Below are 72,089 nucleotides of genomic sequence, written 5' to 3' on the forward strand. Positions count from 1 at the left end.
GGTGATTCACACCACTTCCCTGAGGCTGCAACAATATCTTTCTATATTTTGAAAGACTTCACAGGCATAACAGACTTTGACAGGCTACGGACCTAAGGTGGTTGTACAACTGGTGCTGTTTCCAGTAATCTACATTTCTTTAATAATGAAAGTTCTTTGAGCCTTAGTCAAAGTTCATTGAAATCATTGGAAGGCTCACTTCAGGCTTTGGAGCAAATCCTTGGTGGTAATCTAATTTATTCGTGAGGGCTAGTTTGATTTTAATTTAAAGAAAAACATGGGCCCTCTACTTTCTGTCAGTAATCTAGAGCAAGGGGCCTCAACCTTTTCTTTTCTGAGGCCAACCCAACATGCTATAAAATCTCCACATCCCACCTGTGCCACAATAACTGGTTTTCTGTATATAAAAGCCAGGGCTGGTATTGGGGGATAGCAAGCAGTTGGCACAGGGGGGCCCTGCAAAGCTACATTGCTCAGGCTTTGATGTCAGCTCCGGGTGGTGGGGCTCAGGGCCCTGGGCTTCAACCCCATGCAGAGGGGCTTCAGCTTTCTGCCCTGGGCCCCATGGAGTCTAATGCTGGCCCTGTTTGGCAGACTCCTGAAAGCTGTGCACAGCCCCCTAGTGGGCCCCAGACCCCTGGTTGAGAACCACTGATCTAGAGGCTTATGATTCCAGTCAATGTGAAATTGCATTATGAACGGCAAATCTTTCATATTATCTTTGCTGATATCTTGGGCATATTTTTCCTCTTGTTTCTGAGGATTGTCTAATGTACAAGGCCTCATGGTTGGCAGGTAAAATAGGCTAAGTCAGGCCCTGGCCCAGGCCCCGCCCAAGCTCCACCCTCTCTCCCAAGTTCAGGTCTGGGTGCAGGCCAGCAGGAGGCTGGTGCCAGCAGGTGCCCGGGCACTGGGGATGGCGCTGAGGCTGGCAGGCGGCCCGGTGCTGGGGGCGGCTGGCAGCCCGGCGCTGGGGCTGTTGGGCAACCTGGTACTGGAAGCTGCAGGCGGCCCGGCGCTGGGGCTGCCACTGGGGCCAGTGGGCAACCCGTCACTGGAGCCAGCAGGAAACCAAGTGCTGGGGTCAGCCAGCAGCCCGGGGGGGGTTGGCCAGGGTTCCTCTGGCTGCAGGGGGAGGGGGGACATCTTGGGGCTCCAGCCCGTGGGGGCGGGTGGAAGGAGCAGGGTATTGGGTGGAAGGGGGGGCTCACACACTTCCCATGCAAGGCCCCAGTTCAACCAAATATTTAAGCACATGCGTAAGTCCCATTGATTTAAGTGCTGAGCAGAACAGGGATGGACAAAAGTACATGCCTAAAGTCAAATATAACTTCTTTCAAGATTCAAGGCCAAAGTAGTCAATCCTTTGTAGAATCCTTCCCCAAATGAATAAATTTCTCCCCCATCCCTCCATAAAGGTGTTATTGTGTTACACTGTTATAAAATGGAACATCTAACTGTTTTTCATATCTATGATTGATGGTCCTTAAAATATTATTAAAGCATTTTTACAGATCATTCATTTGGCTACATATTGTTCCATTATCAGTCATGCAAGTCTTTTGCTGTGTTTCCTGAACTTGCTTTGACATTGTTTTCACCCTGATTTCTTTGCCACAATTCCCTTTTTTAATGGTACCTATTATATTTATATATCTTGGCAGAATCTGCTAGGACAGCCTACAGTGTAGTGCAAAGAGGGATTTACTTGATTACAAATACATATTTTATTATTTGGAATTTTGTTTCAGAATTTTCAGTGTTTCAGGCAAAAGCTGTGTGTTATTTATAGGGACCTAAAAGGATATCTACACAGCACAGATCAGCAAGCCTGCCAGCCTGTGTTGATTGACTTAGGCTAGTGGGGCTCAGGCTCATGCTATAAAAAATACGTTTGTAGATAGTGCTTTTAAGTTGCAGCTTGGGCCCTGTAGCACACCCTCCCCTTCATAGGCTCAGCCACAACTCCAAAGTACTATCTATACAGCTATTTCTAGAGTGCTAGGTCAAGCCAGAGTTCATCGACCTGGGCTTGGAGGCTTCTGCGAGTTGTTTAGACGTACCCAAAGATTTAAGAGAGATTTCTAATAGCATTAGAAATTAGAGATTAAATTTAAAGGACTTTTATTTTTGCACAATTTTACCTCCCTTGGCTACTCACTAATCTCTCCATGAACTTTTCTCTGTTCTATTATGTTTCAGGTCATGGCAGCTGAAAGCAAGCGAAGACTTGCAATTGAAAAATACTCAAAATGCATAATTGCTTCACCTTAGAACAAACAGTGTATGTTATAAACACAAATTCACATCACACCCACATACGTACAGCTTTCAATATTTAAATGCTTATGACCTTTCAACAAATAGCATCCTTAGCAAAGTTATGAACAACTGAAAATAGGGTTGTCATGATTCAGAATGATCTGAACTTTTGACTCCCTCAGTCAGTCAGTACCCCTCCCAAGTGCTACGCCACAGGTTCTAGACCTGGGTTCAGAATATCAGGGTTGGAAGGGACCTCAGGAGATCATCTAGTCCAAACCCCTGCTCAAAGCAGGACCAATCCCCATTTTTTGCCCCAGATCAACTTAACAGCCCCCTCAAGGATTGAACTCACAACCCTGGGTTTAGCAGGCCAATGCTCAAACCACTGTGCTATCCCACCCCCACTGAGTAGGTTCAGATCCCTACTCCCCCTTCAGGTGCATTTTTCTTCAGGGCACTATGTCAGGACGATCCTTGGTGAAAGTTTTTCACTAGCTGGTGGATATGGGCTCCCAGGGTCATTTCTCAGGACTGTAACCTTCTCAATCTGAGGTACTGCAGGCAGCCTCATTGCAGACAGCAGCAGAGGATCTTATGCACTATATATTCTTCATGTCCCTGAATCCTGACTGGTGGAGATGGTTATTGATACCAATTCAAAAAGCTGAGGGAGGCCTCTTCTTCCACCCAAAATAATCCCTTTCTGGCTTGGTGTTCGCATCTTTCAAATAACTGTAGACAGTTTTAATTTCTCCTTTTAGGCCACACTCCAGCAAAACCCTTAAGCATGTGTGTAACTTTAAACACATGGATGACTTCACGAGGACTACTTTTGTGCTTAAATTATGCATATGTCTAAATGCTTTGCTTTGCTTTCGTATTTAGCTCTTTCATTTTTTCTTCATCCAGCCGCTAGGGAATAGGGATTTATTCTTGTTACTGTTCTTTGAATTCCCTACAGTTTTCAAAATCCTTCTGACTCTGAGGTGCTAAGAACTGAATGAAATATTTTAGTTTCAATCTCACTGGCTCTTTATAGAAAGGGATTGTCACCTGCCTCCCTGTGGAAGGAAAAGGCCCGGGTAGAGACTGTTGAATCGTGGAAGTCAATGAATGGCTATGCAGGTGGTGTCGGAGAGAAGGCTTTGGATTCTTTGACCATGGGATGGTGTTCCAAGAAGAAGAATTGGTAGGAAGAGCCATACTCCACCTAATGAAGAGAGGGAAGAGCATCTTCGCAAGCAGGCTGGCTAACCTAGGTAGGAGGGCTTTTAACTAGGTTCACCGGGGGAAGGAGACTAAAGCTCTGAGGTAAGTGGGGAAGTGGATACCAGGAGGAAGCATGAGCAGGAGAGCGCAAGAGGGGAGGACTCCTGCCTCATACTGAGAAAGCAGGACGATCAGCGAGTTATCTTAAGTGCCTATACACAAATGCAAGAAGCCTGGGAAACAAGCAGAGAAAACTGAAAGTCCTGATACAGTCAAGGAATTATGATGTGATTGGAATAACAGAGACTTGGTGGGATAATTCACATGACTGGAGTACTGTCATGGATGGATATAATCAGTTCAGGAAGGACAGGCAAGGCAGAAAAGGTGTGGCGGAGTTGTATTGTATGTAAGAGAGCAGTATGACTGCTCAGAGCTCCAGTATGAAAATGCAGAAAAACCTGAGAGTCTCTGGATTAAGTTTAGAAGTGTGAGCAACAAGGGTGATTTGTGGTGGGAGTCTGCTATAGACCATCAGGTAAGGTGGATGAGGTTTTCTTCAGGCAATTAACAGAAGTTACTAGATCACAGGGTCTGGTTCTCATGGGGACTTCAGTCACTCCGATATCTTCTGGTAGAGCAATACAGCGGTGCACAGACAATCCAGGAAGTGTTTGGAAATTGTAGGGGACAATTTCCTGGTGCAAGTTCTGAAGGAACCAACTAGGGGAAGAGCTCTTCTTGACCTGCTGCTCACAAACAGGGAAGAATTAGTAGGGAAGCAAAAGTGGATGGGAACCTGGGAGGCAGTGACCATGAGATGGTCGAGTTCAGGATCCTGACACAAGAAAGGAGAGCAGCAGAATACAGACCCTGGACTTCAGAAAAGCAGACTTTGACTCCCTCAGGGAACTGATGGGCAGGATCCCCTGGGAGAATAACATGATGGGGAAAGGAGTCCAGGAGAGCTGGCTGTATTTTAAAGAATCCTTATTGAGGTTGCAGGAACAAACCATCCCAATGTGTAGAAAGAATATTAAATATGGCAGACGACCAGCTTGGCTTAACAGTGAAATCCTTGCTGATCTTAACCACAAAAAAGAAGCTTACAAGAAGTGGAAGATTGGACAAATGACCGGGGAGGAGTATAAAAATATTGGTTGGGGATGCAGGAGTGAAATTAGGAAGGACAAATTAGGAAGGCAAAGAGTTGCACTTAGCAAGGGATGTTAAGAGTAACAAGAAGGGTTTCTACAGGTATGTTAGCAACAAGAAGAAAGTCAAGGAAAGTGTGGGCCCCTTACTAAATGTGGGAGGCAACCTAGGGACAGAGGAAGTGGAAAAAGCTAATGTACTCAATGCTTTTTTTGCCTCTGTCTTCACGAACAAGGTCAGCTCCCAGACTGCTGCACTGGGCAGCACAGCATGGGGAGGAGGTGACCAACCCTCTGTGGAGAAAGAAGTGGTTTGGGACTATTTAGAAAAGCTGGAGAAGCACAAGTCCATGGGACCGGATGCGCTGCATCCAAGAGTGCTAAAGGAGTTGGCGGATGTGATTGCAGAACCATTGGCCATTATCTTTGAAAACTCATGGTGATCAGGGGAGGTCCCGGATGACTGGAAAAAGGCTAATGTAGTACCCATCTTTTAAAAAAAGGGAAGGAGGAGGATCCTGGGAACTACAGGCCAGTCAGCCTCACCTCAGTCCCTGGAAAAATCATGGAGCAGGTCCTCAAGAAATCAATTCTGAAGCACTTAGAGGAGAGGAAAGTGATCAGGAATAGTCAGCATGGATTCATCAAGGGCAAGTCATGCCTGACCAACCTAATTGCCTTCTATGATGAGATAATTGGCTTTGTGGATGAGGGGAAAGCGGTGGACGTGTTATTCCTGGACTTCCACAAAACTTTTGACACTGTCTCCCACAGTATTCTTGCCAGCAAGTTAAGAAGTCTGGGCTGGATGAATGGACTATGAGGTGGATAGAAAGCTGGCTAGATCATTGGGCTCACCGAGTAGTGATCGCTCCATGTCTAGTTGGCAGCCGGTATCAAGCAGAGTGCCCCAAGTGTCGGTCCTGGATCCGGTTTTGTTCAATATCTTCATTAATGTTCTGGAGGATGGCGTGGTTTGCACCCTCAGAAAGTTTTCTGGTGAAACTAAACTGGGAGGAGTGGTAGATACGCTGGAGGGTAGGGATAAGATACAGAGGGTCCTAGACAAACTGGAGGATTGGGTCAAAAGAAATCTGATGAGGTTCAACAAGGACAAGTGCAGAGTCCTGCACTTCGGACAGAAGAATCCCATGCACTGTTACAGACTAGGGACTGAGTGGCTAGGTAGCAGTTCTGCAGAAAAGTACCTAGGGGTTACAGTGGATGAGAAGCTGGATATGAGTCAACAGTGTGCCCTTGTTGCCAAGAACGCTAACGGCATTTTGGGCTGTATAAGTAGGATCATTGCAGGCAGATCGAGGGACTTGATCATTCCCCTCTATTTGGCATTGGTGAGGCCTCATCTGGAGTACAGTGTCCAGTTTTGGGCCCCACGCTACAAGAAGGATGTGGAAAAATTAGAAAGAGTCCAGTGGAGGGCAACAAAAGGGATTAGGGGGCTGGAGCACATGAGTTATGAGGAGAGGCTGAGGGAACTGGGATTATTTAGTCTGCAGAAAAGAAGAATGAGGGGGGATTTGATAGCTGCTTTCAACTACCTGAAAGGGGATTCCAAAGAGGATGGATCTAGACTGTTCTCAGTAGTAGCAGAGGACAGAACAAGGAATAATGGTCTCAAGGTGCAGTGGGTGGGTGAGGGGTCTACGTTGGATATTAGGAAAAACTTTTTCACTAGGAGGGTGGTGAAGCACTGGAATGGTTTACCTAGGGTGTGGTGGAATCTCCTTCCTTAGAGGTTTTTAAGGTGAGGCTTGACAAAGCCCTGGCTGGGATGATTTATTTGGGGATTGGTCCTGCTTTGAGCAGCGGGTTGGACTAGATGACTTCCTGAGGTCCCTTCCAACCCCGATATTCTGTGATTCTATGACAATGGTAAAGAATCATAGAAGGCCATTTTCTTTAAACATTGAACAAGGAACCTTTTGTATCTGCGTATGCAGCCACAAATTACATTGGCTTCTTTTTTCATTATATTGGATTGCATTATTATTTCCATTTTGCTGTCCACTATCACCCTAATGTCTTTTTATGCTCTACTGGTTTTCAGGTACAGTATTTCGTCCCCACTGAAAATTTGCAATGCAGTTTATTTTTTCTCAGAGACATTAGCTGGCATTTTTAAAGGCTGAGTGAATGTCAGCTGGTTCCTTCCAGCTCTTATTTAAATTATGTCTGTAAGACCTTTTGCAGGGAGGAAGACTGGGCAAGTGGTTGGGGCACCAGCTTAAACCAGGGGCTACCCACGTTTAATTCCCTGCTCTGCCACAGACTTCTTATGTAATGGTGGGCAAGTCACCTAACCTCTTTGTTTCTTATTTTCCCATCTACAAAACAGGGGTCCCCGAGATGAGATGCACACTGCTGGCATAAACACCACTCATTGATACATCATTAAAATGAGGCCCCTAGGACTGGGTCAGTCATGGGATGGCTACACACAGGCCCCTTTTTATAGTTTCTCTGTCCTCATTGATATTGGCAATACTTCTGAACTTTGTATCATCTGAGCATTTATCCCATTCCTGTTTAATTTGTATCCAAATAATTAATTACAACATTAAATAAAAGCATACCTGCCATTGGGCTGCTGGAGGACCATGTAAAAGGGGCCAACTGAAAAAATTCCTCCACTGAATAGTACTTACAGGGAAAACCTCTGGGACTTAACAGCAAAGAGGACATGCAAAGAGTGGCTCAGGATAGGAATGGCTAAGCCTTGTTCATGTCCTAAGCGACATTTGATGATGCAGGAAGGATTCAGATTCAGACACCTAACAGAAGGCCTTACCCAAAGCACACAGAACTCAATGAGAATCTTAATCCTTCACAGGCTCCTATGATATCCTACTGAACATCTTTCAGCTTAGTATGTTGCTAGTCATTTATTTATTTATCATCATACTTCATATAGTCATTCAGAGAATCATCATAGGTGTGGGCCTCGGAATCATTAGACAGATATCTCAGTTTTAACTCTAACACCAACTTGCTTTATATCATTAAACATGTCTTTTAACCTGTGTCTCAGGTGTTTCATCTGAAAAATGGAAAGGAATAAAAGCACTATAAAGATGTAAAATTTTATTATTAGCCCCCTCTAGACCCTGTCCACCCTACGTGCCTCAGGTGTGATTTTATAACCAGTGAGAGGTACTGTTAACTGCTTGCAGGTGCATGTCCTCACAGCAACTCTTCTGCAGTTCCAGTCATATTTGTGGCTCTGCACCTACCACACTGTCTAACCACACTTGCCTCAATACATACTGGGAAAAGCTAAACAGTTATCCTACAGTGCCTCAACTGGTATAGTGTGCTTGGAAGACATGGACACAGGACAATGACAGTAGCAACATGCAGGTCAATGCACTCTGGGATGGCCTATCCCACAGAGGGCTGGGAGGAAGGAGATTCTAAATCAGTTGCATAGAGAGAGGTGATTCATTTAGCTAGCAGTTAAGTGGTATATAACCAGGAGCTAACATACGTATTGGGCATGCCTGAAATATTTGTTTTGCAAAACAGCAGTAGTTTTGCATCAAGAGGGATTTGCTCACTGAAACTGTGACATTCTTGCAAAAGCCTGCATGAGTACCCAGCAAACCTACCTGAAATTAAGTTTTCCCGTTCATCTTCCCTCTGTCTCTTCTATATAGATCAGACCTCACACTGTAACATTTCAGATAAGCCTTCCCATCAAGCTTCATTTGTGATCACTAGTTCAGGCCACCTGTCATTTAGTATCATCTGCTGCTAGTGATGAAATCCGTATCCGAGCACTTCTATACTTTATGCATTGGAGGTCAGGATCTGAATTTTACAGCTTGAAGCAATCACTACTGGTAGCTCATCTAGCTTATTTATTGCCCAAACTCCTTGCATTTGTGTATAGACAGTTAACTACATGAATACTGCCTTAAAAAAATCTTATTATCCACCTTAGTCCCTCAGTGCTGTCTCCTTACTATATATCATCCATGTATCCTTGTAGACATCTGTGTCTGTGAAAGCCAAGGACACATCCAAATTAACTTAACATGGATATGTAATATTATGGAATTTTAACAGCGTTTCAACCTTAACTCTGAAGTGTCTTTTTTCCCAGACCTATAAGAAAATTGGAAGATAGCTTTATGATTTAATATTATTATTATTATTATTACTATTATATCAGAAATCCTTGTGTTTATGTGACATGACTTTTCTTAAATGGATCTATCTGAAAAGTACTTTTCAACAATAGATTGATCCCAATGGCATTTTCAACTTTGGGTTTAGCTGCTTCAGGTTAAAAATTAAAACATTTTATTGTGTATCTACCAAATGGAGTTCAGTGCTTCAGGCATTTTAGCTTGTCTGAAAGTGGGATCTGTTTTGTAAATGCCGTTTATAATGGAGTGCCAGGCAGTATGCAAGAATGTTAACACAAGGGAAAATAGAACATCTGCAGAATAATAAAAACATGTAGTTCAGAATAAGACTTCCGTGTTTCTGCAAAAGTCCCTGCCCCAAAACTGGGAGCTGCTGTGTCAAACATGACCTTGTTCTGTATATTTTTTTGTTTCTTTTTAGCACCATCACTATTTTCTGTGCTGTTTTTGAGATGGTTAATCTGCTCATAAAATCATAATGTAATATTATCATTTTTTCGTTTTTCCATCTTTAATTTCTTTACTTGGCTGGACCAATTCTCCTCCTGTCCTCTGCAGCCAACTATAATTTCCACTGACTGCAGTAATGAAGACAGCGCTGAATAAATGTAGGCTTCCCTCCTGCTAAACACAGCCAACAAGCTGCCTGTCAAGACTGAACTATTTTTCTTCTTTGAGTAAATAAGAATGTTCTGATCCGAGCTTCATCTTCCCATCAGGAACAAAGATACAAGAGGAATAGTTATCTTCAGAATTGCTAATTGGACAGTAGGGTCAGGACATGGAGTTGTGTCATCAATAGCAGGAATATCAGTAGCAGTCTATCAGAGAAGCATGTTTGTGCGGTTAGTCTCTGCCCTAGCTTTATCCGGTTTGAAGGCCAGCTGCTCTGTGTAAGAAGGTACGGTGGTGAATAGCCTTTAGCTGTTAAGAACTCAATCCTCCAAAACAAGGAGAGGTAGTAAGAGAATCTAAAAGCAGCAGAACTGATGGGATTCTGCAGGACAGTGATTCTACGAGACAGGAGCTCACACAAAGCATGTACAACCCTATGCACCACATGTTATAGAGCTGCGCTCCTGGCCCTACTGCACAGCAGAGATGCCAGGGTAAGGGGCAGGCTGGAAGCATAGCTGATGGCAATGTAATTGTACAGATGTACCAGTTGGCTTAATGCCCTGCTGGAAAAGGACACCGCAGATACATAAGAGTCCATGGAGTGGCGCTGCTGCCACTCTGCGATGTGATGGAGGAGAATTCTCTCTCTCTGCCCCTTGCAGACATCCCCTGAGCATAGACCATTAACTTAGGCTCTGCACTGGGAAGAGAATTTAGAACACCCAAGGTGAGGTCTGCCATGGACAACTCCACTCCTCCGACACAATGGAAGGAAGAGTGTGGGAATCAGAGCTTTCTCGGAGGCCAGTCCAAGACATACGGATATAGTTCCCACAGTATCTGAGATCCACCATGAACCTCCATACTTTCTGTTAAAAGTGCACAGCATACTTCTTTGAGCTGATAATAAAACACACAGCACAGTGTCAATAAACAACGATATATTTAGAAGCACACATGCAATTTCCCTCTTATAGAGATGATTGGAGAAAAGAACCACACATGCCAGATGCAAGTCATGTTTCTTAATGCACCAGTGGACCGCACTCAAACATCACAGTCATGGTGCAGTGCTCGAACCTGACTAGAACAGAATTAGGAATATCCTAAAATTATTAATAATAAAGTTCAAAAATGGAATGTTTAATCCTGTGGTGTATACTACCTGGAGGTCCACATCAGTAACGATAAAGTCATAACAGATATTGGGTCAAATACATCAAAAGGATTTCTTCATTTTTAAAAACATCAGTAAGTAAATGACATTCTTATACAGTATTTCCCAGCCTTTGTATTTTACTGAGAAGTTCAACAGAGTAGCTATTACTGGCTATGAATATATGTAATTGTCACAAGGTGGCTGGGGCCTGTAAATGAAGCAGGTCCAGCTCCCCTGTGCTAGAGTAGGTGCTGCCATTTGGACAGTTCAGAGAGCAGGGCAGCATTGGGGGCTATAAAGGATTAGGGAAAGACCTATGGACAGGAAGAGACCTGGTGAGGGGTAGTTCCAGTGAGACAGGGGCGGGTAAGAGCTGCCAGAGACTGTTTGGAACATGGGAGAAAACTGAAGCCAGATGAAGAGCGAAAAGGGTTTTCTGGCTGTTGACCCCAAGCCAGTGGCTAGAGCTGGAGAGGCTGAATGCAGGAGAATAGCGGAGGAGCTTACCCACTGATGCTTCCAGGACTGGAGAGCTGGACCCAGGCAGAACAAGGGATGTTCTTCTGGTAAAGATGATCTCCCAACAGAGAGGCTGTGCGGAGCGGTCCCCACTGGGAAGAGTATGGTTACACTGCAGCTGGAAGGGCTGGGGTGGTTGTCCTGGTACAAGGACAGGTGAGGACTTGCCAGAGAGTCCAGCCATCATTGAAGGTGCCCTTGTGTGATATGTGGGGCGTTGTAGGACAAGACATAGGCTAATCTTGATGACTGTTTGCACTGGGGTGAATAATGAACTGTGTATGTTGGGCATAATGTTCTGGACCATTTGCACAATGCTCTATAATAAACCAGCCCCAAAGAGGATATTATTGTGTCAAGAGAACCTGATGTGATTGGAGACTCTGAAAGGAGAAACTAAGGCATACCACAGCCTGCCACAAGACACTGTGCCAGAAGGGTGTGCCTTATGACAGTAGTATATATTATCCAATATTTGAACTGAGAAAACATAGCGAAGAATCATTTGTCAATATTCTTGCAAATACAACCAGCTAATTTTCTTCCCTGTTACTCATGACCCCATTTTTATGTCTACATTTGTGTGAGATTAATGTATTGCACTTACATGCCCGCAACCCATATATTTATTAGGAAAACCTAAAAAAATCCCCTTAGATTGTTAGAATCTCCAAGACACAGTGAACTTTCCTCTCTGCTGAGTCTTCACTATCAAGTCTTTATGGATATTCTCTGTCAAACCACAATTCCTGTGCATGGTGGTCCAATTCTATGATGAGGGGTGCCCAACAAATATCTAAAGAAACTATATTTAGAGAGATCAAACCTCTACCTTGATAATTTTGTTGGGGCCATTCCTTCCAGGGGTGGCAGGAGCAGCCCTTTGGAGGAGACGGTAGAGACCATCTCGCAGCAGGATCAGTCTTTGAGAGGACAGCACACCCCTTTTCTTGCCAGGAGTTGTTTTTAGAAAGAGGCAATGAGAAAGTATTTTCTAGGCCCTTGATATGCACCAGCAGGGAGCACTGACAGGGTCCTTAACCTCTTTGACAGGTCCTCACTGCTAATTTATTTAACTAGTATTAAATATGACTGTAAGGAATGAAAGTAAAGCAATGTAGTGGTATGAGATTTCCTTTTTCTTAATTTAAATTAGTAGGGATTGCAAATTATGATGGACAAAATGACTCTGCTAAAATAACAACCAGTTGAAACAGACACTCAGAATTTAAAATGGACCTGAAGTAACATATTATACTGTTAGAAAAAGTTGGATTTAGTTATTTCATTAAATAGTTTTGCCACTTTTTGGACATCATCATTTCGTTCTTATTTCTATACCAAACACTTCTGAATGAGTCCAGATAAGTTTGGATCAGTGTTTGTACCATGGATATATATCTCCAGCAAACCTCTGAATGTGATGGTGTAGGTCAACTAATTGTAACCATGCACAGCTCACTTATAAATTTGCTATGCTTTCCCACATCATTCAAGTCATTTCCATTGAAAGAAAAAAATGGCCCCTCCTACTTTCCCACATTCCCTGCACATAAATGTAGTGTAATCCTAGAGATACTGGGCCAAATTCTCTGCTAGCGTAACACTATTGATTTCACCAATCATGAGAGAGGAGGAGTGGAGCTCTCCCTATCCTTTTAGCAGCACCAGCCAAAGTGTACTCCCTTGCTTTAACCCCTAGCCAGGCAGAGAGATCTCTGCACAACATCCTTGACTGAGAAACCAGGCAAGGGTGAAACTGCAATATTGTTCAGCAAACTTATGACAAGGCTTGATCCTCCAGTGGACCCAGCTTTGTCCCTGAACATTGACCCCCTCTGGCTCAGTGGTTCCATGCCTCAAATTTAAGTTTATCATAAGATTAACTTGCTCACAATATGTATAGACTTGCTCATTTTTCATGAACATTTTGACCATTACAAGTTTACAGTGCTTTACTTTTGGGGATGGAGAAACTTATTCTGCTTAATTTCTTTCACATGGTAGCTCTGAAAATTACAACCAAACTGTAACTTTTGTCTATCACTTAGCCTATGAAGCAGGGACAAAAAAAAATCCACTGGGGAAGGAAGGGGAAAATAGAACAGATAGCAGGGAGAGTAAAGAAATAATATGAAACAGAACTGGTGGAGAGAGGAACATGAATTGGTGGGGGAGGGGGAAGACCAAGCAGATACAGTTTTTTAGGGTACCATATTATGCCAACTTAGCTTTTGGGAGATGAGGTAGAATTCTTCTTTCCCTAGTCACTTTACTTTAGCTGAAAACCTGTTTTTAAAGATCAATCTCCCTCGAAATAAAACAAGGGTCTAAATTGCAGACAGAAGAAAAAGTGCATGTACTTGAATTTGTTTTCAAACCAGAATTAGTTTGCAAGGTTTCCAAAAAGTCACACCTCGCCCAATGCTCCCAAGCCTGTGAGAACAATTGGAAATGATATGGGGCATGTAAGTGGATCCTCAGTCACTGATGAAGTAAAACACTGGAGTCTGACCCAGCATACAGGAATCCAAATAAGACAGAAAGTCACTAGTCTTGCTCTTTACTCTTTCCTTTGTGTTACTGGTAGGGGAAAGTCTCTAACCCATCAGTGAATCCAGCAATGCAGTGTCAGTGCTAAGGTACTCTCTTAGGATTTTCAAGAGTTTGATCCTCTTTTTAGACCATTCCTATATGAAATATACATGTTTCTTCTTGATCTGCTATATAAAAAATATCAGTAAGTATATATTGTATTCTTTGCCAAGACATTTCTGTTGATGATTCAAATGTTGCTGCAGGGAAGGATTATTATAAAGCTATATGTATGCTCATGAAGCGTGACTAGTATGGGATCAAACTACAAGATGTGTGTGGGAGTTCTACTGGGAACATGTATTGCTTCGGGTTATTACAGTATTGTGTGCACAGTCACATCACCTCTAGTCCTATCTAGATAAAACTGTCAGATGTATACAGCTCTGTGTCCTCATAGTTGATATTTAAACTTTTTTTAAAACTTCCTTGCTGGGCTCTGGCTATCACCTGTGTATGGAGGTCTTCTTTTATTTAGCACAAGAGTACTTAGTGCTATAATTCATCAGAAAATTCTATCCATGTTATATTTATAACAAGGATTCAATAGCCTCATCACAATTTAAAATTCCTGTTCCCAGAAAAGGGAAGGACACTCATAAACACAAACGTAATGGGTGATTTACAATAAACACAGAAGAGAGGTGGGAATAGAAGTGACCCCAGACTGGACTTATATGAAGCCACACACAAAAATGCTTGGCACCCTGTTTAAAAACAGGGGCTCCATATGGCCTGTTTAGAAATGCACAATGGCTTAGCTGTGTCCCTCTTACATCAAATGGAAACTGTTGCCATTTCTGGGATGCCAGATGTCTTGTCAGTCAGCCAAGCTCATGTTTAATTGTGTGGCCTGCCTAAAGTTGACAAAAAGCTCGAAGTGTGGCACAGCTCACTGAGCAGAAGTTCATCAGAAGCCTGCCTCTTACTCAAAGAGATAGTAAGCCTTCAACAAACCTATGTCAAATGGTTGGGAGTCTCAGTACAGTTCCTAGTGGATAGCTATTCCCGTGAGAAAAGTGACCATTTTTAACACGAAAAATGTTGAAAACTAAAGGTTAACCCCTAAAAGATGCAGAAGGGAGGAACACAGGATAGAAGTATTCTAATGTTTTGGTCCAGTTTAATTTTACATTCCCCCTGGGCTATAGCGATCACAACTTTCCTAAGATTTAAAGTGGCATTTAAAGTAATGGGGTACTGTATAATTGATCTCACTCTCAAGAAGTTTCCCTGACATTCAGCTCAAATTTTTCTCATCTTAACTTAATCTGATTACTCTTATTTTTACACTATTAATTATTCTTTCCCCCCCACCCCCACGTTCACACCTTTCAAATACATGTAGAATATACTAATATTAGTACTGCAAAGAGACACCATTGTAAGGAGGAATTCCAAACTATTCTCTTTTTTTTCTCTTAAAGTAGCAATTAATATTCCAGAGTTGCAACAGGAAAACATTGGGCCTATCAAACCTTTCATCACTGCAGGGATGTCAACTCTGTGTATCTAGAAGGAAGGAACGTGGAGTGTCACTTTCCTGGTAAACTTCTCCACTTCTCCAGCCCTACCAAAGAAGCAGCTCCATGGAATCATAGAATCATAGAATATCAGGGTTGGAAGGGACCTCAGGAGGTCATCTAGTCCAACCCCCTGCTCAAAGCAGGACCAATCCCCAATTAAATCATCCCAGCCAGGGCTTTGTCAAGCCTGACCTTAAAAACTTCTAAGGAAGGAGATTCTACCACCTCCCTAGGTAACGCATTCCAGTGTTTCACCACCCTCCTAGTGAAAAAGTTTTTCCTAATATCCAACCTAAACCTCCCCCACTGCAACTTGATCCTGATCCCCCTGATCCTGAAAGCACATGGAACTTTAGGGAATAAATTAATTCTGACCCTATCCCCCTTAACGATTTAAATCCTTTCACCCTATTGGTCTTCCAGTGAAGTCAGTTCTTAGTAACATGACTTCTGCAGGAACCATACTTTCAGGAGCAGGATGAAGATGGGAGCAGCAGGAGTCAGTGTGGAGGTGCAGGGCATCCTTGGTATTTTATATTTTCAGAGATAATAGCTCAGAAAATGAGTAGCAAATCTTTTCAGTTGAAGCTGAGTTGTGTATCCCTGGAAACCTCATCTTTGGCCTGGGGGCAAGACTGGGATTTGTGCATGTTACTGAAGATAATAGACGTGGACGTGGTGGCCTCAAAGTATTTTTTGAAATTATCGTGAACCAAACATATTTTTAATTTCTTAAGTGTTCATTTAAGGTCTCCATCCCACTTTTCTGTCTTCTTAGAGGAAGATGTGGAAAAGTAAAAGACATTTTTTCCCCTTCTTCCCCTTACTACTTTTGGTGATAGGCCTTTTAGGGGGGTGATATCTGGAGGCCTGCTATCCTTTTCGTTCACTGCAGATGGTGGCCAAAAATGTACTTCTTTCTCTATGCTTTTTCAAAGGGCAAAGGGCAGGCCGCTCTTTTTTAGGGGTTAGATGGTAGTCTCCCTTCTTTTTCATTCAGTTTTCCCAGCTGCAACATCAGGACACAGAAATTCTCCTACTGCCTGGGTTCCATTTAATTGGAGATCCAGAATTCAAGTTATATTGGTTACTTTAGAGTAGAGACAGAGGTCACTTTGTGATGTTTCTGTTCCCTGATTTGAGAATTGTAACACTTATTCCTCATAAGGTTTCTGATGTGAAAACTTGCATTAAAAGTTCATATTTTTCTTTCCACTAATATTAGCTTAAATTTTGCTATTTTCATGAACTTTCCTGCTAATGATAGTGTTTGCTAAACTGTTTCTAGAAAGCAAACAAAACAGAGATACAAATATGGGTAAAACACATAACATTTTTTATATGGGAGAATATTCACAGGTGGTTATTTCTGCAATGTTCACCCAGCTCTAATACATAATCTGGTTCCTAGCTCTTTGCCAAACTCCTTACATGATAATGACTGTTAAATGTCAAATTAAGTGATGGTATACGAAGCCGTAATCTTTTTATAGCTCTATAACTGCATGAACATTATGGAAATATCACTGTTCTGAAAAATTATACTTGGATTATATATTGGAAGGTAGTTTGTGACCAGTGGATAAACACCCTAAAAATCTTGATATAATTGAAAAGAAACATGTAGGGAAATACACGCAGCTCTGTGGTTTGCTGACAAATCATTTTGTCAAGGAAACTATTTTGAAAATTGAAAGATTCCAATCAATGAATCATACATTTGCTAAAGCATCAAGGGGATCAGGATTTCTTTGTAAAGACGAGATTCAAGTACTTTTAAAAGTGCTTATTTTTTTCATTCAAGTAACTGGTTTTAATATAAATTAAATGCATTTGTGGTTCAGGGCCTCAAGAAGTTTTAAAAATAAAATAGAATTGTCATTTATACACAGTATAATATTTGAAAGAAAAAGCCAGGAATAAAGAAATGGATACAGAATTCATATTATGCCTCCAAGTAAACTGTGTCATATAAGAATAATAAATTTCTATCCAAACACCTCATCCAACCTCACTCATTCTCCCATTCCCAAAACAAATATAACAAACCTCATAACAAAAAGGAAACTTAGTACTGACCTTAGATTATTAAAACTATCCTCCCCAAGGCCTAGAGGTTATCTCTCAACTTGTCAATGCCCAAATGTGCAATACAATGTGTGACAAAGAGCCAAAGGGCCAGCTTGTGGCCTGTCTAATATTCTCATGAAAGATAGATAGCATTGCTGGGGAAGGGAAAGCTTCTCAGAGCCATTACTCCTCATTGTGTGCAGGTGGATAGGAGTGGGGAGTGGGAGGAGCCTTGGGTGTTGATCCATCAACTGCACCAGGCAGCAGGGGACCCTGCTAGGTATAAGTTCCTCCTCCCAGAGGAGAGGGAAAATGGGAGTCAGATTGTGGCTGTATGAGGCTATGTCTACACTACAGCTTATGCTGGCATAATTTCTGTCACTCAGGGGTGTGAATAAACCACCTCCTTGAGCGATATACATTACACCGAAATAAGCACTCATGTGCACAGCGCTATATTGGTGGGAGAGCTTCTCCCATCGACATAGCTTCTGCCGTTTGTGGAGGTGGTTTTATTATGCTGACAGGAGAGATCTCTCCTGCCCTAGAGCATCTTTACCAGATGCGTTGCAGTGGCACAGCTGTGCCCCAAAACACTCTATGTGTACACCTGGCCTGAATCTTTATCTTGGAAGCAAATCCTTCTCAGTGATGAAAGTGAGGGGACACTATCCTTGGGTGGAATGTAGTGAGCTTTGGGACTAAAATGAGTGATATCCTTCAAAATGAGGTACACTTGAAGGGTTTGCCTGGGGGAAGTGTAGGCAGTAGCTCCACTCAATTGTGGGAGAAGGATAATTTTTAAATAATGGGCTTTGGGTTATTCATGACAGGTGATATAATTCATTATCACATTTAGGGATACTAAAATTCTTGAGGAAAAAATGTTTGTAGGGTTCAGAAATCAAATACTATTTATCCAAAGATAATCAAATTTAATGCACAATGACATTTATTAGAGTTTGTCAGACACCAGAATTTCTGTTCCATGGTAAATTCTGACGTTTTGGGGAAAAAATAATTTTGAATCAGACCAATCCCTCCCCTCCCTGCAAATTTCTGTGAAATGAAAATAATTGATTTGGGACTATCAAAATGTTTCATTTTGATTATGTTGAATCATTTTATTCCAGTAATGTCAATATGTTTTGTTTTGATGGAGTAAATTGTTTTGGTTTTGACTATATTATTCCATGTTAAAATATTATATATAATATTAAATACATGAATCCAAAATAATATTAACGTTATTTACATATGAATATAATGTACATATATATATACACATCTATAACATTTTTACATTATTGAAACAAAATGTTTTGATATTATCAAAACAAGAAAGTCAAAGTGTTTTGTTTAGACGTTTTCCCATCAAAAATTTCATCAAAATGGACATGTTCTGGCAAAATGCCTTGATTTTTACAAAACTGCATTTCTCAGTGGAAAATTGTTCCATTGGTTGTTTTTCAACCAGCTCTAATATTTATGAACAGCTTTCTTTTGATTTTGAAAACATCCAGGCAAACAGCTTGAAATTTGAAAATTATATTAAATCCCTAACCTTCTCCTTCTCCCAAACTTTTGACAAATTGCATTTTGTCAAGAAGATTTTAAAAAAAGGATCTAGTGAAAACATCAAGTCCATTAGCTTTCATGAACACAACCCATTCTGTTACAGGAGTTCTGCTGAATATAATGATACAAAGCATAATGGCTGAGGAGTTTAAAATTACATATTTTGCATTCAGAGTGGAAGTCACCTTGATTTTTTAGCTCTCCTATGCAATTATATTACCACTAACAAAGTGGGGGAGTTGTGAGTTGTCAATTTTGCAGCAAAACAAGCACACCGTGGTTCACTGAAGCACAGAGCAGGGGAATGTATGCTGTCTGATTAGGATACAGTAGCCTGTATATGCTTTTTTCATCAACAGCAATTTGTGAAGGCAAGTCAAAATGTCAATATATCTAATTAATATATTGTGTATGCATAGTTTTGTTCCTCTATTAGATATTTTAAAATATAGATATCAAAAATGCAATGCCATAGAACTATTGTCTAGCAGAAACTTCAATGGTGAAGAATATAGTAGAATCTTAAGACATAATAGGGCACAATATATAGTGGGATAATACAGAGTGAAAGTCACTTTTGTGCAAGGAGAGGTCCACCACAAGAAGCGTTCACCACTTAAATTTCCTCTGGGGCCTGATCTGAAACCATTAAAAGTAACAGATTTACTTCACTGGGTGTGGCATCAAGTCCTAAATCCCATTTTGAGAGTTTAAGTGGTGTATGGGCTGTGTGCTGGCTCTCTGCATAGAGGTGAATTTCACCTACTGCAATGCTGATTACTAAAGAAAAATAAACCTCTTTAGGTAGCTAAAATCTGCTCTGATGGAAAGAAAAATGGCAGCTGAGTTAGTGCATCATTAAAACAAACAAAAAAGCTAAAGATGGACTTGTTTAACTTAATGCTAAATTGAACTGGGCAGCAGATTTCCAGAGTTCTTTATAGAAAAAAATAACATGAAAAAATGTGAACATAAACATTTGCTTTATGTGTTGGAATTAACTGGGGAATTGTAATTTCTCAGATCTTTATATCTCACTCCCGTTTGGAAAATGTCATTAAGAGCGTTACTGTCCACATGCAGAATAAATGTATCACATAAGATCTCTACTTCCTCCTTTCCCCACTGTTTTCTTTCACAATTGCTGCAATCTGACAGCTGCTACAACAAATTATGTAAAAAAGATGAAAGAAATCATGGCAAATTCCAAATTCTATCATCTTTAAGGAGGAAATGAATTAATTTTTATGGTTCCCATATAATATGCATAAAAAGTTATACAACCAGAAAACAGTACATGACTTTGCATAAAGTTAGCAATACATTTAGCTTTCTTTTTTACTTTTAAAGTGATATTTCCAATGCTTTCCTCCTGGAACATTGCTTAACCAATCAAGCAAATAGCTGTTATTTCACTTCAGAACACCTATTTTTAGATGCCCTTTCTGTGAGATATTACCAAGAATTAGGAAAATAAAATATGTAGTTTTAAAGAATTGTATCAGAAAAATAATGAAATGTCATGTCTTTTCAAAGCTGAAAAAGTGCAGGTTGGGTTTATAATGACTAATAAGACAAAATAGGTCAACTATCCATATAACATTCCTGCAAACATCCTATGGGTTCCATTTATGAACTTGCAGAATCAGACCCTTAATAACTAACTCCTGGTGACTAGTTGGAAAATCATATAATATTACCCATTTTATTTGCTCACCAAATTATCCACCTTTAGAAGCTAGAGAACCATTTGGTCATAAAATACACTTGCAGAAAGCCAGAAAAGTATCCTACATGGCAATGATTTCATCATGATATTGCAAGAGTATCAGATGATATTGTTTCCAAGTAGCAGCCGTGTTAGTCTGTATATGCAAAAAGAAAAGGAGTACTTGTGGCACCTTAGAGACTAACAAATTTATCTGAGCATAAGCTTTCGTGAGCTACAGCTCACTTCATCGGATGCATGCATTGGAAAATACAGTGGGGAGATTTTATGTCCACAGAGAACATGAAACAATGCGTGTTACCATACACACTGTAATGAGAGTGATCAGGTAAGGTGAGCTATTACCAGCAGGAGAGAAAAAAAACCTTTTGTAGTGATAATCAAGGTGGGCCATTTCCAGCAGTTGACAAGAACGTGTGAAGAACTGTGGGAGGCAAAGGGGGAATAAACATGGGGAAATAGTTTTACTTTGTGTAATGACACATCCACTCCCAGTCTTTATTCAAGCCTAAGTTAATGGTGTCCAGTTTGCAAATTAATTCCAATTCAGCAGTCTCTCATTGGGTCTGTTTTTGAAGTTTTTTTGTTGAAGAATTGCTACTTTTAGGTCACAGCTGAGGGGATCAGGTGGCTTAAGTAATCCTCTGACTGAATAATGCGGAAGGAACAAGGTGGGCTGGGTTTATAAAGACAGTAAATTAGCAGTAACAAGAAGGCTGCTGGGAAGTAGGTTGCAGTCACTCCCTGGGCCTGTTGGATTCTGGGAGGTTGACAGGCGCAAGCCTGCCCATGGCTCAAAGCTCCTCCCCCAGCCTATGGGGAGGAGTCACTGAGCCTAGGACTCAAATAAATATGGGGGACAATAGAAGAAAAAGCAAAGACAGGTGTGAGGGTCAAAGGGTCAAAAGTAGGGAGCCTGATGGGGACACCAAGTAGAGAACTCCAGACAGCATCTACTGCTCCTCAAAGCTATCAAGGGAGCCAGTGGACACAGTCCAGAGGAACTCTGCCCAGATACGTGAACAGAAGTAGGCCCCATAGTTGCAGCAGACCCCAGACTCCCTCGGCCAGCATCATCTCCTTGGTACTCCCTGGGAGAAGGGAGGTGTGTTTGTGAGCTATGGAGCCAAAGTAGCCTACAGTTATTTCCTAGGGAAAGGGAGATTTGTGGCTGGCAACCCCAGAGGGGAAGCAGAAGACAGTTAGGAAAAGCTAAGGGAAAAGGCAGAATGGACCAGACTTTGGCTGTTGATTAGAGAGTCCCTGAGCTGAAATGTGGAGTCGAGGGTTCCCTAGCTCCAGCAACTCCAAAGCAGGAGGCATGCTTACCCTTGGGGGGTTGCAGTCTTGATGGGGAAGGTATGTGATGGCATGTTCATGCTACCTTTGCCCTGAAGGGGTTAATGTAGGCTAACCAGACAGGCTACAGCTGAGGAGAATCAGTTGGCCTAAGTAATCCTCTGACTGAATAATGAGGGAGCCCAGCTGAGGAGGAATGAGCTGGGCTGGGTTTATAAAGACAGGAAATTGGCAGTAGAGAGGGAGTGACATCAGACTACTCTCTGCAGCCTCCTTTCTGCTGCCAGCTTCCTGCTTCTATGAGCACATAAGGACATATTTGGTATTACTTGTCCATGACAGCACTGGTGCTGTTAAGGGACTTTTAAAGTTAGGAAGAACAAAGCTCTCAAGGAATGACTGTTATGGGTGATAGAGGCTGGTGATCATAAGCCTATATAACAATTTTAGGTTCCCAGCTTGAAACACCTTTAAGGTCTGTGATTTTCAGAGACCAATTTCTCAGGAAATTGATCCCCAGCATACAGAGCACCAAAAGTGTAAGTGCTAGGGCTGTGATGAATGCCTGACTCAGACTTTGACTTGTGCACAAATCCAGCCTTTTTGAAAGTATTTGGAATTGCTCAGGTAGTGATCCCCAAAATATACAGATATCAGACTATCATAAATATAGTAATAGTTCATACACTTAAATGATAGTTAAATATAGCTAAAGTCGTACTGTACATAAAATCCTTATGTGCTAGAGTATTTATTCATGGAAGTCCCCCTACTCAGACTTCAGAGCAAGCAGGGCCAGATCCTCGGGTGATGTGAATCAGCAGAACTCCACCGACTTCACTGCAGTTCTGCCAATTTATGCCAGCTGCAGATCTCTCCCATCGACTTCATTATGGGAAGCTTTTATATATATTCACTGTATCTGCATCCAGGGCACAATTTTGTAAAAGCTGCCATGCATGGAGCTGCCAATGAATTCAATTGGAATTCAGTGTGAGCTCTGCAGGGTTGGATGCCTAATTACTACTTACATTGATGTAACTGTATTTCATTACTATTCAGTGAAATTTTTAGGGGGAGGTAAATTTTGCAGTATACATATTGTCTCAATCCTTGACTTGATTTTAGTATCTGACAAAATCCTTATTTTACTACAGAAAGAATGGAATCAGCATATGCCTACTAGGTACTAGTGGTCACAGGGTGACATAATTTAGTGATGCTGTTATTGGCTGATAATGCAGAAATATTTGTGCATCTTACTGAAGCCACTGTACTTGTGATAATCTCATTATGCTCTGCTAAAGGGTCTACAGTTTAGGATGAGTGCCACCGAGGTGTCACAAAAATATTAAAAGACAGAGTCATCACATCCTGCTGGCTATAGATACAGAAGGGTTACAATTGAGGCTCAGAAATAGCAGTGGAGAAGAGCTTGCTGAAGGGCTTAGATGTGCCAGAGTCAGCCAAGCAAGAGATCACCCCTAAAGCAGAGAGAGTGAGTAGAGATAATGGGTTAATTGGAAGGAGGCGTTTGCATATGTACTGAAAGGTTTCCCTGAGGAAATCGCAAGAGTAGAAGCTGAGTAGGGAAGCTGATTTTTCCTTTGGTTAGTTTCCAGTAATGGGTTTTATTGTAAATATTAGCAGGAACATAGAAATATTCTGAAAATAGCAGAAGCATCCATTAAAAGAGAAGCTTTGCTAAGCAGTGCATGTGGCCAGTCCCAGATGCATAAGGGAAGGCCCAAGAAATCCTCTAGTGGACATATGGATTCACCAAGGGAAGGTCATGCCTGACTAATCTAATCGCCTTTTATGATGAGATTACTGGTTCTGTGGATGAAGGGAAAGCAGTGGATGTATTGTTTCTTGACTTTAGCAAAGCTTTTGACACGGTCTCCCACAGTATTCTTGTCAGCAAGTTAAGGAAGTATGGGCTGGATGAATGCACTATAAGGTGGGTAGAAAGCTGGCTAGATTGTCGGGCTCAATGGGTAGTGATCAATGGCTCCATGTCTAGTTGGCAGCCGGTGTCAAGTGGAGTGCCCCAAGGGTCGGTCCTGGGGCCGGTTTTGTTCAATATTCATAGATTCATAGATTCATAGATATTTAGGTCAGAAGGGACCATTATGATCATCTAGTCTGACCTCCTGCACAATGCAGGCCACAGAATTTCACCCACCACTCCTAAAAAAGACCTCACACCTATATCTGTGCTATTGAAGTCCTCAAATTGTAGTTTGAAGACCTCAAGGAGCAGAGAATCCTCCAGCAAGTGACCCGTGCCCCATGCTACAGAGGAAGGCGAAAAACCTCCAGGGCCTTCCAATCTGCCCTGGAGGAAAATTCCTTCCCGACCCCAAATATGGCGATCAGCTAAACCCTGAGCATATGGGCAAGATTCATCAGCCAGATACTACAGAAAATTCTTTCCCGGGTAACTTGGATCTTACCCCATCTAAAAACCCATCACAGGCCATTGGGCCTATTTACCATGAATATTTAATTACCAAAACCATGTTATCCCATCATACCATCTCCTCCATAAACTTATCGAGTTTAATCTTAAAGCAAGATAGATCTTTTGCCCCCACTACTTCCCTCGGAAGGCTATTCCAAAACTTCACTCCTCTGATGGTTAGAAACCTTCGTCTAATTTCTAATCTAAATTTCCTAGTGGCCAGTTTATATCCATTTGTTCTTGTGTCCACATTGGTATTAAGTTTAAATAATTCCTCTCCCTCTCTGGTATTTATCCCTCTGATATATTTATAGAGAGCAATCATATCTCCCCTCAACCTTCTTTTAGTTAGGCTAAACAAGCCAAGCTCCCTGAGTCTCCTTTCATAAGACAAGTTTTCCATTCCTCGGATCATCCTAGTAGCCCTTCTCTGTACCTGTTCCAGTTTGAATTCATCCTTCTTAAACATGGGAGACCAGAACTGCACACAGTATTCCAGGTGAGGTCTCACCAGTGCCTTATATAACGGTACTAAAACCTCCTTATCCCTACTGGAAATACCTCTCCTGATGCATCCCAAGACGACATTAGCTTTTTTCACAGCCATATCACATTGGCAGCTCATAGTCAACCTATGATCAACCAATACTCCAAGGTCCTTTTCCTCCTCCGTTACTTCTAGTTGATGCGTCCCTAGCTTATAACTAAAATTCTTGTTATTAATCCCTAAATGCATGACCTTACACTTCTCACTATTAAATTTCATCCTATTCCTATTACTCCAGTTTACAAGGTCATCCAGATCCTCCTGTAGGGTATCCCTGTCCTTCTCTAAATTAGCAATACCTCCCAGCTTTGTATCATCTGCAAACTTTATTAGCACACTCCCACTTTTTGTGCCCAGGTCAGTAATAAAAAGATTAAATAAGATTGGTCCCAAAACTGATCCTTGAGGAACTCCACTGGTAACCTCCCTCCAACTTGACAGTTCACCTTTCAGTAGGACCCGTTGTAGTCTCCCCTTTAACCAATTCCCTATCGACCTTTCAATTTTCCTATTGATGCCCATCTTATCCAATTTAACTAATAATTCCCCATGTGGCACAGTATCAAACGCCTTACTAAAATCTAAATAAATTAGATCCACTGCGTTTCCTTTATCTAAAAAATCTGTTACTCTCTCAAAGAAGGAAATCAGGTTGGTTTGGCACGATCTACCTTTTGTAAAACCATGTTGTATTTTGTCCCATTTACCATTGACTTCAATGTCCTTAACTACCTTCTCCTTCAAAATTTTTTCCAAGACCTTGCATACTACAGATGTCAAACTAACAGGCCTATAATTACTTGGATCACTTTTTTTCCCTTTCTTAAAAATAGGAACTATGTTAGCAATTCTCCAATCATATGGTACAACCCCTGAATTTACAGATTCATTAAAAATTCTTGCTAATGGGCTTGCAATTTCTTGTGCCAATTCTTTTAATATTCTTGGATGAAGATTATCTGGGCCCCCCGATTTAGCCCCATTAAGCTGTTTGAGTTTCGCTTCTACCTCAGATATGGTGATGTCTACCTCCATATCCTCATTCCCATTTATCATGCTACCATTATCCCTAAGATCCTCTTTAGTCTTATTAAAGACTGAGGCAAAGTATTTGTTTAGATATTGGGCCATGCCTAGATTATCCTTGACCTCCACTCCATCCTCAGTTTTTAGCGGTCCCACTTCTTCTTTCTTTGTTTTCTTCCTATTTATATGACTATAGAACCTTTTACTATTGGTTTTAATTCCCTTTGCAAGGTCCAACTCTACTTGACTTTTAGCCTGTCTCACTTTATCCCTACATATTCTGACCTCAATATCTTCATAAATGATCTGGAGGATGGTGTGGATTGCACTCTCAGCAAATTTGCGGATGATACTAAACTGGGAGGAGTGGTAGATACGCTGGAGGGGAGGGATAGGATACAGAGGGACCTAGACAAATTGGAGGATTGGGCCAAAAGAAATCTGATGAGGTTCAATAAGGATAAGTGCAGGGTCCTGCACTTAGGATGGAAGAATCCAATGCACCGCTACAGACTAGGGACCGAATGGCTAGGCAGCAGTTCTGTGGAAAAGGACCTAGGGGTGACAGTGGACGAGAAGCTGGATATGAGTCAGCAGTGTGCCCTTGTTGCCAAGAATGCCAATGGCATTTTGGGATGTATAAGTAGGGGCATAGCGAGCAGATCGAGGGACGTGATCGTTCCCCTCTATTCGACATTGGTGAGGCCTCATCTGGAGTACTGTGTCCAGTTTTGGGCCCCACACTACAAGAAGGATGTGGATAAATTGGAGAGAGTCCAGCGAAGGGCAACAAAAATGATTAGGGGTCTGGAACACATGACTTATGAGGAGAGGCTGAGGGAACTGGGATTGTTTAATCTGCAGAAGAGAAGAATGAGGGGGGATTTGATAGCTGCTTTCAACTACCTGAAAGGGCGTTCCAAAGAGGATGGCTCTAGACTGTTCTCAATGGTAGCAGATGACAGAACGAGGAGTAATGGTCTCGAGTTGCAGTGGGGGAGGTTTAGATTGGATATTAGGAAAAACTTTTTCACTAAGAGGGTGGTGAAACACTGGAATGCGTTACCTAGGGAGGTGGTAGAATCTCCTTCCTTAGAGGTTTTTAAGGTCAGGCTTGACAAAGCCCTGGCTGGGATGATTTAACTGGGAATTGGTCCTGCTTCGAGCAGGGGGTTGGACTAGATGACCTTCAGGGGTCCCTTCCAACCCTGATATTCTATGATTCTATGATATGTGGGATACATTTCTTCTTAATCTCTCTCTATCGTGGTATGCCCAAACTTGGACCTGGTGTGATTCCCGTTTGAGGGGACATACTCATTCTAGCTATCATGAAGCTAGCATGCTAAAAATAGAGCATAGTCCTGTGGTGCGAGTGGCAGGATAGGCTAGCTACCTCGAGTATGTACCTAGGGTCTTCGATGGGTACACACTCAGGGCAGCTAGTTCCTCCCACAGCTCATGCTCCCCTGGCTACATTCTATTTTAAGCATGATGACAGATAGTATGAATATTTCTCCTCCTGGAAATCATACCAGCTCCAACTTTAGACATACCTTTTGTGGCTGTCATGCCCAGAAACATAAGGGAATATTATTCCTTACACTATATAAGATCAATCATAAAGGGTGTTCAGATACAGGTGAAAAAGTTAGAGGAATGGAAAGAGTTCAGTATGAAGAAAGACTGGAAAGATCAGGTCTGTTAAGTCACAGGGGACATGATAGACAGTGGTGCAAGTAAGCCGGAACAGTCAGGTACACCATACCATTAAGACATTTATTGCTGGTATGCTGTATGCTGTATGCTGTATGTTGTATGCTGCCGGGCAGCCCCATGCCAGCAGCTCCTCCAGCATGGCTGTACTGCCTCCAGCGGGGCTGTATCGTTCCCAGCCCCACCCACAGCCCTTCCACCCTGTTGCGTCTCCTGTCTGGGGTCTGTAAAGCCCCGCTGGAGGACAGGCTGGGAGTGGGGCTGGGGATGGTACAGTCATGCTGGCGGAGCTGCTGGTGTGGGGCCACCTGGAGGCCCCATGTTCTGCTCCTTTCACCACTGAGGTTCCCGGGACAGCCCTGCAATGTTCAGTGGATACCGATTTCTATTTGTGGATATCTGCATCTGCAGGTATAAATTTGTATACACACAGAGCTCTTGTCATGGAATATTTTTTGTGAGGGGGTGCTAAAGGCAACTGGTGGGAGGGGCACAAACGGTCAAGTGACCCTCCACAGGTTCAAGTGCCCCTGCTGGCTTGGGTGGGGAGAGGAAGGGGCAGAGTCAGAGCCAGCAGGCCAGTCTCTCTCCTCTTCCAGCCACACTGCCTGGGATGCTGCCCAGTGCAGCACAGCGGTTGCCTGGGAGAGCCAGGCACTCTCCCAGGCAGCTGCTGAGCTGCACCAGGCAGCATCTGGGAGTGGCTCCGTGGCCTGGCTGCCAGGAAAAGCAGGCAAATGCAAGAGGAAGCTGGTGCAGAGGGAGGACAGAGCCCCTGTCCCCCCCTCCCGGTAACATGGGATGGGGAGGTGATGGGGAGAATGCCTGGGCCCCGGTCTGGGGGTGGGGCGGGGTCATGTGCGGAGGGTCATGTGGGGAGGTCATGTGCCCATCCTTTAGCTGGTGCCCCCCTTTGTTGTGATGTTACACTCCATATGCTTTATGAAAATATGCTTGGAATGTGAATATAATGTAACTGGCATATGCTTTATGCAAAAGGTCTCTTGTAAGGTATCATTATAAAGCTTATAATCTACTGAGTGTGTTCATCCTATTTGTATGTATGTATCATGTACCTAAAACTAGAAATATAAAGTTAACTCTGAGGTCCTATTGTAATTATGCAATGTGTGCACCATAATGGTGGTTTAGAATCTTGATGGCTCCCATTGACTAGCACAATTGGCTGTAGATGGTTTATTTACGTGCAAGCCTTCTTGTGGACTTGGGCACCAGCCTGTGGGTAATGAAGAATGAGGTCTTACAGTGACATGTGACCATGTCACCTGATACTGAAATCCATCTTAAACCTGGTGCTTTTCCATTTACAAGGAGGGACGGGAACCCAGAGAGACAAAGGATTCCCGCCTTGGGCCAAAACTATAAAAGGGGGTGAAACAGAACAAAGGGAGCTTCAGTCATGAGAAATCCCTTAATTACCACCTGAGCTGGAACTAACAAGAACTGTACCAGGGGAAAGGATTCGGCCCAGACTAAGAAGGAGTCTAGTCTGTAAAAGAAGCTTATTGGAACATCTCTGAAGGTGAGATTTACCTGTATTCAGTTTCTTAATGTATTAGGCTTAGACTTTCATGTTTTTGCTTTATTTTACTTGGTGATTTACTTTGTTCTGTCTGTTATTGCTTGGAATCACTTAAATCCTACTTTTTATACTTAATAAAATCATTTTTGTTAATTAAATCAGAGTAAGTGATTAATAGCTGGGGAAGCAAACAGCTGCGCATATTTCTCAATCAGTGTTGTAGAGGGCGGACAATTTATGAGTTTATACTGTATACATTTTATATAGTGTAAAATTGATTTATTTGGGGTTTGGATCCCATTGGGAGCTGGGTATCTGGGTGCTGGAGACAGGAGCACTTCTTAAGCTGTTTTCAGTTAAGTCTGCAGCTTTGGGGACATGGTTCAGACCCTGGGTCTGTGTTACAACAGGCTTGCATGTCTGGCTCAACAACGCAGGATTCTGGAGGCCCAAACTGGCAGAGAAAATGGGCTCAGAGGTAGTCTCAGCACATCATGTGACAATCCCAAGGGGCTCTCTGTGACCAAACCCATCACAGCCACATGCCCACCCTTTAGCTTGTGCCCCCCTTTGTGTCCCTCCCATAGTTGCCTTACTGGTAAGAGTTAAAATCTACTTGCACCACTGAGATAGAGGAGTATACAATTAATGGTATAGATAAGGTAGATCAGCCATTCCAAGAATTACCCTCTCATGATATAAGAGCAAGAACACATACAATAAAATTGAAAGACAACATATTTAAAAAACTTGTGCGTGTTTTTATGTGTGTTCCTATTGAATGTAACTGGTGATTGTCACGGTTCCTCCCCCACACTGAACTCTAGGGTACAGATGTGGGGACCTGCATGAAAAACCTCATAAGCTTCTCTTTACCAGCTTAGGTCAAAACTTCCCCAAGGTACAAAATATTACCCCCGTTATCCTTGGACTGGCCGCTACCACCACCAAACTAATACTGGTTACTGGGGAAGAGCTGTTTGGACGCGTCCTTCCCCCCAAAATACTTCCCAAAACCTTGCACCCCATTTCCTGGACAAGGTTTGGTAAAAAGCCTCACCAATTTGCCTAGGTGACTACAGACCCAGACCCTTGGATCTTAAGAACAATGAACAATCCTCCCAACACTTGCACCCCCCCTTTCCTGGGAAATGTTGGATAAAAAGCCTCACCAATTTGCATAGGTGACCACAGACCCAAACCCTTGGATCTGAGAACATGAAAAAGCATTCAGTGTTTTACAAGAAGACTTTTAATAAAAAATAGAAGTAAATAGAAATAAAGAAATCCCCCCTGTAAAATCAGGATGGTAGATATCTTACAGGGTAATTAGATTCAAAAACATAGAGAACCCCTCTAGGCAAAACCTTAAGTTACAAAAAAGATACACAGACAGAAATAGTTATTCTATTCAGCACAATTCTTTTCTCAGCCATTTAAAGAAATCATAATCTAACACATACCTAGCTAGATTACTTACTAAAAGTTCTAAGACTCCATTCCTGTTCTGTCCCTGGCCAAGACGACTACAGACAGACACAGACCCTTTGTTTCTCTCCCTCCTCCCAGCTTTTGAAAGTATCTTGTCTCCTCATTGGTCATTTTGGTCAGGTGCCAGCGAGGTTACCTTTAGCTTCTTAACCCTTTACAGGTGAGAGGAGCTTTCCCCTGGCCAGGAGGGATTTCAAAGGGGTTTACCCTTCCCTTTATATTTATGACACGCCCCCCAAATCTCAGCTAGGGTGAAACACTGGCTGGGATTTCTTCCTGGAGCTCTAGGAAAACAGAGTTAATAAGACACATGCATCTCTAAATATACTACCAAGTACATAAAGACTAACAATATTTTCCACATCTCAAGGACGATTTTAACCAGTTGATTCTGGGAAACTTTCACGGGAGAGTGCATCAGCCACTTTGTTAGAAGCTCCTGAGATGTGTTGGATGTCGAAATCAAAATCTTGGAGAGCTAAACTCCACTGAAGAAGTTTTTTGTTAGTTTCTTTGACGGTGTGAAGCCACTTTAGTGCAGCATGGTCGGTTTGCAGGTGGAAACGCCGTCCCCACACATATGGGCGCAGCTTTTCCAGAGCGTAGACAATGGCATAACATTCTTTTTCAATGACTGACCAGTTGCTTTCCATCTCAGACAGTTTTTTGCTGAGAAACACTACAGGGTGGAATTCTTGATCAGGTCCTTTCTGCATTAAAACTGCTCCCACACCACGCTCGGATGCATCTGTGGTTACTAGGAACGGTTTGTCAAAGTCTGGGGCCCTTAGTACAGGGTCAGACATGAGTGTCGCTTTAAGCTTGTTAAAGGCCTTCTGACACTTTCCGGTCCACTGAACAGCATTTGGCTGTTTCTTTTTGGTTAGGTCTGTCAGTGGGGCAGCGATTTGGCTGTAGTGTGGTACAAATCGTCTGTAATAACCGGCCAAGCCTAAGAAGGATTGAACCTGTTTCTTTGACTTTGGGACAGGCCACTTTTGGATAGCATCCACTTTGGCCTGTAGGGGGCTGATAGTTCCTTGACCCACCTGGTGTCCAAGGTAAGTCACTCTGTTTAGGCCTATTTGACACTTCTTAGCCTTAACAGTTAGTCCTGCCTCCCTTATGCGCTCAAGGACTTTTTGTAGATGTTCCAGGTGGTCTGCCCAGGAATCCGAAAATATGGCCACATCGTCAAGGTAGGCGACTGCATATTCTCCTAATCCCGCTAGGAGACCATCTACAAGTCTTTGGAAAGTGGCGGGTGCATTTCGCAGCCCGAAAGGGAGTACATTAAATTCATACAGCCCGAGATGTGTGATGAAGGCTGACCTTTCCTTGGCAGATTCATCTAGCGGTACCTGCCAGTACCCCTTGGTTAAGTCCAAGGTAGAGATGAACTGGGCCCGTCCCAGTTTCTCTAATAGTTCATCTGTGCGTGGCATGGGATAGTTGTCTGGGCGAGTTACAGCATTTAGCTTACGGTAGTCCACGCAAAAACGTATTTCCCCATCTGGTTTGGGAACTAGAACCACTGGAGATGCCCATGCACTTTCAGAGGGGCGGATTACACCCATCTGTAACATATCCTGGATCTCCCGTTCTATAGCAGTTTTAGCTTGAGGAGACACCCGGTAAGGTTGGACCCTAATTGGGTGAGCATTACCTGTGTCAATGGAGTGGTATGCCCGTTCAGTCAGTCCTGGGGTGGCTGAGAACGTTGGCGCGTAGCTAGTGCACAGCTCCTGGATCTGCTGTCGCTGCATACGCCCAAGGGTCATGGAGAGGTTCACCTCTTCCACACCACCAGCACATTTCCCTTCGTAGTAAACACCTTCAGGCCACTCAGCGTCGTCTCCTCCCTGGGCTGTAAACTGACAAACCTTTAATTCTCTGGAATAAAAGGGCTTTAGAGAATTAATATGGTACACCTTAGGCTTTCGGTTGGAGGTGGGGAATGCTATGAGATAATTAACAGCTCCCAGGCGCTCCTGGACCACGAATGGCCCTTCCCACGATGCTTCCATTTTATGGGCCTGGAGCGCCTTTAAGACCATGACCTGGTCTCCTACTTTGAAGGAACGCTCTCTGGCATGTTTATCATACCAGGCTTTTTGCTCTTTTTGAGCATTCTGTAAGTTTTCTCTAGCAAGGGCTAAAGAGGTTCGGAGGGTGTTTTGTAGGTTGGTTACAAAGTCCAGAATGTTAGTTCCTGGAGAAGGTGTAAATCCCTCCCATTGCTGCTTCACCAACTGCAATGGCCCCTTAACCTCACGGCCATATACAAGTTCAAATGGGGAAAACCCTAAACTGGGATGTGGTACAGCTCTGTAGGCAAAGAGCAACTGCTGCAATACTAGGTCCCAATCATTGGAGTGCTCATTTACGAATTTACGTATCATGGCCCCCAAAGTTCCATTAAACTTCTCCACCATGCCATTTGTTTGATGATGGTAAGGAGTGGCAACCAAGTGATTTACCCCATGAGCTTCCCAAAGGTTTTTCATAGTTCTTGCCAGGAAATTAGTCCCTGCATCTGTGAGGATGTCGGAGGGCCAACCTACCCTGGCAAAAATGTCTGCTAGTGCCTGGCACACACTTTTAGCCCTGGTGTTGCTTAGAGCTACTGCTTCCAGCCATCGGGTGGCAAAATCCATGAAAGTCAGTATGTACTGCTTTCCTCTGGGTGTCTCTTTCGGAAAAGGACCCAGAATATCCACAGCTACTCGCTGAAATGGAACTTCAATGATGGGGAGTGGCTGGAGAGGGGCTTTGACCTGGTCTTGGGGTTTTCCCACTCTTTGACACACCTCACAAGACTGGACATAGGTAGAAACATCCTTGCCCATTCCCTCCCAGTGGAATGATCCCCCCAAACGGTCTTTGGTCCTGTTCACCCCAGCATGGCCACTAGGGTGATCATGGGCTAAGCTCAAGAGCTTGGCCCGGTATTTAGTTGGAACTACCAACTGTCTCTGAGGATGCCAGTCTTCCTGGTGTCCCCCAGAAAGAGTTTCCTTGTATAAAAGTCCTCTTTCTACCACAAACCTGGATCGATTAGAAGAGCTGAGAGGCGGTGGGTTGCTCCGTGCCGCCGTCCACGCTCTCTGGAGGCTTTCATCTGCTTCCTGTTCGGTCTGGAACTGTTCCCTTGATGCTGGAGACATCAGTTCCTCATTGGATTGGGGACATAGGCTTGGTCCCTCTGGAAGCGATATAGGGGATGGAGCTGTTTCTGTTGACTGTGAACCGCTCTCCGCTGGTGCACTATGTTGGGATTCAGGCTCCGGCTGAGCCTCTTGTGTAGGGTTATCGGCTGCTGCCAGTTCAGGTTCGGTGGGGCCCTCTGGTGTTGAGGTTGCAAGTACTGGATTCAGTGCTGACACGGGGTCTGGTGTTGGTTGTTTGGCTAGTTCCGGTTCTGGGACTGGTTCCGTCTGGGTCTCTGGGACTGGATCCACTACTGCTGTTGCAGACATTGGCCTGGGGTCCGGGTCCATCACCTCTGACCGGGCCCTGATAGAAGTTTCCGGAACAGAGCTAGGCCCCACGGCTTGTTTAGCCTGGCTGCGGGTGACCGTTCCCACCCTCTTGGCCTGCTTCACGTGATTGGCCAAGTCTTCCCCCAACAGCATGGGGATGGGATAATCATCATAGACTGCAAAAGTCCACATTCCTGACCAGCCCTTGTACTGGACAGGCAACTTGGCTGTAGGCAAATTGAAAGAGTTGGACTTGAAGGGTTGAATCGTCACTTGGATCTCTGGGTTGATTAAATTGGGGTCCACTAAGGAAGCATGGATAGCTGACACTTGTGCTCCGGTGTCCCTCCACGCGGTGACCTTCTTCCCGCCCACACTCACAGTTTCCCTCCGCTCCAAGGGTATCTGGGAGGTATCTGGGCCTGTGGACCTCTGGTGTGATTCCGGTGCAATGAACTGTAATCTGTTGGGGTTCTTGGGGCAGTTGGCCTTTACATGCCCCAGCTCGTTACATTTAAAACATCGTCCAGCTGACGGGTCACTGGGGCGAGGTGGGTTGCTGGAGAACAGGGTGGTGGGACGATAAGGGGTCTGGAGGGTTCTTTGGGAGGTAGGTGGGGCTTTGGGCGGCCCCCGGTAATAGGGTGTGGTCTGGGGTGGTCCCTTCTGGTCTCCGCTCCAACTGCGACCAGTTTTCTTCTTCTCTGCCACCTCCACCCATCTGGCTCCAATCTCTCCTGCCTCAATTACAGTTTTGGGTTTCCCATCTAGGATGTATCTTTCTATTTCCTCAGGAACACCCTCTAAGAATTGTTCCATTTGCATTAGGAAGGGCAAATTTACTGGAGATTCAACACTTGCTCCTGATATCCAGGCATCCCAATGTTTCACAATGTGGTAGGCATGTCGGGTAAATGACATGTCTGGTTTCCACCTTAGGGCTCGGAACCTCCGATGAGACTGCTCGGGTGTTATCCCCATTCTGACTCTCGCCTTGGATTTAAACAGTTCATACTTGTTCATATGTTCTTTAGGCATTTCAGCTGCCACCTCAGCTAAGGGTCCACTGAGCTGCGGCCTCAGCTCTACCATGTATTGGTCAGTAGAGATGTTGTACCCAAGGCAGGCCCTTTCGAAGTTTTCTAAGAAGGCCTCAGTATCATCACCTGCCTTGTAGGTGGGGAACTTTCTGGGATGGGAAGTGGTACCTGGAGAAGGATTGCTAGGGTTTGTTGGTATATTCTGCTGGGCCTTTATCCTCGCCATCTCCTCCACATGCTTCCTTGCCTCCATTTCCCTCTTGTGGGCAGCCTCCTGTACCTCCTTCTTCAGCCGCATGAGTTCTATCTGTCTTTCATGTTCCCTTTGTTTTTCCTCAGCCTGAAATTTGGCTAATTCCAGCTGTAGTCGAGCTGAGGATTTGGTCATTCTAACCTCTCTGTTTTTAACTAACTTTACACCCGAGGTTTAGAAATAAACAAACAAAACGTGGCTGTAAAATTTTGCTGTGCTGGAATAGAATACCTATTCTCTGATAGTGATTGTCAGCCTACAGAAAAAGACAATTCCCTTGTCTCTGCTCTGGGCCCAAATTAAAGCAAAAAACCTCCAACTACTTGGAAACCTGCTTACCCAGCCCAAAGAAAAAAAAAATTCTTTTCAAACCTGTGCTCCTTGTAAAACAAAAAAAAAATCAAAATCCTAAAAAAAACCCTGCCACTTTTGTCTCCAGGCAAATAGGTAGAGCACACACCCCCTATTTACTTTTAGGAAGAAAAGAAAAAAAAAACACCTCTGGGTTGGAAGACTGTGAATTTCCCTGCAGGAGTTAAGTACCCTGCCTCCAGGCAAAGAAAACCTGCAATTCACAAGATAATCCCCTTTTGTCTCTGCTTGGCCACAAAGCAGAGAGAAACCAGGCTGCTTTCAGTTTCAAAGCTGCTTCCTGGACTTCCTAAAAATTCCTTTTTAAAATCTGTATTTCTAGTTCAAAAAATCTCAACTGGATCTCAAAATGATTTCAGGTTAATCCCACCACTGTGCCACCATGTCACGGTTCCTCCCCCACTCTGAACTCTAGGGTACAGATGTGGGGACCTGCATGAAAAACCTCCTAAGCTTCTCTTTACCAGCTTAGGTCAAAACTTCCCCAAGGTACAAAATATTACCCCCGTTATCCTTGGACTGGCCGCTACCACCACCAAACTAATACTGGTTACTGGGGAAGAGCTGTTTGGACGCGTCCTTCCCCCCAAAATACTTCCCAAAACCTTGCACCCCACTTCCTGGACAAGGTTTGGTAAAAAGCCTCACCAATTTGCCTAGGTGACTACAGACCCAGACCCTTGGATCTTAAGAACAATGAACAATCCTCCCAACACTTGCACCCCCCCTTTCCTGGGAAATGTTGGATAAAAAGCCTCACCAATTTGCATAGGTGACCACAGACCCAAACCCTTGGATCTGAGAACAATGAAAAAGCATTCAGTGTTTTACAAGAAGACTTTTAATAAAAAATAGAAGTAAATAGAAATAAAGAAATCCCCCCTGTAAAATCAGGATGGTAGATATCTTACAGGGTAATTAGATTCAAAAACATAGAGAACCCCTCTAGGCAAAACCTTAAGTTACAAAAAAGATACACAGACAGAAATAGTTATTCTATTCAGCACAATTCTTTTCTCAGCCATTTAAAGAAATCATAATCTAACACATACCTAGCTAGATTACTTACTAAAAGTTCTAAGACTCCATTCCTGTTCTGTCCCTGGCCAAGACGACTACAGACAGACACAGACCCTTTGTTTCTCTCCCTCCTCCCAGCTTTTGAAAGTATCTTGTCTCCTCATTGGTCATTTTGGTCAGGTGCCAGCGAGGTTACCTTTAGCTTCTTAACCCTTTACAGGTGAGAGGAGCTTTCCCCTGGCCAGGAGGGATTTCAAAGGGGTTTACCCTTCCCTTTATATTTATGACAGTGATGTTCTTATTATCCATAAACATCCTGTCCTATTTTGACTCCTATTAAGGTCTCAGCCTACGTGTTAATTTTTGGCAGTGATTTCCACAGATAAACTATAGGCAGTGTAAAATAGCATTTCCTAATAGCAGTTTTAACTTGTTGCCTTTCAGTTTTATTGTCTGTTCCCTTTTACTTATATTGTGAGACAAGATAATTCCAGGAATGTCTGTTTACCTTGTCTATACCATTGATTATTTTTTACACATATACCCACTTCTTTGTCTCCTGTCTAAGCTAACAGTTCCAGTCTTTTCAATCTCTCATCATAGCAAAATCTTTTCATGCCTCTAGTCATTTTTCAACTCTCTTAATTCCCACCTCCCATTTCTATTATATCTTCTTTGAAAACTACAGCTAATCTCATTAACTCCCCAAGCCTGCGCAGTACCAATATAATGCACAAGCAAAATAATAATACATATCTTTTCTGTGGTGTCTCTCCACTACTAGTGCTCAAGGCACACACTTAAAACACTGATAATTAAAAGAACAATTAAAGCACTATATAAACACAATATCTAAATAAAGCAAAAATACCAATACCAAGTTATTGTGCCCTATCAAATGACCCGAGGGATTAAAGAAAAAGAAAGATGATATGTCCTCTTTAAAAGAGGATAAATCTGTGGCTATCTGAAGGGGACAAAGTCACTAATGGCTGCCAGTGGGAGTTCTCCACAGGAAAGATTGAGAAAATGTACAATAAGAACCACAGCTTGTGGCATAAGAGCAAGAGGCAGGGAATTTAACAGAACCAGGATTTCACATGTTTCAGCTCTACATACTGAAGAACCACAAGTCCAGATTATGCTACTTCAGGCACCATTTCAGGAATGTACTTAAGTATGAGACTAGATTTAAGGGCATCAGTAAGACTACTCATGTGCTTGAAGTTAGAAGTGTTTAAGTATCTTTCTGAACTGGGGCCTAAGATAGTGAATGAAAGGTCATTTCAGCAATTCTGCTGGATAATGAAGAACTGCTTCATCTACCTCATTTTATTATGATTTGTTTTAGTTTATGTTTTTAAGCATGGCTCCCAAAACAAAAAGTCAATCAACACCAACTCTTTGTGCGCATTGCAAAGCAGTCTGCCCACTCTGTGCCATATTTGAGTTGCTGCCTTATAAAGGTTTGGTCCTGTGCGGTGCTGAGTGTCTCCTTTGGTTTCCAATGGTATTTAGGTATAGTCAGCTCCTCACAGGATCAGGCCTTAGCATAGTAAAAATGTGCTTTGACCAGGGCTGACTATGCTCATTGTGAACCACAGGGAAAAAACAGTTTCAGTTTATCAAACATAAATAATGGGGGGTGGGAGAAGGGAACTAGATTAATATTGAAAATCCTACAAGCACAAAAATATAAAAGGGTGTGGGGCCAATGGCATAAGGTTTTCATCTTGCAAATGGCTTTGTTTGTGTCGATTGTTTTTTGATGGAAACTCCACATGGTTAAACATTAAATAACTGGAAAACTGGAGAATATTGTTTCAAGCAAAACAGACAATCTCACATCATTAATCTCCCTCCCTAAAACATATTTGTGCTCTGAGGCCTAGGAGCACAAGACAATGAGCCAGATCCTCTGCTGGTGGAAACTGGTGCACCTCCACCGACACAAGAAGAGCAATTGACTCACAAACTGCATTCCTTTGAGATCAAACCATCATCTGGCTTTTTGGAGCCTTGTATGTCAGAACTGTATTATTTGTCTATATAGGAAGCCAGATCCTAGAATTATTATAATTGTTACCAGTAGTGCCTAGAGGCCTTAACTGAAATCGGGGCTCTATTGTGCTTGGTTCAATACATACACATTGTAAGAGACAATTCTTGGCCTTGGAGAGTTTATCGATCTAAACAGATAAGATAGAGAGCTGGTGGGAGAGAAGTTAAAAGGCGACTAGAGATGCAAGCCTCAAAATTGAGCTCTTAGATTCTAGGCAACTTGGGATAGAGATTGTGCCTTTTTCTATTTTTTATGCAATTCTTTTGCATACCGACTTGACCAGCGACTACTACTGAATCTGTGATCCAGAAGTGAAACCCTCGCTATCTTGTTCCCTGAGCCATCTTGTTTCTCTGATATTCGTGCCTTTAAAAAGATAAAAGAATAATTTTAAAAAGCCCTTCTAAGGAATGTATGAAGTTTGTGTAACTCGGATAATTAAAGACATAAAGATGTACTATTGGGTGTATCCCAAAAGCTTAAAAGCACCTCCCCATACAGAAATTGAGATCACACTGTTTTATTCTCTTCAAATGTTATCATTAAAGCATTTGGTAAAACAATAAAAGCATTTGGAGCTCATGTAATCGGAATCACAGACTTGGCTGTAAATGGTACAATACAAGAGGCTTTCACAATTTAATAATAATTAGAGAAATTACATGGAGATTGAATTCCCTCCAGTAATTATTTTTTTTATTTGAATGGTTGTACAAGTACATATTGGCTCTGTGAGAAGGTGAAGCTGATCTTCAAGTCCTTTAGTTACAGCACAGCTTCTTTATGAGCTAAAACAAAAAAATTAAAAAGAGAAAAATTAAATGCAAGAGAAAGTCCACTTCTTTGTAAATTATTAAATACAGATGGGAAGCTCCTACACCACAACAGATGGCCAGCCACTAATAACCAATTAGCAAATTCAATTAAATGTGAATCTAAATATTAATTAGAATTTAAAGGCAATAGCGTAAACTGAATAAGCAATGTGTTACTAGGGCACAAGGAGATTTGATTACAGAGTGGGAACCTACTGACAGTTCCACTGGAATTTGATGCACTATATTAAAGTGTGACTCATATACCTTTCTATAGTGGAGAGGTTCATATTTTATGCACGCTCTGCACTATGGTCATTTTCAATCTACTACCTCTCAGAGTGAACTGACTTCAAATATGAACATTTAGTGAGAAATCTCTTTTTTCCAGCATCCATGTATCTGTCTTCGGTATTTCTAAGATGCTTAATAGCATAGTAGCTAAGCTCCTACACCATGACACAAATGTTGAAATAAGCATGTATTTCCATAAAGTCCATATTCTGCCCCAAAAGGATGCACCATTATGTACTGTCAAGGTTCCTTCCCCACTCTGAACTCTAGGGTACAGATGTGGGAACCTGCATGAAAACCTCCTAAGCTTACTTTTACCAGCTTAGGTTAAAACTTCCCCAAGGTACAAATTATTTTACCCTTTGCCCTTGGATTTCCATTGCCATCACCAAACTTTATATAGGTTCCTGAAAAAAATGGAGTTTGGACACATCTTTCCCCCCAAAATCCTCCCAACCCTTGCACCCCACTTCCTGAGGAAGGTTTGGTAAAAATCCTCACCAATTTGCATAGGTGACCACAGACCCAAACCCTTGGATCTTAGAACAATGAAAAAAGCATTCAGTTTCCTTACAAGAAGACTTTTAATAGAAGTAAAGGAATCACCTCTGTAAAATCAGGATGGTAGATACCTTGCAGGGTAATTAGATTCAAACATAGAGAATCCGTCTAGGCAAAACCTTAAGTTACAAAAAAAACACACAGACAGGAATATTCATTCTATTCAGCGCAGCTATTTTCTCAGCCATTTAGAGAAATCATAATTTAACACATACCTAGCTAGATTACTTACTAAGTTCTAAGACTCCATTCTTGTTCTGTCTCTGGCAAAAGCATCACACAGACAGACACAGACCCTTTGTTTTTCTCCCTCCTCCCAGCTTTTAAAGGTATCTTGTCTCCTCATTGGTCATTTTGGTCAGGTGCCAGCGAGGTTACCTTTAGCTTCTTAACCCTTTACAGGTGAGAGGATTTTTCCTCTGGCCAGGAGGGATTTTAAAGGGGTTTACCCTTCCCTTTATATGACATGTACAAAAGTACAATAGTTTTGACATATTATTATCCTTATGAAGGTACATTTTTCTATTCAGAATGTAATAGCTTGATTGAATAAACATCTATATAGAAGTATAGAGACAGAAGCTATTATTTTAGTTAAGATCAAGCTGGATATGTTTCTGAAGACTAATGGTTCATTAAGCAATATATTAATTTGGAGAAGAGTAAACACCATTTTTCTCAAGAGGAGGGATATGAGATCTGATGTCCTGTCCAAATTGCAAAGTGGTAATTAAATTTTACCTACGTAAATTTCCCCTAATAATTATGTGGCATACAAAATACTTCTCTACTGCCTGTTCTAAACTATTGTATAATATCATTATGTACTGTAAAATAGCTCCCTATGAGGTGGCTGCATGTCCATAGTACCTGCAGGAATACCATAAGCTGTCATTGGAATGTGAAAAGCACCATGTACATTTATTACTTTACATTGTCTTATTAACTATATATCAGAGGGGTAGCCATGTTAGTCTGTATCCACAAAAACAATGAGGAGTCTGGTGGCACCTTAAAAACTAACAAGTTTATTTGAGCATATACTTTCATGGGTAAAAAACCCACTTCTTCATATTCATGGAGTGAAAATTACAAATACAGGCATAAATACACATTGGCACATGAAGAGAAGGGAGTTACCTTACAAGTGGAGAACCAATGTTGAAAGCTAATTTAGTCAGGGTGGATGTGGTCCACTCCCAATAACTGATGAGGAGGTGTCAATATCAAGAGAGGGAAAATTGCTTTTGTAGTGATCCAGCCACTCCCAATCCCTATTCAAGCCCAAATTGATAGTGTTAAGTTTGAAATTGAATTGTAGCTCTGCAGTTTCTTTCTGAAATCTGTTTTTGAAGTTTTTGTTGTTGAAGAATGGCTACTTTTAAATCTGCCATTGAGCGTCCAGGGAGACTGAAGTGTTCTCCTACTGGTTTTTGTATGTTACCAATTCTGATGTCTGATTTGTGTCCATTTATCCTTGTATGTAGAGACTGTCCAGTTTGGTCAATGTACATGGCAGAGGGGCATTGCTGGCACATGATGGCATATATCACATTAGTAGATTTGCAGGTGAATGAGCCTCTGATGGTGTGGCTGGTGTTGTTGGGTCCTATGATGGTGTTTCTAGAGTAGATCTGGGGACAGAGAAGGCAACAGGGTTTGTTACAGGGATTGGTTCCTGGGTTAGTGTTTCTGTGATGTGGTGTGTAGTTGCTGGTGAGTACTTGCTTAAGGTTGGGGGGCTGTCTGTAAGCAAGGATTGGCCTGCCTCCCAAGGCCTGTGAGAGTGAATAATCATTTTCCAGGATAGGTTGTAGATCGTTGATGATGTGCTGGAGAGGTTTTAGCTGGGGGCTGTACGTGATGGGCAGTCATGTTCTGTTATTTTCCTTGTTGGGCCTATCCTGTTATAGGTGACTTCTGAGCACCCATTTCGCTCTGTCAATCTGTTTACTCACTTCCCCAGGTGGGTATTGTCATTTTAAGAATGCTTGATAGAGATCTTGTAGGTGTTTGTCTCTGCCTGAGGGATTGGAGCAAATGGGGTTGTATCTTCGGGCTTGGCGATAGACAATGGATTGCGTGGAGCGGTCTGGATGAAAGCTGGAAGCATGTAGGTAAGTATAGCGGTCAGTAGGTTTCCGGTATAGGGTGGTGGTTATGTGACCATTGCTTATTAGCACTGTAGTGTCCCGGAAGTGGATCTCTTGTGTGGACTGGTCCAGGCTGATAATGTTGGGGTGGAAATTGTTGAAATCCAGGTGGAATTCTTCAAAGGCCTCCTTCCCGTGGGTCCATATGATGAAGATGTCATAAATGTAGCGTAAATAGAGGAGGGGTGCTAGACAAGAGCTGAGGAGGCGTTGTTCTAAGTCAGCCATAAAAATGTTGGCATACTGTGGGGCCATGTGGGTACCCATAGCAGTGCCATTGACTTGAAGGTATAAGTTGTCCCCAAATCTGAAATGGTTGTGGGTGAGGACAAAGTCACAAAGCTCAGCCACCAGGTGTGCTGTGGCTGCATCAGGGATACTGTTCCTGACAGCTTGTAGTCCATCCTTGTGTGGAATATTGGTGTAAAGAGCTTCTACATCCACCGTGGCCAGGATGGTGTTTTCAGGAAGATCACCGATGGATTGTAGTTTCCTCAGGAAGACAGTGGTGTCTTGAAGATAGCTAGGAGTTCTGGTAGCAAAGAGTCTGAGAAGAGAGTCCAAAGAGCCAGATAATACTGCTGTAAGAGTGCCAATGCCTTTGGGTAAAACTGAGCTCTGCTTAGTGCAGGACCCAAATGGGAGGGGCACACATATCTTTATACCACCTCTGTACCTCATCCTGATCCCTGGGGGTGGTAGGGGACACTTCAGTCACTGGCACAAATTAAAATAGACTTATGGCTGCTTTCAGGGCTGTATGAAGAGGGGTTAACAGGCCCAGGCTCATCATGGGTCTATAAATTGCTTTTTTTTTTTTTTGACTTCTTGCTCTTTTCTTCAATCATGGGGCCCTATTTTCTCTGTAACTGCTCCCTTCACTTGACCTCAGCTGATCTTATCTATATGCCTTCATTCATTCACTCATTATTCCAGCTAGTTAGCCACAAGTAGCGAACGCAAAGGAAGGCAACGATTACAATTGTGGTTCTTCATCTAAACTCCTAATGGGCTGTTACACCAGCAATCTTGGTTGTAATAGGGGCAACATTTAGTTCCCCAAATGGCATATTCAGGGCCTCATTTAGTGGCCCAAATGGTGTATACAGCATGCTGTTTTGTCCCCTGCATGGACCATTCGGGTGCCATTTCAAGCCCTGAATGGACCATGTGGGGCCATGTTTGGGGCTCGAAATGATATATTTGGGCTCCCACTTAGGGTATGTACACACAGCAGCTGGGAGGTGTGATTCTCAGAATGGTACACAAATTTGTGCTAGCTTGAGCTAGCGTACAAAAATAGCAGTGTCGAAATTGCGGCACTAGCAGTGGCTTGGGCTAGTCACCCGAGTTCTGAACAGCTGCCCATGGTCTGACCGAGGGGGACAGGTGGGTTAGGAATCTGGCAGCTAGCCTGAGTCACCACTACTGCCACAATATCCATATTGCTATTTTTTGCATGCTAACTCAAGCTGAGCTAGTGCGAATCTATCTACCCATGCTGGAATGTACAGTTCGACTCCTGCTTCCTAGTTCTGTTTTCTTTTTTGCTTTTCCAACCAAATTCCTCTTCTTATGCAAACTGTAAAACTGGATTCACAAGCTTTTTCTGCTTTAGCAAGCAAGTATACCAACACAAACATTCAAGGGAAAACATACAAGCAGTCACTTGCTGGATGGAACTTGCATAATTGTTGAAATAAGGTCAGACAATTAACAGAGGTATGCTAACCTGCTATCAGATGTAAAAGGACACGTGGCAATGATATTTTGCAATATCTCTTGGTTATTTTGCTGTATTTAGGTGAAAGGTGTTTAGCTTTGACAGGTTCAGATGGGAAATTAGACAGTCCTCATAATGGTAATGTTTTGGGTTTACTTGAATTGTTTGCACAGTGTGATAGTGTGTTATGAGATCATGTGGAAACTATTAAGGCTGGTACCACCAATATGATATACTTATTCTACAGAATTAAAACTGAATATATCAGTAAGATCACAGGAAAAGTATGGCAAACTATTTTCAACAAGAATAGGAAAGCTAAATACTTCGCTATTATGTTTGATTGCACTCAAGGCCATTCCTGAATGGAACAAACATCTCAGGTGTTACAATATGTTGAGGTTTCAAAAGACAGAGCAAAGGTTGTTGAGAACTTTGTCAATTTCATTGCTACCCACACCAAAACAGGGGAGGGTATTATGGAGGTTATTTTAGAGAAGCTGAAAAAAAGACATTTTAAATCTGGCTGGTGGTGACATAGGTATGACAGTAGAGCTAATATGGCTGCAGCTTACAAAGGTGTTCAAAATCAAATTCAACAGGTAAATCATGATACTTCTTTTTATCTCACGTGCTGCTTTCTCTCTGAATCTTGTTGAAGAAGCTGCTATTTTTTTTATTTTTTAAAAAACTTCTTCAAAGATTGTATACCCTGTTTTCTGTTTCTAATAAGAACATAAGAATGGCCATACTGGGTCAGACCAAAGGTCCATCAGGCCCAGTATCCTGTCCTCTGACAGTGGCCAATGGCAGGTGCCCCAAAGGGAATGAACAGACAGGTTGTCATCAAGTGATCCATGCCCTGTCACCCAATCCCAGCTTCTGGAAAACAGAGGCTAGGGACACCATTCCTGCCCATCCTGGCTAATAGCCATTGATGGACCTATCTTCCATGAATCTACCTAGCTCCCTTTTGAACTCCGTTATAGTACTGGCCCTCACAATATCCTCTGGCAAGGAGTTCCAGAGGTTGACAGTGTGTTGCATGAAAAAATACTTTCTTGTGTTTGTTTTAAACCTGCTACCTATTAATTTCATTTGGTGGCCCCTTGTTCTTGTATTATGAGAAGGAGTAAATAACACTTCCTTATTTACTTTCTCTATACCACTCATTTTATAGACCTCTATCATAGCCCCCCCTTAGTCGCCTCTTTTCCAAGCTGAAAAGTCCCAGTCTTATTAATCTCTCCTCATACAGAAGCCGTTCTATATCCCTAATAATTTTTGTTGCCCTTTTCTGAACTTTTTCCAGTTCCAGTATATCTTTTTTGAGATGGGGCGACCACATCTGCACGCAGTATTCAAGGTGAAGGCGTACCATGGATTTATAAAGAGGCAATATGATATTTTCTGTCTTATTATCTATCCCTTTCTTGATGATTCCCAATGTTCTGTTCACTTTTTGACTGTTGCTGCACATTGAGTGGATGATTTCAGAGAACTATCCACAATGACTCCAAGATCTCTTTCTTGAGTGGTAACAACTAATTTAGACCCCATCATTGTATATGTATAGTTGGGATTATGTTTTCCAATGTGTATTACTTTGCATTTATCAACATTAAATTTCATCTGCCTTTTTGTTGCCCAGTCACCCAGTTTTGTGAGATCCTTTTGTAGCTCTTCACAGTCTGCCTGGGACTTAGCTATCTTGAGTAATTTTGTATCATCTGCAAATTTTGCCACCTCACTGTTTATCCCTTTTTCCAGATCGTTTATGAATATGTTAAATAGGACTGGGCCCAGTACAGATCCCTTGGGAACACCATTACTTACCTCTCTCCATTCTGAAAACTGACCATTTATTCCTATCCTTTGTTTCCTATCTTTTAACCAGTTACCAATCCATGAGAGAACCTTCCCTCTTATCCCATGACTGCTTATTTTGCTTAAGAGCCTTTGGTGAGGGACCTTGTCAAAGGCTTTCTGAAAATCTAAATACACTATATCCCACTGGATCTCCTTTGTCTGCATGCTTGTTGACCCCCTCAAAGAATTCTAGTAGATTGGTGAGGCCTGATTTCCCTTTACAAAAACCATGTTCACTATTTCCCAACAAATTATGTTCATCTATGTGTCTGACAGTTTTGTTCTTTACGATAGTTTAAACCAATTTGCCCGGTACTGAAGTGAGGCTTACTGGCCTGTAGTTGCCAGGGTCACCTCTGGAACCCTTTTTAAAAATTGGCCTCACATTAGCCATCCTCCAGTCATTTGGTACAGAAGCTGATTTAATGATAGGTTACAGATGACTGTTAGTAGACCTGCAATTTCATATTTGAGTTCCTTCAGAACTTTTGGGTCAATACCATCAGGTCCTGGAGACTTATTACTATTTAGTTTATCAATTTGTTCCAAAACCTCCTAATGACACCTCAAGTTCCTTAGATCTGTCACCCAAAAAGAATGGCTCAGGTTTGGGAATTTCCCTCACATCCTCAACAGTGAAGACCGAAGCAAAGAATTAATTTAGTTTCTTCCCAATGGCCTTATCGTCCTTGAGTGCTCCTTTAGCATCTCAATCGTCCAGTGGCCCCAGTGGTTGTTTAGCAGGCTTTCTGCTTCTGATGTATTTAAAATTTATTTTGCTATTTCTTTTGGAGTCTTTGGCTAGCTGTTCTTCAGATTCTTTTCTGGACTTTCTAATTATATTTTTACAGTTCATTTTCCAGAGTTTATGCTCTTTTCTATTTTCCTCATTAGGATTTATGTTCCTTTTTAAAGGATGCCTTTTTGCCTCTCACTGCTTCTTTTACTTTGTCGTTTAACCATGGTGGCTCTTTTTTGGTTCTCTTACTATGTTTTTAAAATTGGGGTATACATTTAAATTGAGCCTCTATTATGGTGTCTTTAAAAAGTTTCCATGCAGCTTGCAGGGATTTTACTTTTGGTACTGTACCTTTTAATTTCTGTTTCACTAAGCTCCTCATTTTTGTGTAATTCCCCTTTCTGACATTAAATGCTACAGCGTTGGGCCGCTGTGGAGTTTTCCCCACCACAGGGATGTTAAATTTAATTATATTATGGTCACTATTACCAAGCGGTCCAGCTATATGCACCTCTTGGAACTGATCCTGAGCTCCACTTAGCACTAAATCAGGAATTGCCTCTCCTCTTGTGGGTTCCAGGACCAGCTGCTCCAAGAAGCAGTCATTTAAGGTGTCCACAGTTATTGCCAATAGTTATTGGAAAAGGGTGTTCTAGCATTACAATAAAATGCTAAAGTATGATAAAGTGGTCAAGAAATAATCCATTTGTTACAAAATCAGGTCAAAATTGAAATCAGGTTGTTCTTAATATATTAGATGAGATCAAGGCTTTGCACAATCTTATGCGAGAATGTGACAGTTTACAAATGAACATTTCAGAGTTTTCATTTCTTGTTTTGGCTGAGAAGTGGTGTTCTATCTTATAAAAAACGCATCATGAACATAAAGTTATGGAATCTGGATCTTGACATTGAAACAGATCATGATTTAATTGGTGGCCTTTCTGACACTTTATCAGAATTACAGGCTTTTGGGTTCATTGCATATAAGGAAAGTGCTGCTTCACAAGCTGAAACGCTGGGAATATCCATACAGTTGAAAGAGAAATGATCTTGAAAGAGGAAAGTAAGGAGGAACTCCCAAAGGATGAAAGGTCATCAGACCCTAAAAAAGTTTTAGATGCAACATTAACACAATTGAATGATAGGGATGTATAAGTATGATGGAGCTGGATAAACATTTGTTTTTTTATTGGGTAAGAAACTGAAAAGTCTCAGCAGTGAAGACCTAAAGAGGCATTCTGGAAACTTACCAAACAGCTACCCATAGGATTTAAACTCTGAGAATTTTCAGGATGAGATTGAGCTCTTCACCAGTGTTTGCATATGATGCTGGTTTCCCCTACCACAGAAACAGCACAGTGTATATTTGGTGGTCTTCCTGTAACTGTGTCTGCTAATGAAAAAGTTTCAGCAAACTAAAATTAATCAAGACCTATGTAAGAACGTATCTTGGGCAGGAAAGGTTAAACAATCTGACAGTTATTTCTGTAGAGTTCTTGGAAGCAAACCAGATAGACTGGGATGAGTTATTTATTGAGATTGCTTCAGAATAGGCTAGGAAAATCCCTTTGTAAAAGTACTGAGTGGTGATTGCATTATTTTAGATTGGGGATAGGTACGAGAGGGGCCTGGAAAACCTGTACACAATACTGGCTATCCTAATTTATGGTGTCAGTAAAGTACCTCACAGGGGTCACTGCACTCATCAGAGATCTCTGGAGCACAGCATGCCCCCTCTTTCTTAGCCATTGCATTACCATGCCCCTACAACTCCTTCTGTGGTGGGGATGAGGGTCCAGGCAGAGATGGCCTGTAGCCAGCTACTGTTGCCTAATTGAAACACGTTTACAGCCCCCTTTGTGACAGCAGAGGACAGCACAAGGATCATATCAGTGCTGAGTATCTGACCTTGTATTTCACGTAATTTTTATTGATATTCTAAGTTTGTAATATCTTATGCCCAAGTTTCTTGGATGAAGAGAGAATCTTCAAGCCTTCGCAGAAATGATTTTTGCTTCTTGCTGTCCTTCCGAGCTAAGCCAAATTTTATATGACTCTACAGTTAAAACGTGTGATTCATCAAACCACATTTTGTAATAATCAACTAGAAAATCTGTAATTGATTTGTACTTGAGTTACAGACTCCAAATAAATGTACTGTATCGACACTTGATACAGTATATTTTGTACAGTATCTTTTTTATGGGTTTTTTTGTGTGTGTTTGCTTCAGCAGTTAAAAAGGCTATTCCACTTAAATGGAAAATCAATAGGAAAGCAGAGAAAGAAACATCAGCTAGATGGAAGACAGAGTTGTGGCATTAATCTATATATAAATCTTTTCATTTGTATAGATCTTAAGATATATTATTAGTCCAGTGTCACAGCATGTGGGAAAGACCTTCAAATACACAGGCTTGGTTTTTTGTTCAAAATAGCCGATCCATTCTAAGGGCTGGTCTTCACTACGGGGAGATCGATGCTGCTGCAATTGATGTAGCGGGTGTCAATTTAGCGGGTCTAGTGAAGACCCGCTAAATTGACAGCAGAGCGCTCTCCGGTCTACCCAGGTACTGCAGCTCCCCCAGAAGATTAAGGTAAGTCGACGGGAGAGTGTCTCCCATTGATACAGTGCAGTGAAGACATCGTGGAAAATTGACCTAAGCTACATTGACTCCAGCTATATTATTCACGTAGCTGGAGTAGCGTAACTTAGGTCAACTTACTCCCATAGTGAAGACAAGCCCTAACACTTTATTTACTATTTTTGATTTGAGACAACCTGTGATATTCTAGAAAAATGCATGCACCATATACTCCTGATTCTCCTAATAGCCTGGGGGACACAGATTTTATTCAGATAATCTGGGAGTTTGGATAGTCGGGAGAGCAGGAGCAGCCACACAGGGAGTCCCGGCTCTGCTCGCTCGCTCCTGTGACAACAGGGCTGCAAAGGGCTCCCGGCACTGCCACATCTGCTCTCCTGATTAATTGCAGGTGCAAGGTTCAGGGAGAGAGTCTGTAGGCATAGTGGGGCAGAGCTGAGACACATGGCTCTGCCCTGCCAGGACCACAGCCTTCCCTGCACCTTGTGCCAACAGGAACTGTAGGTCACCAGCTCTGCTGTCACAGCACCACTCCCTGAGTCCTGAGACAGTGGGGCTGCAGAGGGACTTAGTGCACTTTTTGGGAAATTGTTCTCATTTTTATTACCCAGTCTTAGCACAACACTTGAAAGATTTCAAATGTCTGAGTACCAGTTTTCCATGAGGACTAGCACACAGAACTCTATTGAACTCTGTTGGAATGAAAGTTGTGGGGTTATTTTAATGGTGTGTATCTCTAAAAGCATGGAGGACATACATGTTGCTGTCTTGTGGCATCCCCTGTGAGTAGCACAAAGCAACAAAATGCAGAACACAGACTCAAGTCCTAAGTGACAATCAGCCTGAAAAAGCCATCTTCTAATGGGGCCACTTTCAGGGCCAGTATCATAAACCCTAGCTCTGGGGCCACAGCTAAAGATGCTGCATTTTAATATTGAGGTGATATTGGTAGTGAAAAGGGATATTCTTCTCTTACATCCTGTTACAAACCTTGAAGCACATGGAGTCTTGCTTCAGGAGATGCAAGTGACCACTGACTGGCAAACTTTCAGTGCCAGGAGCTGTCATGGCTCATCATGATGGTAGCTAACATTAGAGAAGGGCTGTCTGCTCTCACTGTATTGACATCTGGTCCAAATGATATTGTGAATGGTAAAAAATAAAGTGAATGAGCATAGGCAGATTAACATATATAAGCTTCCAGCAGCTAACTGGCCAACCCTGCCCACCTTTCCCGGTTCTTACATCTAAAGTGGTGACTTTAATTCCTACCATGTTAACTGGTGATATCCTGGCAACAATGCAGATGGAGAGAATCTAATGGAGTGGGAATTAGCTGCTGACCTACAACTTCTCTATGAACCAAAGCAAATGCCCCGCTTTCACAGTAGCAGCTGGGCAGCAGGCTCTTTACCCAACATTGCCTTTTCATCCTTCAGGCAACTGTCATATGTGGTCATAGAACAGAAGGTGCTTGAAACTTTCCTAAAGTTTCAGCATTGATCACCACAGGCCTGAGGATGGCAACAACAAACAGCTTATAGAAGGCCCAATCGAGTTTTTTGAAAGCTCAGTGGGAGGTGTTTCAAGCAGAAGTAGAGACATATGTCAGCGAACTCACTGAGTTGGACTTTACATGTCCAGCCAATATAAATGACTCCTACCAAATTTTTTGCAAATTAATTCAGGCAGCTGCTAAGAAATCAATCCCTAGAGCTTATCATTGACAGTATATCCTTAGATGGCTGTCAGAGGCAATTAAGCTCTACTATGAATTCAAATCTTCTGGTAATGAACAGGAGGCTGTTAATAAGAGCAAGGAACATATTCAACTGCTGGATCAAACCAGGCATGAATGATGGAGAGAGATAGTTACAAACATGGACTTTACTCATTCTAACTGGAAAACCTGGCAGATCATCAAAAGATTTAAACCTCAACAAAAAGGAGTTTCCAGTAAACACAAATGCTATTGCATCCCAGCTAGTGGCTAATGGCCATACAGAGAATTTGGATAAATGTTCAGGCATTCAAACAAAACTGAGGTTACAGACAGCAAGTTGGCTCCTAGGGTGAATTCAAACCTGATGTCTCCTTTTCCAGACAAAGAGTAGGACCATGTCATAAAGTGCATGAAAACAGGAAAGGCTCCAGGCCAGGACTATATCCATGTGGAGTTTCTGCTTCTCCCCTCACCGGGTTTCAGAGCCCAGGTTTCAGAGAAAATGAATCAAGCATATCAGCATGTGAGAACTTTTATAGATGTTCATGTGGGTTGGATTCTTTTACACTAACAGACCATAAACTACTTGTAATCTTTAACAACAGAAAAGAGCTGGATCAAGCACCAATGAGATGCAGTGTCTATTGGTAAGATTCATGCAATTTAACCCGGTTGCTAAATATGTTCCTGGGAAAAATCTGGTAGTAGCAGACACACTATCACAAAACCCAGCATCACACTCAAGTACCTGTGAGCTCAAAGATCACATAAAGGTGTACGTGGATGCTGGATGTATACAGACCAGTGTCAGAAAAGAGACTACTCCAGCTACCTTGACAGACACACAACTTCAAGAAGTTCTAACTTACATTAGGGCTGACTGGCTCAAGTCTTTAAAAGAAGTGACAAGAGACTACTTTGAGGTATAGGGACAATTAATCGAGTTAAAAAGACTTATGATTAAAGGCAATTGAATAGTAATTTCAAATGAAATGAGGAAACCTCATCCATGAAGGACATCAAGGACTAACTAAATGCCATGAACGGGCCAATATGTTAGTGTGGTGGCCAGGCATCAGCAAGGTCATAAAAAATAAATAATCTGCATGTAAGCATTGCAGAACTAACAGACCAACACCACACAAAAACCCTTTAATACTCTTTAATACCAACACCTCTATCAGACAGAGTTTGGACATATACATCTGAATTTAGAGGACATTGTTATGTGATCATAATAGATTATTTTTCCAAGTAGACATCCATAACGAACTTGAAAGACATAACATGTTACAGTATTATCAAGCAATTGAAGTGCACTTTTGCCCACTTTGGTATTCTAAAACAACTAGTGATGGTCAATGGACCACAGTTCACTGAAACAGGTCACACTGGAAGGTTGATCATATTGGCAAAGATCCCAGAGGTTTTTTGCCTTCCTCTGCATCGTGGGACATGGGTAACTTGCTGGGTTGAACTAGAGTAAATGGTGAAGGATTCTTTGTAACTTGAAGTCTAAATCATGGTTTGAGGACTTCAGTAACTCAGCCAGAGATTATGGGTCTATTGCAGGAGTGGGTACATGAGATTCTGTGTCCTGTGATATGCAGGAGATCAGACTAGATGATCATGATGGTACCTTCTGGCCTTAAAGTCTATGTGTCTATAAGCTCACAATACCCATTCCCGCCAGTGCATTAAAAGATCTTACTGTGAACACAAGTGCTGTATCTCTCTGGGAAGTAAGCACTGTAGCCAGTCCATATCTGTTACAGAAGCCTGACCTGCTAGCAGCAGTACTGTAACCTACCGTGTTGTGATGCTGGCAAACCAGGTGCAAGCTCTTGCCAAGGCTTTAGGCCTCAGTTGAGCACTGAAAAATTCATTGCTAGAAACCAGTCTGTTTCACCTGTGTGTTAGTATGGTTAAGATGGTTATTGAACTTATAACAATATGTTTAATGAAATGCTTGTAAGTTGCTTCATGCATTAATCTCACTTTTAATATATTAATATATTATTTTAATATATTAATATATATATATAATATTTTTATCACATGCAATAAGGAAATATTTAAGATTTTGCTTTATAACTGTAAAAAATGTTTGTTCTGAAACTGTGAACCTGTCCAGAGAGATCATATCTTGATCATCAAGAAGACCTATCAAAACTAAATGGGCCATTGTGGGACATCACAATACAAAGCCTTTGTTAATTGCCCCTTCACATCCAAGAAGAGGCTAAGTGCAAGAGGGCTTGTCCCACTAGATTGAATTCTGGAAGTTGGAAATAAAAATAGCTGACAAGAAAATTTTTCATCTCTCTTTTGCTGGCCCCACGCTAGTTAATATTTTTATCAATGACCTGGGCAAAAACAGAAAATCATCTCTGATGAAGTTTAGAGATGACACAAAGACTAGGGAGTGGTAAATAATGAAGAGGACAAATCACTGATACAGAGTGATCTGGATCACTTGGCGAACAGGGTACAAGCAAACAATAAGTTTTAATATGGCTAAATATAAATGTGTACCTCTAGGAACATAGTCTATACTTACCAGATGGAGGACTCTATCCTGGGAAACAGTGACTCTGAAAAAAATTTGGGGGTTATGGTGGATAATCAGCTAACATGAGCTCCCTGTTGATGCTGTGTCCAAAAGGGCTAGCGTGATCCTGGGATGTATAAACAGAGGAATCTGAAGTAGAAGTAAAAAGAAACGGAGTACTTTTCTTTTTGAGAATACAGACTAACATGGCTGCTACTCTGAAACCTGAAGTACAAGTGGAGAGGTTATTTTACCTTTGTATTCTCTATTAGATTGAAGACCCCATTATCAAATATTTGTTTTCCACAGAGGTAATCAAGTCACCTAAACCTTATCTTTAAGCTAAATAGATTGAGCTCTTTGACTCTATCACTATAAGGCATGCTTTCTGATCTTTTAATCATTCTCATGGTTCTTTTTTGAACCTATTCAATGCATTAACATCCTTCTTGAACTGTGGGCACCAGAACTGGATACAATATTCCAGTGCCAAATACAAAGGTAAAATAACCTCTACTCCTACTAGAGATTCCTGTGTTTATACATCCCAGGATCGCATTAGCCCTTTTGGACACAGCGTCACACAGAGAGCTCAGGTTCAGCTCATTATCCACAACAACCCCCAAATCTTTTTCAGACAGGGAACTGACAGCTTCTTCAGGTCTAGGCAGCTAACAAAGTGTCACTGTTAAATAAAAAAACTGAACAGATTGTTTAGCATAAGTAGTTAACACACATTTCAAGGGACCCTTTGAGGTGAAGTGGTCTGTTAACGCTGCTCCAGTCATAGGGAGGAATGGGTGGGGGAAGCAGTTGCGGGGGGAGTTGTTAGTGGTTCACAGATTGCTGTAATAAGCAATACATCCAATGTCTCTATTCAGTTCATGATTGTTGGTGTCTAACAAAGTTATGATTTAAGCTCCTGGGCTTGTCTTTTGAAAGTGTTGTGCAGGTTCCCTTTGAGGACAAGGACTGATAGGCCAGATATAGAAAAGCATTGATATGGTGTTTTTTCCTTTGCATACATGCAAAAGTAGTTGTCTAAGGGCACCATATTGATGTAACCTGAGAACACGGATAATGTTCTGTGCAGTTGGGCTCTATAAGCACATGGGGTTTCTAGCATGGAGTTTTTGTCTTAACTATAATGTTCTATTAAAACTGCTTTAAAGGGCAATGTGGGTGAACCCAGCCCAGAAATGGGAGGTGATTTTAAGCCACCTTTGCACTTTCCTGATTACATGCTGCTGCGAGGGCCAGTGTTGCCCTGGCATAGCTTAGGCAGCCATGAAGGGTTACAACAGCCTGGCCTTGGGGGACTATGGGTGGTAATGTTGCCTGGAATCCCTTCAGGACTATGTACTATAGCTTCACCACTGGTCTCCACCTCCAGTGTGCTGGGGTTTGCAGTGGGGACATGAGATAACAAAACCTGCTTTGACAAAGGCTGAGCCAAGGAGAATTTTCTGTTGGCTGGATTTGGAGTTCCAGCAGCTGCAGTATAAAAGGGCCATAGTGCAGGAAGAGTCCCTCCCTATAGTCTCAACCTTTATTTATTCTACAAAGTGTTTTGAGTGGAATATAAAGCGGAGTTAGGATCATCAGTGTGTGTATGTACTTGCCAATACTTGACATTAAAAGATCATATTTCTACATTCCATGTACACTCTACCTTAGGTTGAATTTCTTACAAAGTTATGTGATTCTGTAGCAATCCTAGTTTGGTTAACGCTAATAAAATATTATCTGAAATTGTCACCAAGCTAACACATTCAATCTGAGCTAATCATGGAATGATTTTTCTAAGCATCCTGCCCATAAGCAAAATACATTTGTACATATTTGACCACTAGTAAGGCTGCTAGCTCTTAGAATATCAATATTATTTTGTAACCATTTTTTTCCATTTATGATTTCACTATATTCAAAGCCCAAGTTACACTACATGTTTTTCATACATGATATATGAATCAACATAGCAAGAAAATTAGGAACAATATTCATCGCAATATTGTTTAGGACAAAAAGGGTAGGGTTTTCAGATAGCACATTTTGACATTTTTTTTATTCTTAATCACTCCTATATGCCAATCAAGAGATGACTGATGTGAGACTTTGTGTGTATTCTGTTGCTTGTCTAAATTAAGACACGTTGTGTGTGTCAGAAAATTTTTAAAGTTTTTTCTTGAACTTTAGCTCTTATATAATTACTTCTTTTTAAGCTTTAAAAATGCTATTAACTAGAAAATGATGAATGTGAAATGTTAAAATAATATATACATATATATAGTATCATATTGTTCTACATTATCAATTTATTGCCATTTATTTTGGCCAGAAAAATCTGTTTCAGATTCTATTTAATTTGCTGTAAATTGCACTCTAATTTGAATTGTCTGAGTCCATTTAAATTAATTTGAAATGGGGTTCTTATCCTTTCAAAAATCTCCTAATAGATTTGTAGACCTTATTTGATCCTAGGAAAACGTGATATGAAGCAATGAAAGGAAATGAGCTATAAAACTGCAAGGAAAAAATGAGGATTTAGTTAAAAAATTGAATCAGTGCCACTATTTTTCCTTGCCTCGATGAGTTTGACATTGTGTTATTTGATATGAAGGCCAAAATTTTCATTTGATTCAATTAAGTGATACATGTGCATGTCTGGGATGAAATTTTAAAGGCTGACCCATTGATTTTCAGTGGCATGCCATATACTTAAGCAGCTACTGTAACATAATGTTGTTTTGCTATATATATATCTTACACCTAAACACAGCAAATGTATCAAATGAAATATACAGTATTCTACCAATCTGTTATTGCTGTATGTACAAACACAGCACAAAGAATCACTTCCTCAGTGAAGACTGATTCTAAAACCAGGTTTGGCTTAAAATTATGCACATATTTAAGTGTTTTACTGGGCTGAGGTCTGAGGAAATGACAAGACCTCATAGGGAGGCTGTCAGTAGACCCAATAAGTGGAAGCAAGGAACGCAAGAGAAGATGACATCTTGCAATGGCTGTTTTAGCAGTGGCTTGGAGGGGCTTAGCTCTCCCCAGATTTCACTCTGTGTATGGGGCAGCATGGTAAGAGCTACAGCAATTTTTAAAGATCTACATCTATTTCACGGCAACAGAAGGGGACTTCCCCCTCAAGCACTTGTCTTTTCTCTTGTACTTCCCTCTTTGCTCTCACTTTCCACATTAATCTGGAGGACAGAAGTCACTTCCCACACTATTGCTGAGGGGAAAGGAGGAGGAAGCACAGGAGACTTTAGCTGCTTAGCAAAACTTTCTGCATTGATCAGGGAGGAGAGAGGTTACCTTTCCTCCCATGAGGTGTGTAAGAAGATATCAGGATTTGCTGGCTTGGAGGTAATGGCTCAACAGAGAGTGAAAAATGATTTACAATGGAGATAAAATGGGAGATCCAATACTGTTGTGGGCATTTAACATTGGCTTTTAATAAAATTTTTAAATCTGTGAGAAAGCTAACTGCCTAGTAGCCCAGGACAAGTACAAGTGCTATTTGGACAAATAGTATCAAGTTTCTTGCCTGGTGGACAACAGCAGGAGAGGCTGGGGACTGGCCAAGCCAGTGGCAGACACAGCAGCACAGAGATCAGAGGGAAGATATAGGAGCAGGGTATGAGCCAAAGAACAGTAACAGAATTGAGCTCCCAGTGTTATGGGGAAGCTGTCGGCCAAAATGCATAATGCCTTGCAGGAAGGGAGCAGGGCTAGGGAGCTCTCAGCAGCACAATTTGATGCTGCCTGAGTGTAAGCCTCTGCTGTGTTTGAGCTCTGAGGCTAAGCTGTAAAGTTTGAATGTGCTGGCCACTGGTGATCTGGTCAGATGGCTGTGGGTCTGGATTATAGGGCCTGGGCTTTTCAGTAAATTATCTAGTCTTCATCCTACGAACATCCTCTGCAGGCAGGGAATTTATTGAAAGATTTTATTTTGGGGTATTTTTTTCTTCCAGAAAGGACAGCAACCTTTTATTTTGCTAACCAACCAAGAATGGGTTCTAGTGAAAAAAATGTTATTTCAAGAGGAAGATTCAGACTTCTCTGCATGGTAGTTTTGTGACAGCACCATCCATTTAGCAGCAGCAATTTGTTTCGTTAATCAGTCCTAGGACTCTTCATTCAAACGTTTGTATTTACTTATGTATTTCAATTTATAGCATACGGTCTAGGGCAGGTACTGTCATCTCCTCTGTGTTTGCACAGTGCCCAGGACAAGACATTTTGAATAATAATAAAAATATTTTTAACACTCATTCAGGCTCTAGGTATCTCACCTAGAAAATTAAGAATACAGTCAGGCATGTTTATATCACACATGTGCATATATATTGGGTTTATTGGGGAAAAAAGGGGGAAATTTGCCTTGAAGATGTCCAACTATGCTGTGGAAATGTTTTAGTTAGAAGAATCCAACAGATGAAACCAGTACTAATAAAGTCTCTGGATCAATTGAGCTGGGGATTGATGTAATCTGAGTGAGGAGCATTCCTAAAGAGATCAGTACAGACAAATGTGGGGGCATATTGTAGCCATGATTCACTTTTCACGACCACTTCTCCTTGAAGTAAGAGACTTTGCCAAAGCTAGCGAGTACTTTACAGCGCTGAAACCCATGGTAATGAAAGACAATCCTTTCCCCTACATCTGAAAATGGATTCTTAGAGTTATCAGATTTGAAGGGGTGAATGTTTGAGCATTTAGAATAGTTTTCCATCAGCACATGCTGTTTTGACAAAATTGAAACATTCAGCAGGAATGTGTCATTTCCGTCAAAACTTTTTTTAAGACACCAGGCAGGCAGGCTGGCTTGTTGGCTAGCCAGCCTGCCTGGTTTCTACCAGTTTGTGTACCTGCCCATCCTCCTCCCAGGGTTCCTTGTCTCCTTGGCAGTCTGCCTGGTGGGTGGGCTCCTGACTCTCCTACCTGCTGGGCAGCTGCCCATAAGTGTTCAAAAAATCAATTTCAGGCCTTCCAAAACATATTTTTAAACATTTCTGTTCTTCAAGTAATTTTGCATTTCTGACTTTTTGTTCCAATGTGTAGCTTTTATTTATTTATTGAAATGTGACATTCCCCTTGGGATAGAACTTCCTGCACAACTTTAGTTTGAAGCTTCCAGTGAACACCTGGAGGCCAGATTTACCAAACCACTCCAGTCTCTGTCAGCTTCATTGTTTCTCTTGATTGCATCAGAGGGGACAGATGGTCCTTTGGTATTCAGGTATATATCCTGAAGCTGAGTACCAGGAATCTGAAATGGATCCTACATTTGGAAGCAGACAAAATTAGGCCCTGGTATGAAAGGATCCAGTGGTTGGAGGAGATCTCAAGCAGCTTCAAAAATAATGTATGCAATTAATTTCATACATTTTATTTCCACTTTATTAGGAAAATCACCCCCAAATAAAGCAAAATTTGACCCTAAACTGTTGTTTTCTGCTTCCTTATCTTTGTCTTTATAAAAAAAAATATAATTCTGCTAATATTGTTTTAGAGAAGTTTCCCCAAAAAAGTGGTTAGTGAAATAACATAAATGCTATTCCTGTCCAAAAGAAAAGTATTAAATGAATCTAAAATATTAGAGTAATATGAAAAAGATGAAATATTTAAAAGGCTTTATATCTTCATAATATGGCTGTAAATTTTTTCTGCATTTTAAACTATTTTAAACTATTCTTACACTGGCTAATATGCATTAAATAGTGCAGTGCAGCAACATTTCTCAAATAGGCAAGAAATCATGGTGGCTTTGGAAAACCATGTAACATTCTGAATCTTCATCTCAAATACTTTGTTGTTTGTGTAGAAGTGTAAGGCAGTTTCTATTGGCAAAAGCCTCCCATGTTGCTATGAAAATACTAAAATTTTCCGGCAAAAACTAGTAACATTTCACACTGTGGAAAAGTTAAAGAAAATCACAACTTTTGTTCTGCAAAATGTGGCTCTGTTCTCTAGTGGGGACTGCAAAATGTTATGCCTCTTCAGCTCTACATATTACCTGAATTTGGGTAAAGATTTGTGTAATGAAAACAGGCAGTTTTGCATATCTCTGGTACAAGTATTATTTAAAGACTCAGTCTTGGAATTTGCTGAGCATCATGAGTATCTAGCTGAATAGCTCAAATTGTGAAGTTCTGGATCAGGTTGTACTCCATTAGATCCAGGCATGGAAGAGACCTGTTGATCTCCTAAAGCGTCATAGCATGGTGTCAATCAATGGCCTCTCTTCACAACTGTGCATGGGGAGAGGGAGTCCAGATAAAAGATGTGGGTTTGTCGTGCTTTATCCCCGAGTAATTTTCAGGGATTTTGGCTTCAGACTCAGAGTATTAACTTTCCCGTGAAACCTCCCTCTGTTGAGGAACCTCCCTTTCAAGCAGATTTCAGCGTGCAGTTACAGGTACAGGAAGCCCTGGCAACACACCTCCACTGGACCTGCAATGTATGGGACCAAGAAAAGCCACAGGTAGTTCTGGAGCTGTTGTGGAGTCACAAAGTTTCAAGGTAAATGGTCGTGGGCTTCTTATAGATCCTATGATTCCATGCAGGTCTCAAAAGTCCATGGTGCTTGTGGTCAGATCCCCTACTTCATCCATAAAGCAGGAGCAGGGGGTAATATTTGGAGGGAATTCCATGAAGGGGAACCTCATAGTTTTCTTCTCATTTCTGGTTTTCCCATAGTAGATGCTGATTTGTTCCTGAGATTTTATTCAGTCTTTACCCAGCCAAATGTTTGCCTGTGACAGAATGAATTAGAACTGCAGCATATTGCCCATTGGTTCAGCTTCTCATAGGAGACAGTCACCACTTCTCATTGATGTCAATGGAACTTGGTCCTGTGAAGATTAAGAATCATGTATGTGTAACACCCACAAAACCTGGTCATCATCAGCAGGATCAGACCTGGGACCTCTGGAGCTAAATGCATGAGCCTCTACTGCGTGAGCTAAGAGCCTTGTGGCTGGTAGCTAAGGCTATAGCAGACTCATTAATCTCTAAGTGGTCTTGGTGCCACTAGAGGGGACAGAACACCACACCCCTGTGGTGTGTGGGTTACATATGAGTTTTTTCTTTTATTTTTTTCTGTGCAGCAGGGATATTCTATTGTGATTCAAGTTTACAACAAAAAATGTCATGCACAAGTGATTTACTCTGAGTGAAAAAGTTTTGTGAAAATGATATGGAGAGTGTTCCCATTTGTAATGTGTAGTCTGCTTAAATTCCTCTCAAAATTATTATTCCACACTTGATGAACTGGGGAGAGAGCACCCTGCTGCTAGAAAAAAGAATCTAGTTTGAGCTGTTTGAAATACATCATTGTTTTTAGTTACAGTACTTTGAACCTGCAATCCTGCCTAAGGTCATGCTGAGCTGGGAAATAGTATAAAATTAGATAAACAAAAGCCTCTAAATCATACATTTACTGCATTATATTATATTGCACTGTCAAGAGGTATTTACCAGTTCATATTTTCTTTTAAACAAATTTTAGGAACCATTAACTGATTTTGCATATTCTTCCGTCCCTATTTGTGATTCTACCATATAATTTAAATGTTATTTAGCATTTTTAGTATCTACTACTATTTAAAAAGTGCTGCAAATTAAAAAACAAACAAACTCACACCTTGCTGTTAGTTATCTGTGCTGAATAACACACTAGATCAGGCTTTCAGAACATCACTGATTTTAAACCCTTTGTTACCTTGGCAACAGAAAGGTGAAATGCAGACCCCACATCTGAATGTTGACTGTTGCTAAGTGTGTAGTCCCAGGATGCTCTCTCTCCTAATTACATCACACCAACCTTTAAAAAGTACAAGAACATGCCAGAAAGTAGAGACGGGAAAGAGCTGTATCTCCTTGGCAATAAAGGATTGGAGAGTGCTGAACAGCAGGATCAGTATTCTATACTCTGTAACTGTTCAATAAAAGAGTTAAAACTGGGATACATTCTTAATGACAGGTTTCAGAGTAGCAGCCGTGTTAGTCTGTATCCGCAAACAGAAAAGGAGGACTTGTGGCACCTTAGAGACTAACACATTTATTTGAGCATAAGCTTTCGTGAGCTACAGCTCACTTCATCCGCTGTAGCTCATGAAAGCTTATGCTCAAATAAATGTGTTAGTCTCTAAGGTGCCACAAGTCCTCCTTTTCTTTTATTCTTAATGGTGAATGGCATAAGAGTTCACTTTTCCTTACTGACCCTCTGGTTCCACTAGTCTAATGTTAACAATACACATATACTGCATTTCATTTGGAAAATGCTTTTTAGGCCTTAATGAAGGCTAGATCTTAGGCTGCTGTAAATTGGTGTCACTGCCAGTAGTCAATTTGCATCAGGTAAAGATCTGGCATTAGGTATTTAACTGAGCTGTTCTAAGGAGTTCAAGCTAGCTCTGGGCCGAGGTACTCATGACAGCTGTGTGCATTCTAGTAAAGCCTGCAGAATTATACTTGTGACTGTGTCTCATTCCTTCAAGCATTGAAGGATGGAGAAAATCATTTAGTTTCCATAATAGGCTCAGCATACACAAGAGTGCAAATTTAAATTTGTTGGGGATTTGCAGGGCTAACGTTTGTATATATTTGGGAAACCTGGTGGGGTGAGAGCTGGGAGAAAGCAAATATTTCATGTAGAATAGTGCAGGGATGTGAGGAAAGCTAGAAAGAGTGAGAAGCAGCATCAGGTAGTTGCCAAGAGGGCAGAGATATAGAAAACAAATGTTGGATGACTGGTTACAGGCACATTCTGTAGCCATGGGATCATGGAGTGTTCAGGGCTCTGAATGAGTTAAATGAGATTGTTCACACACTCAGAGCTATTGTTTCAGGTTGTCTTCAAACTTAGGAACACACTGGTTACAGACTTTACACTCTATTACATTCCATTTCTTACACTCTGTTCACATTTTCAAAATTATATTTTAAAAATGAAAGCTGAGATTCTGAAACACTTACATTGCAAGAGGTGGATTCTGAGGCAAATTACGTGGCCATGAAATACACAGGGTCCTGGATTCACTTTTCTCCTCCTGTGCTGCTATGACAGTTGTTCTCAGCTCTGGGTTCTCACTTGCAAGCCCTAGGAGTTGAGTATTTGGGTGCAGGGCATTCTCATAAAAGGGTTATTTCCACTAATGTGTAACAAATCCATGTGCTGTAAACAACTGACACATTTGCCATATCAATCAAACACACATCTGCAGAGTTGAGAGTAGAATTAAACTCCAAAAATACAGGTCTCTCCTACCTGAGATAAAGGAGATCCCTGTTAGCTGATTACTAGTAGTTGGTCCCTTATTCTCTCTCTCAGTCAGCCATAGAGGGCAACACGACATGCAGATTCACTCAGTCACCCCACTTCAATGCATTATAATTAGCTCAACAGAGCCCAAGCTTCAGGTATGGTATAAACCCCTATCCCTTGGGTAGTGATGGTGGGTGTGGTATTATTGGACTGATATTGATACATTGGAAAGTTGGTCTGAAATCAATAAGATGAAATTAAATAAAGACTAGTGCAAAGTACTACACTTGGAAATGAAAAATCAAATGCACAGCTAAAAAATGGGGAATAACTGGCTAGGCAGCAATACTGCTGAAAAGGACCTGGAAATTATAGTAGAACTCTACTTGGCACTGGTGAGGTCTCACCTGGAGAACCATGTCCAATTTTGGGCAGTGCACTTTAAGAAGATGGGAACAACTTGCAGAGAGTCCAGAGGAAAGCAAGAAAAATGATAAAAGGTTTAGAAACCTTTTTGTATAAGAAAGGTTGAAAGAATTGGACATGTTTAATCTAGAGGAGGCTGGGGGTTGGCAAGAAATATATGACAATAGTCTTCAAACTGTTAAGGGCTGTTATAAAGAAGAGGGTTGATCAATTGTTCTCCATGTCTTCTGAGGGTAGGACAAGAAGAAATTGGCAGCAAAGGAGATTTACGCTGGATATTAGGAAATAATTTCTAACTATAAGCAGTGGAGCAGATTACCTAGGGAGGGTGTGGACTCACCATCCTTGAAGGGTTTTGAGAGCATGTTAGACAAACACCTGTTGTCAGTGATGACTTAGGTATACTAGGTATACTGAGTAGTTCAGCTTGCTGAAATGAGGAATGTCATTTCCAAGGTAAGTTTGCTTCTGTCCTACAGATACTTTGGTTTTTTAAAGACAAGTCTAATCCCGGGTGTACTAATGAAATTTGTCATAGGGAAGCAAAACCACAAAGTATGCAGTTGTAGAGTGCTTCTGATTAATAAAAATATCAGGTCTTCTCATTTGCAACAAAAATGTATTTACCATTTTGACCTAGGAGATGATAGTATATCATAGTCAGAATCAGGAAGGTAGAGTAGCTTGCACACAAATTGAAAGATTCAGAGTCAATAGATCCTCTGGATATTGTACTTAAATGTCTGAGTACTAATTTCATGCAAAGTACAGTATGTGTATAGTATACACCATAATTCTGTCAGCTTTGTCTTCCTTTCACCATGCTAAAAAACTACAACGGTACCACGTTTTCAGCTTAATACATAATATGATTACTTCCAGTGTACTATTCTTATTATAGACATGCCTAAAATGAACAGCTGACCCTGTCAGAAAAGTTTAAATGAATTAAGTTCCATTTCTTTTTCTGTAGCTTTAGTGGATGCTTGCAAGACTCTTATGGACATTACCGGTGCTTTGAATTGGGAGAAGCAAGTTAAAAGAATTGGAAAATGCTATTGGACTAGTCCTTGACTGGTGTAAATGAACATTGCCCCACGGACTTCAATGGAGCTTATAGGCACTTTGGCAGAAATGCTTCCAAACTATCTACAGGTTATTTGATATGTTGACCTGAATTTGATGGTGTCAAGGTTCCTTCCCCACTCTGAACTCTAGGGTACAGACGTGGGGACCTGCATGAAAACCTCCTAAGCTTACTTTTACCAGCTTAGGTTAAAACTTCCCCAAGGTACAAATTAATTTTACCCTTTGCCCTTGGAATTTCCACTGCCACCACCAAACTTTAACTGGGTTTACTGGGAAACGTAGTTTGGACACGTCTTTCTCCCCAAAATCCTCCCAACCCTTGCACCCCACTTCCTGGGGAAGGTTTGGTAAAAATCCTCACCAATTTGCATAGGTGACCACAGACCCAAACCCTTGGATCTTAGAACAATGAAAAAGCTTTCAGTTTTCTTACAAGAAGACTTTTAATAGAAGTAAAGTAATCACCTCTGTAAAATCAGGATGGTAGATACCTTACAGGGTAATTAGATTCAAAACATAGAGAATCCCTCTAGGCAAAACCTTCAGTTACAAAAAAGACACACAGACAAGAATAGTCATTCTATTCAGCACAACTCTTCTCAGCCATTTAAAGAAATCATAATCTAACACATACCTAGCTAGATTACTTACTAAAAGTTCTAAGACTCTATTCCTGTTCTATCCCCGGCAAAAGCAGCATACAGACAGACACAGACCCTTTGTTTTTTCTCCCTCCTCCCAGCTTTTGAAAGTATCTTGTCTCCTCATTGGTCATTTTGGTCAGGTGCCAGCGAGGTTACCTTTAGCTTCTTAACCCTTTACAGGTGAGAGGATTTTTGCTCTGGCCAGGAGGGATTTTAAAGGGGTTTACCCTTCCCTTTATATTTATGACAGATGGGTTAGTTGTTATGGCTCACCACTGATCGCATCCGACCGGAATATTTATCCAATTCAGACTACAGAGTTCAAGAACTCAAGAGTTCTATATCAGGAGAGGACTCTTGGGTGCTTGGCAAGAACATGTACACTGAGGACAATACCAAATTGATAAAATCTTTATTGAAATTAACATAAGAATAATAAATGGTATGAAACTTATAATTGCAAAACAGTAAAAGAATTCCAAAACTCCTGGTGGTAATATTTCTATTATAAATACCTTAACCTAACATACTCACACCCTTCCTTGAGGACCTGGTAATAGTAGCTGAGGGACTAGCCTCACTCCTGGCATGCCCAATAACACGATGGTGCTGGCTTCCCCAATAGTTAGGAATGTTTAGTAGTTATACTGTACTGCACAAGCTGAGCTCATAGAATGACAGATTAAAAAGATAGTCTGTAGAATATAGGAAAACTGGAAAAAGCACTCAAAGAAACCGAAGCTTCAGGAGCTAGAAGAGCCTCCTGACTCTTCCTTACAAGGTATTTTATAGGATCCTGAGACTATGTAATTCGGGCCCAACCTACTATACCCAAATCTTATTTCCGTACCCAAATAAATTTTTGGGTACCCTTTTCATAGATTCAAAGATTCATAGATACTAAGGTCAGAAGGGACCACTATGATCATCTAGTCTGACCTCCTGCACAACGCAGGCCACAGAATCTCACCCACCCACTCCTGCGAAAAACCTCACCTATGTCTGAGCTATTGACGTCCCCAAATCATGGTTTAAGACTTCAAGGAGCAGAGAATCCTCCAGCAAGTGACTCGTGCCCCATGCTACAGAGGAAGGCGAAAAACCTCCAGGGCCTCTTCCAATCTGCCTGGAGGAAAATTCCTTCCCGACCCCAAATATGGCGATCAGCTAAACCTGAGCATATGGGCAAGATTCACCAGCCAGATACTACAGAAAATTCTTTCCTGGGTAACTCAGATCCCACCCCATCTAACATCCCATCACAGGCCATTGGGCCTATTTACCATGAATATTTAAAGATCAATTAATTACCAAAATCATGTTATCCCATCATACCATCTCCTCAATAAACTTATTGAGTTTAATCTAAAAGCCAGATAGGTCTTTTGCCCCCACTGCTTCCCTTGGAAGGCTATTCCAAAACTTTACTCCTCTGATGGTTAGAAACCTTCATCTAATTTCAAGTCTAACTTCCTGGTGGCCAGTTTATATCCATTTGTTCTTGTGTCCACATTGGTACTGAGCTTAAATAATTCCTCTCCCTCTCCAGTATTTATCCCTCTGATATATTTATAGAAAGCAATCATATCTCCCCTCAACCTTCTTTTAGTTAGGCTAAACAAGCCAAGCTCCTTGAGTCTCCTTTCATAAGGCAAGTTTTCTATTCCTCAGATCATCTTAGTAGCCCTTCTCTGTACCTGTTCCAGTTTGAATTCATCCTTCTTAAACAGGGGATACCAGAACTGCACACAGTATTCCAGGTGAGGTCTTACCAGTGCCTTGCATAACGGTACTAAAACCTCCTTATCCCTACTGGAAATACTCTCCTGATGCATCCCAAGACTGCATTAGCTTTTTTCACGGCCATATCACATTGGCAGCTCATAGTCATCCTATGATCAACTAATACTCCAAGGTCCTTCTCCTCCTCCGTTACTTCTAATTGATGCATCCCCAGCTTACAACTAAAATTCTTGTTATTAATCCCTAAATGCATAACCTTATACTTTTCACTATTAAATTTCATCCTATTACTATTACTCCAGTTTAATAGTCATCCAGATCCTCCTGTATGATATCCCGGGTCATTCTCTAAATTGGCAATACCTCCCAACTTTGTATCATCTGCAGACTTTATTAGCACACTCCCACTTTTTGTGCCGAGGTCAGTAATAAAAAGATTAAATAAGATTGGTCCCAAAACTGATCCTTGAGGAACTCGACTGGTAACCTCCCTCCAGCCTGACAGTTCACCTTTCAGTAGGACCCGTTGTAGTCTCCCCTTTAACCAATTCCTCATCCACCTTTCAATGTTCATATTGATCCCCAACTTTTCCAATTTAACTAATAGTTCCCCATGTGGCACAGTATCAAACGCCTTACTGAAATCTAGGTAAATTAGATCCACTGCGTTTCCTTTGTCTAAAAAATCTGTTACTTTCTCAAAGAAGGAGATCAGGTTGGTTTGGCATGATCTACCTTTTGTAAAACCATGTTGTATTTTGTCCCATTTACCATTGACTTCAATGTCCTTAACTACTTTCTCCTTCAAAATTTTTTCCAAGACCTTGCATACTACAGATGTCAAACTAACAGGCCTGTAGTTACCCGGATCACATTTTTTCCCTTTCTTAAAAATAGGAACTATGTTAGTAATTCTCCAATCATACGGTACAACTCCTGAGTTTACAGAGAAAAATTCTTGCTAATGGGCTTGCAATTTCTCCTATAGGTTAGCAAATTATGACACTTACTTTCTAAATATATTAATAAGGATTACCTCACTCCAAAACTGCCAACCTAGGATCTCTTGGTGATCTCCAAGTTGGTGTACCCTGCGGTTACCAACAAGTTGTAGATGCCAGATAAACCTGCTGAGTGATATGGATAGTTCCTCCCTTTGGTTCCCCAAAGTTCAGGAACCATTCTTATCTGTGCCAAAGGTTGCCAGCTTTTATGCTGACATATTCTTAACTGATTATATTTTTTGCTATATAGCAGATCTTACTGGATTTTACAGACCGGTAGGCTTCTTGCATTTCAGCAAAACTTATTTTTAGGAAACACATGCCTCAGCACATCCTAAATTCCAAGGAATTAATACTGATAAAATATAAGAATGAAGTAGATTAATTTCAGAAAAAGAAACATATTATTTGATACAGCTGGCTGGATTAGTAGGATAATAGCTAGCAAAATAATCCTATGGGCTATAGATATAAAAGAAGCTAGAGAAGAAAAAACCTGGAGGATACACATATACCAAAAAAATGGTTCACTTATCTGTACCTCAATATACAGCAATATTATAATTAAACTTGGGGATTTTCTCTGTTTGAATGTACAAGTGGTTGGACTTCCAGCCAGGTTTCACTGGAAAAGTAACTTTCTTTAGCTGTGAAATGAGGACTTTAACTATGGTGCTCAGATCATGATAATTCATCCACCTTTTGCATCCTCATTTCTTGAATGGTGCTAGTAGTCAAAAGCAAATAAAATTAACACAGGAAAACATTAGGTAATTGTTTACACTTCATTGTTCATTCATTAAAAGACATGATACTTGTGCCCACAACTGAAAAATGGCATCTATCTCACATAAGTTCAGAGCTTCACAGATCATGCTTTAGACTGCCTTACAGTCCAGTGAGAATTAATTAAGGAGCTGGAGGATGGGACAGATGCAGCTTGACCCGACTTCTTCATTAAGATAGAGGGAACCCGCTTCTCCTAGGGAAAGGGAGCTGGGAAGTGAATCAGGAGGAAAGGAGAGAGAGACTGGGGAGAACCAGAACTGAACAAACCAAACTCCTACCCTCCTGAAAATATTCTCACCAATCTATCCCAACTCAACCACATATCCTCTTTCCCTAGTTTTTTTGGGGCTAAGAAGATCTGTTGCTTCAGCACCTCCTTCAGCCTGGATAGGGAGGAAGAGAACCTCTTATTAAGGGTAGGGTAGAGTGGCTTGGGGTAGACAAAGGGTTGAGAGGGAGAATTGGTAGTTGCTGGGGGAGGTTAAGTCATGACTTTCCAACTATCCAATCAGTAAATATACTTCTGAGGGTGTGGAACAACATTTTCTCTGTTTCTCTTTCACCCTTTAGGGAGAAGTCTCATGTTCCCTGGCAGTAAAGTCATTTTAAATATGCATTTAGAATAAAGAAAAGCAACTGCTAGGCAGGTTTCTGAAGAATCTTTATTTTAATCCAACATTTCCCAAACTATGGGTCATGAGCTTCAGGGGATTGAAAAACAGAGGGAGGCTGGGCCAAGCCTGAGCTGTGCTATGACATGACCTGGGCACCGGCGTCAGGTCACACTGCACAGAGCAAGGAGTTGAGCCCAGCCAGGCTCTCAGGAACTACCAATGTAGGGTGAGTATGGTGTGAGATCACTCTGCAGCTTTCCCTTGCCTCCAGGGCCACCCTTGGCCCCCCAAGACCTCCTACACCCCAAAGCCCATAGGGGGTCATGGCATGAAAAAGTTTGGAAACCATTGTTTCAAGAAATAGATTTTCATTCACTCTAAACCCATATTCATACAGATATATAGACAGTCAGCTTTCATTGGTATGGTTTTTGATGCATTTTGATTTTTAACTGGAGGCCTCAGGAACAAAAATGTAGTATGTTTCTTTACCTAGCACCACAGTATCATCAACTTACCCAGAACCTTTTCAGGCCAAGATATCTCAAAGTGTTTCATAAAAGAGAGGCACAATAATTTTATGATACAGTCTGCAGTGCCAAGCTTAGTAATTCTGGAAGCAAAGCAAAAACAAGTGGGTCTTATGTTGTGATTTAAAGATTGAAAAGGATTAGCATCTTCTGGGCATTTCTGGACAGACAGTTTCAGAAAATGAATGATGTGTTGATACTGGGGGTGACACATGAGGTGGCCAGACTGCAGAGAGAAATTAAATGAAAATTCTAAAAGACTTTATAAATCAAGAGGCAGCTGTGAAGCTGATTTGGAATCAGAGTGGCAAACAGTATAATTGAGTCAGGACTAGGGTATATGTGTTACTTCCTCTGGTATGGGATAGATCCTTGCAGCAGCATTTCATATGAGAAGTAAAGTGTTTAATTGTGTGTGCAGAGAAATCAGTAAAATACTCTGAACAGGCCAAAGGAAAGAAACTTCACATCAGGAAAATAGGAGGGAGGATGCATCCAGGTCAGGAGTGTAAAGTGGCAGAAAGCAGATTTCACCACACCACAGAAATACAATTCAAAAGTTAAAGCAGAGTCCCGCTGAATTTTTGTGCTCCTAATCATGGTTGAAGACTACATAAGAGAGACTGAAAAACAAAGTAAAAGAGGGGATTAAGACACCATGGCAGAAGAAATATTAAGGTTCACATTTATTACAGGCAATACAGGTTGCAACCCTCTAAAGTTAAGGTTGCCTGACATTTCCCATTATAAGAAGTTAAGAGACAGCCCATGCACTTGTGATTGATTATCTCTTGTCAGGCTGAGGAATAGCTAAAAGGGGAGGCCAAAAGCTATTTTGTGTTGAGATGTTTTATGAGCTTTTGATTGGACCTTTTTGTTACCCTGGAATGGGACTGAACTTTGGGACTTGCTTGGAGGGTGGAGCCATAGAAGGGCCAGGGAGAAGCAGATGACCTACAGGAAGTGCTGGAGACTAAGACCCATTGCACCTTGACCCAAGAGGATGATATGGGTGATGAGTACACTACCTTAACTTCGAATAGTACCCAAGGAAATCCACATACCAACACTCCTTAGAGGTCTGCAAATACCTGCGAAAACCACTGGCAAAATGAGTGCCTCATCTCTTTCTAGTGGGTGGCTCACAGAGGATGACAGCCTACTACTGTTATCAATTACTCCATTAGCTCAAGTGGAAAAAGATCTGTGTTGGATCCAAAAGATGCCAAGCCTGATGATGAACCATATGGGGATCTGTTATTTCACTTGCTCTTTAAAAAACTCTAAAAATTAGTGATGGCCGTTTCTTGTGGGAAGCATTACGTAGAGGTCAGGGCTTAGGGCCCTTCAACATACGGGGACTGGGAGGGACTTTGGTAGCAGAGCCCAGGCCCTCTTACTCCACTGGGCTCTGGCCCAGGGTCTCTTGAGGGCAACAAGAGGGTGTGACACCCAGGAGTACCTTAATGCCATCTGCCCTGGGCCACTTCCTACTACCCCATTGTCCAAAGTTTGGTCTGTAATGGGAGAGTAAGAAGGGGGTCAGCTGACTTCTTGGTACCTCCCCATTTCCAGGCATGGTGTGGTAGCTCTCTCCCTCTTGAAGCAGCATCTGCTTTCTCTCAGCCAGGTCAGTTCCAGTTCCTTTCAGGGGTAGTCCATGGACAAGACCCAGGGAATCAACACAAATAAACCGGGTTATTGTATGACAAGGGGAAATGCCTCCTTCTCAGGGTCTATCGGAAACAGGTCTTCCCTTAGGAAGGGACTTTCAGGCTGTTGTTGATGGGAAGAAATCCTGCCTTTCCTCAGGATCATCAAGGTAAAGGTTATTTCTCTTCTCTGTTATTCCCACAAATGAGTTGTTCTGCTCCCTTTTAGCTCCTCCTCTAGTCTGTACATCTCTTGCAGGTGTGGCAAAGAGGTGCTGGCTGAGCTTAGAGCAACTCCTTAACTCCCTGTTGCCCAGTGTGGGGTTTGTATACCCCATCACAAAATTATGTTAAAAACACCCCAATGTTAA

Source organism: Lepidochelys olivacea (genome assembly GCF_965140295.1).
Source record: "Lepidochelys olivacea isolate rLepOli2 genome assembly, chromosome: 1".
In the NCBI taxonomy this organism is placed as follows: domain Eukaryota; kingdom Metazoa; phylum Chordata; order Testudines; family Cheloniidae; genus Lepidochelys; species Lepidochelys olivacea.